The sequence below is a fragment of the Juglans microcarpa x Juglans regia genome, chromosome 3S (assembly GCF_004785595.1).
Source record: "Juglans microcarpa x Juglans regia isolate MS1-56 chromosome 3S, Jm3101_v1.0, whole genome shotgun sequence".
Lineage (NCBI taxonomy): Eukaryota > Viridiplantae > Streptophyta > Magnoliopsida > Fagales > Juglandaceae > Juglans > Juglans microcarpa x Juglans regia.
Window position 1 is genome coordinate 5,142,218 of NC_054599.1, and position 72,089 is coordinate 5,214,306.

Here is a 72,089-nt window from a genome sequence, read left to right on the forward strand (position 1 = left end):
GTATCAATGGCCGGAGGTATTTATTTCTTGGCATTAAAACCTATCAATTTTTGTTTCTAAAGTGTAATTTCGCATTCTTGAATTGTTTTTAGTCTAACAGTTGGTATCAGAGCAAGGTTTACCTCTGCCTTGATGTTTAAAATGAAATTCGGTTCATCTTTGTTTTTTTGGCCGAAATTTTTCAAAAATTTTTAAGTTTTGATTTTTAGATGGTTTTGACTTGAAAGAAGTTTAGAAATAATTTAGAAATAGTTTTTCTAAACTTTATGTGCTTAAAAATGTGATTTTTGAGGTGAAAATGGTCTGAAAATCGTGTTTTCTGCGAGCTGTCTGGAGGTTGAAGACGATCCAAACGACATGTCATTTTCAGCCTTATTGAAAACGACATGTCGTTTAAGCAAGGATTGTTTCATTTAGTAATACTAAACGACACGTCGTTTTCAATTTAATGAAAACGACATGTCGTTTTCTTCAGGAATCTGTATCCCGTATAATGATAAACGACACGTCGTTTTTAATTTGATGAAAACGACATGTCGTTTTATTTGAAGCAATTTTATCCTTTATAATGCTAAACGACACGTCGTTTCAATTTGATGAAAACGACATGTCGTTTTGTTCGGAAACCATTTAACCAGTACGATACTAAACGACACGTCGTTTATGAGGTTGACAAAAATGACATGTCGTTTACATGTTTTTTTTTTTTTTTTTTTGTTTTAAATAATAAGGAAAACGACACGACTTTTTTCCATTCTGGAAAAACGACACGTCGTTTATATGGGTCTGTTTAAAAAAAAATGGATAATTGTAGTATAAATTTATTTATTATGCTCATATTTAGTTTACATGAATTGATTAATTTTGCTTTATATTAATACATGCAATTTTTTGGATGAGTATATAGTTTATAACATGAAATTAAATGTTATGCAGTTTTGATTATGCATTTTTTATGCTTGTATTATGAATATTTTTTGCATAATAATAACATGTTAGTATTAGTTAAAATTATGTAATTCATAATATTAAGCTAGTCTTATGCAATTTGAATGTCTAGTGATCCATATAATTTTATATTAATTAGAGAATAGCCACAACATCTTTAATTAAGTAAAATTATTATGATTGATTAAGATCACATAAAAAATATTAGACATTAATTGTAATTAATTATACTTAATATAATAAATTTTATCCCACAGGAATTTTTATTATATTTATATTATTAATTAAGATAAAATATCAAGTTATTCATAAATTACCCACAGGAATTATGAATTAAGTAAATAATTTGATAAAATTCTATCATATAGATTAATTGGATCTACTTGAATTAAAAATTTAGCCCATAGGCAATTTTATGTCATTAGATTCAATTTTTAAAGCATGATTTACATTGGTAACACATGAATATTTTTTTAGGCCTCAATTTTAACGTAAGCATATAATCTATATGCAGTTACACAACCTACAAATTTATCTGATATTCGTTATGATATCCCTGAACTTAAGGGAGATAATTACAAAGTCTGGAAGGAGAGAGTTCTTCTTCATTTAGGGTGGATGGACATAAACTATGCTATTAGGAAAGACGAACCACCAGTACTTACTGATACCAGCAATGCAGCAACCATCGCACTTTATGAGCGATGGGAGCGATCTAATCGCCTCAGCATGATGTTCATTAAGACTAGAATTTCTACTGGTATTCGTGGTTCTGTCGATCAGCATGAAAAGGTCCGAGACTTGCTAAAGGCCATTGATGAACAATTTGTCATTCAGACAAGGCACTAGCAATCACCCTAATCATGAAGTTCTCATCCCTAAGGCTCACCAATGTGAAAGGTGTGCGTGAGCACATCATGCAAATGAGGGACAATGTGGCTCAATTGAAGAAACTCGAGGTTGAAATGTCAGAGTCCTTCCTGGTGCACTACATCTTGAACACCCTCTCGCATCAATATGGACCATTCAAAATCTCATACAACACACATAAGGATAAATGGTCAATTAATGAACTTATGACTATGTGTGTTCAAGAGGAAAGGAGACTGATGATGAAACAAGGTGAAAGTGTAATGCTGGCACTGCATGGAAGGGGCAAATCTCAAGCCAAACTGAAAGGAAAAGGCAAAATACCTCCTCAAGGTGGTATTAAGAAAGATTCCAAGTGTTTTTTCTGTAAAAAGAAAGGACACATGAAGAAGGAATGCTCCAAATTCCAGAAATGGCTTGCAGACAAAGGTAATCCAACCTCGTTTGTTTGTTATGAATGTAATATGATTAATGTCAATATTAACACATGGTGGATTGATTCTGGATCAACAATCCACATTTCAAATTCCTTGTAAGGTTTGCAAAACCTAAGGAAGCCAGTGGGAAGTGAGCGAAGCATCTTATCAGGAAACAAGATGGGCTCGCATGTGGAAGCTGTAGGAACTTGCTATTTAATTTTATTTAGTGGTTTTGTTTTAAAGTTGGAAAAGACCTTTTATGTTCTAAGTTTCTCTAGAAACTTGATTTCAGTTTCAAGACTAGTACCTTTTGAATATTCCTTTAATCTTTCAAATTCAACATTCAGTTTATTTTATAAATCTGATTGTGTTGGGAATGATATTTTGTCTGATGGTCTTTACTGCATTAATTTACAAAACAATACCACTTATGATTCAATGCATATTCACACTGGCACTAAAAGATGTGTTATTAATGAGGATTCCTCTAAATTATGGCTTCGGAGATTAGGTCATATCTCCATAGATAGAATTAAAAGATTAGTAAATGAAGGGGTACTTAATACTCTGGATTTTACTGATTTTGAGACTTGTGTGGATTGCATAAAAGGAAAGCAGACCAACAAGTCAAAGAAAGGTGCCAATAGGAGTTCAGAAATATTAGAGATCATACATACTGATATATGTAGTCCAGACATGGACTCACATGGTCATAAATACTTCATATCTTTTATAGATGATTACTCACGATATATGTATCTCTACATGTTTCATAACAAGAACGAAGCATTAGATGCCTTTAAAATCTTTAATGCTGAAGTAGAGAAACAATGCTATAAGCAAATTAAGATCGTGAGATCAGATAGAGGTGGAGAATATTATGGTAGATACACAGAGAATGGACAAGCACCTGGGCCATTTGCAAAGTTTCTTCAAGAGCATGAGATTGTTGCCCAGTACACCATGCCTGATTCACCGGACCAGAATGGTGTAGCAGAAAGAAGAAATCGAACATTATTGGACATGGTGCGGAGTATGCTTAGCAGCTCCAATCTTCCTAAATCATTGTGCGCTTAAACACTTAAGACGGCAGTGTATATATTAAACCGAGTTCCAACCAAGGCTGTTCCTAAAACGCCATTTGAATTATGGAAAGGTTGGAAACCGAGTTTGCGACATATGTGCGTTTGGGATGCCCGTCTGAGGTGAGAATTTATAATCCACAAGAGAAGAAACTAGACCCAAGGACCATTAGTGGGTATTTCATTGGATATGCTGAAAGGTCTAAGGGTTATAGATTTTATTGTCCATCTCACAGCACTAGGATTGTGGAATCAAGAAATGCAAAATTTTTTGAAAATGACTTGATCAGTGGGAGTGATCAAACCAGGAACATAGTTTCTGAGAATGATCATTCAGAATCTCAACCTTCCACCTCAAGTGATAGAATGGTTATTGTTTACAATACCCCTCAAGTGCAAACTGGTGTTGAACAACCAATCATTGACATTCCACAAGCTGCTGATGACGTTCCAGTAGATCAAGTAGTTCAAGAGTTGCCAACAACTTTTGAACAACAAGTTGAACCACATACTTCTCACGAAGATGATGGTGCAACATTAAGAAGATCTATTAGAACAAGGAGATCAGCAATTCCTAGTGATTATGTTGTGTATCTGCAAGAATCTGACTATAATATTGGAGCCGAAAATGATCCTGAGTTCTTTTCACAAGCCATGAGTTGCAAAAAATCAGAATTATGGTACAATGCCATGAAGGAAGAGATGAATTCTATGAAGAGTAATGAAGTCTGGGATCTTGTTGAGTTGTCTAATGGTGTAAAAGTCATTGGATGTAAATGGGTCTTTAAAACTAAAAAAGACTCATTGGGCAACATTGAGAGATACAAGGCAAGACTCGTTGCTAAATGATTCACTCAAAAGAAGGAATCGATTACACGGAGACTTTCTCTCCTATATCTAAGAAAGATTCTTTGCGTGTTATTTTGGCATTAGTAGCCCATTTTGACTTAGAGTTACAACAAATGGATGTGAAAACAGCATTTCTCAATAGAGATCTAGAGGAGGAGGTTTACATGAAACAGACTGAAGGATTCCACTCTAGTGATGGTGATCAATTGGTTTGCAAGCTCAAGAAATCCATATACGGTTTAAAACAAGCATCTTGACAATGGTATTTGAAATTCCATAATGTAATTTCTTCATTCGGTTTTGTAGAAAACGTTATGGATCAATGTATATACTAGAAGGTCAGTGGGAATATGATATGTTTTCTTGTTTTATATGTGGATGACATTTTGCTAGCAACCAATGATAAGAGTTTGCTGCATGAGGTGAATCAATTCCTCTCTAAAAATTTTGATATGAAGGATATGAGTGAGACATCTTATGTCATTGGCATTAAGATCCATAGAGACAGATTTTAAGGTATCTTGGATCTGTCTCAGGAAACCTACATTAATAAAGTTTTAGAGAGATACCGGATGAAGGATTGTTCACCAAGTGTAGCTCCCATTGTGAAGGGTGATAGGTTCAATCTGAACCAATGCCCAAGAAACGACCTTGAAAGGGAACAAATGAAGAACATTACATATGCTTCTGCTGTCGGAAGCCTAATGTATGTTCAGGTCTGTACAAGACCTGACATTGCATTTGCTGTAGGAATGTTGGGACGATATCAGAGTGATCTAGGTTTAGACCACTGGAGAGCTGCAAAAAAAATAATGAGGTACCTTCAAGGAACCAAAGAATACATGCTTATGTATAGACGAACGGATAATTTGGAAGTAATTGGCTACTCAGATTCTGACTTTGCTGGCTGTATTGATTCATGCAAATCAACATCACGATACATATTTTTGATGGCCGGTGGAGCTATATCATGGAAGAGTGCCAAACAGACTTTGACTGCCACTTCCACTATGGAAGCTAAGTTCGTCTCTTGTTTTGAGGCTACTTCACATGGTGTATGGCTTAAGAGTTTCATTTATAGGCTTAGAATTATGGATTCGATCTCTAGGCCATTGAGAATGTATTGCGACAATTCAGCTACTGTTTTTATGGCTAAAAACAACAAAAGTGGGAGTCGGAGCAAACACATCGACATTAAATATTTAGCCATAAGGGAACGTGTTAAAGAAAATAAAGTGGTCATTAAGCACGTAAGCACTGAACTAATGATCGCTGATCCTTTGACTAAGGGCATGCCACCGTTGAAATTCAAGGATCATGTAGTGAACATGGTACTTGGTTCCATTATGTAATTTTTCATTGTATGAACAATGTTATTTTAATGAAATTCATAAATATTTTGATGTTTTTTCTCATATTGATGTGCATCTTAATTTAAATTTTGAGAAAAATTCATCTATGTTGGACCAAGAATAAATATAGGATTTATTCATTAAGAAATTGTTCCCACATAAATTATAATGTTTAAAGAATAAATACATAGTAATACATGGAAGGTAATACTCGTTATTAGAGGACCTATCGCCATGATTCATATATTTATTACTTAAATGGAGATTATCGATGGGTTTAAGATGAAATCTTTGATTAGGAGTGTGGACAAAGTGGGAGAATGTTGACCTTTTCTCACGGAGATGTCCGTGAGAACGAGTCTATCACTTAAGAGTCCTTGAAGTGGTCCAACACTCTTCCATCACGTTGATAATTGATCTCATGAAAATAGGATCACGTGAGACACGTAAACATCGAAGTTTGATGGAGGCTTCGACTATAAATATAGTGTTTGGTCTCCAGACTTACTCACTCAATTCCCTTCGGTATTACACCATCTAAATAGAGTGGAGAAGAGTTTGGAAGTGCCAAACACAGAGAGAAACGCAGCAAAACAGTGAATAGTATCAATGGCCGGAGGTATTTATTTCTTGGAATTAAAACCTATCAATTTTTGTTTCTAAAGTGTAATTCCGCATTCTAGAATTGTTTTTAGTCTAACAGAATTGACAATCTGCAGTCCTGAGAGAAAGAATTCTGGTTACTGCATATGAATGTATTTTAGTTATGTGAAGAAGGTTGTAAAAAGAGGATTTGGGTTATATCCTCATATGTGGGTCACTTTAAATGGGCCTCTTCAGAAGTTCAACGAAGTCAACAAACATATATAATATAGAAAAAAATAAAAAAGAGATGCTTCCAACAAAACTAAAATTCAAAAGAAGGCTAGCAGGTAATTAGCCTCAGGATCTATAGGTTAGTTTTTAAACCATACGGCCTTTCCATCTCCAAAGCCAACAAAAGATCAATTGCATTGATTCAGTTAAAAACTCTCAACTTGTCATCAATGCGCGCATGGCATTGATCTATTGTCCTCGACCAAAAATCTATGCTTGTGAAGTTCTTAAAGAACCAAATGACATCGAACCTCCACTACCGAACACTATTAGATCCGCTTCCCAAGGGGTCCCATCTATCTCCAAAGGATACTTTTTAACTAACTTAGTGCAAAACACTATTCCTCCATTGGGTAGCGATATTGAGACTCCTTGACACATTGGTTCCGTCTGAAGACCAATCATCCTAACAAACATAGTAGACACAAAGGACTAGGAAGCTCCTGAGTCAAATAGCATACTCAGGTAAAAATGCAACATCCTAAGTCGTCCTATAATGATCAATTTCGACTTACTACTTTTATTAAGTTTCTATGAACATAGTCAATTAATCGTAAGTTACAATTTCGTACATCGCATCTCCGAGGCATCCTCGTCAACTTCTCCTGAAGTAAGGGCATACATCCTAGCTTGCATAGCCTGTCCATGATCTCCTTGGCATAATTTCTCGTTTGTCTACATCAATAACACGAGATCGAAATCAGTTGGCAATCCCTTTCATGAGCTTTATGGCAATTATCACAAACTGGCATCCTTCCTCCCATTCGTACTCTAGGAGCAGTTGGCGGTCGTTCACCCATCCTTGACACAAACTTTTGGGAGACACCTGAGTTGCTTCCCTCACCAGAATACGTCATCTTTTTTAGACCTATGGGCACAACCATCAAATTTTGATGCTTGAGCTTGGCAATGGAGGCTACTGTACTAATTTTTAGAAATCCTTAATCTCCTAATAAACTACTTTGGTCTTGATTCGGGTTTACAATCTGTCCTAAAATAGTTCCATCCTCATACTCTCCATAGAGATAAGTTGTGGGGCAAATCTCCCAAACTCCATAAACTTAGCAGCGTACTGTTCCACCATCATACTACCCTGAACCAAGTTAGCAAAGTCTTTTGACTTCTGTTGCCTCCTTATAGTAGGAAAGTATCGATCTTCAAATTCTCTCTTAAATCCCCTGCACGAAATCCTTTCCATGGCTCCCAGCACCATGGTAAGTAATTGCCTCTTAACACCCCACCACAATGTTGTCTCTTCTAATAGCAAATGGCTTGTATAGAATACCTTCTGACTCTCGGTGCACCCACATATCTCGAAAGTCCTTTTGATATCCGTTATCTACCTCTCCACCTTCATCGGACCCACGTTACTGGAAATTTGGGGTAGCGATAAGCTAAGATTCATCCATACTTATATCCCCTCTGCTCCTCCTTGGGGGATCCTAACGGCTGAACTTGCAGGTGACATGAATATAGTTCACCATGCTGCTCCAACACATCCGAAATACAACTTAAGCTCTTGTTAGCTCTTCATCTCTTCTCTCTCCAAAAGGTCCTCCCTCATGACCACTCGGTGGTTGATCTCCATGTGGGGCTCTCAATCGCACCATACTCAAATCCTGCCACATAACTTAAATAAATCACTTTCTATCCCATCATTCATTTATAAATCTAGATTAAACCTAGGATACTTAAAATTTCAAGCTAAAATACTAAAATCAATTCCTACTTTTTTGGTACCATCCTACGTAACATATAGGTTCACCAAGAGATGTGTATAAGCGTGCTCTCCTCCTAAGTTGTGGTGCTCTGTTCCTCAGTAAGAGAGCTAGCATGGATCCTTGGTGCCAAGGATGCTAGCCTAATGGTCATCACCCAGGGTTTGGTCGGGATTTGGTGTGCCTCATTTAGGTGGAAGTGCACATGTGAGGCTACAGATATATATGAAATCGTAACAAAAAAGATAAAGGTTTAGTCTGTAAGCTAAGACCTAGGAATACCATAATTCTAAATCACATCATAGAAATAAGCAAAATCATTCCTCATCAATTCCATCCTTATAAATACATAATCAGGGTTTGGGCAGAATTGACTTTTCTTCCTTTGACTCTACCATTGGATTTAATTTTGCATCAAATTCTATGGATATGAGAATGAAACCATAGGTAGGTTAGGCAATTAGGACAAGACTGCTAATGGGATAATGCTCCTGAATATGTAATGAACAATTTCATGTTATAATGAAAGGACACATATATGTATACATGGAATCACCCACTTTGTGACACACACACACACACACACAAGCATGATGAGGAGTCACTCCGTGAAGAGTTACCCTTTACCCAATGCATTGTAAAGCATAGGCATTACGAAGGTAAGGAATCTACCTCTACTCTAGTATGTAAAGTTGTCAAGCACAGTTGTCATCACACATATGTTTCACACAGAGGCAACAGTTGCACTGGGTAAACATCTACCTAGCCAACCAACTTGAAGATGCCACACATGATATGTTCAAGGCATTCTCCTTCTCGCCTATCAAGTGAGGCCAACATGATACCGCTCCACTCCAATCATCATGGGGATTTCTCATTCTCGTATGAAACTTGTGGCAATTTTTCATATAAATGGTTCGGAGAATTCTCCGTCATATCCCATGATGATATACACACGTTAAGGATTTCTCACATAGATATAATGTTCTCACAAAGAGATAATGTTCTCACACAGAGATAAGGCTCTTAATCATTCTCACACAAAGATAATGTTCTCACACAGAGATAACAATCAATGAAGATAGAAAATACATTCAAAGTCTCATAAATCAGGGAGTAAATATAAGAATAAAAACAATGACAAAAAAGAGATTTATTCATGATCAAAGATTACAAAATACTCATATGCCACTTACATGCAACATTTACCCCACATCTTCCAGTATTGTCTTAGAAGCTAACCTACCTCTTAACATCAAGATTGCTCTGTCGCTGCGCCACTTCTTCCCCTTTTTTTTTTTTGAAGAATTTGGCCCCAAAATTCTTCGAGTATTTAAGATCTCAAAAGTGAGATTTTTTTCCATATCCAAATTCCTTTTATAGGGCAGGACTGTTAAACTTTCTTTTGATATACTTATGACTCCATATATGCTTGAATATGAATCCTTTAGTCTTAATTTTCATACTTAAGTTTGACAGAGACAGATGGATAGGGTATGGTCTGCATGCTCAATCCTTAGTCCTTCCTTTAATGAAGGTTTCGTACGTGGCGTTGAGCCCTACCTCTAGATTCAAGTGATATGACCTGCCAATTATACTCTCTCTTGCGGACCCACTTGGGATGTGACCATTCAAATGGAATATGGGCTTCTACGTAAGACACTGCCACTCTTTTGAACAATTTCATGTTGTTCCAGAAAGCTCTCATACCTGCTCCAGTCTTTCCTAGGCCATTGCTAGCCTCAGATGAGTAACTAATGTCTGCCTTCAGCCGGTAACCCATGTATCATCAGAGTTACCAGTTTTTTCAGCCTTCGTTCTCACCTTCACTGTAAGCCGCTTTCCTAACTCCCCTGTCACAAGGCAAGAAGTTGATCTCCACCTCATGTTGGGATGTGTCTACCAAGCCTTTTTGCTCATTCACGTGTTAGACTAGCTGCACTTTGCAGCACCTATAATTATTTTTCACCAAATTGATTGAGTGGCTCTTCATCTTTCTTCAGTAGTGGTCTATCCTCTTGTGCTGGTGGGGCCCTCATAGTTTAAGCATCAAAGTTGGCTTAAAGATGTATATTATGCTTGTCTTTTTATTATATGGTGAGAATGATGGAAATTTTAGTTTGTGCCATGATTTAGTGTTGGGTTACATGACACATGAATGGATGAAGGGATGTATGATTGACTACAATTGAGTTGTGTAACTTGATTCAAGTTATGCAGTAGAAGTGATGGTTTGGTAGGAAGAGAATGATGAAGGTGAAAGGGTTTGTGTCTTAACCTTTAAAGTGAAGGTTTGTGTCTTAACCTTTAAAGTGAAGCATAAAGACTCACTTTAAAATATAAGACCATGAAGTAGGATGAAAGAAGTTGAAAGGTGACTTCAAGTTGGTTACAAGCTACAACATTAAAATTAAGAAATGGTTGATAAAGAAATGTATGGAGGATGAATTGGTTAATTGAACTAGTCTAAATGAAGGAAGTTTAAGTCAATGGTAGTTTTATGCATGTTTTAAGTTTAACTAGCATATGCAATTAAAAATGAAATGATGTAAAGTTATGAAAAGTTTTAAGTTTAAGTTGCATATGCAATTAAGTTGCATATTTTAGGGAGTAAATTAAAAGTTTTAAAAATTCCAGTAATTCTCGTCTAATTTTTTAAAACTATTTCTTAAAAGCTCACCACAAGGAAGGACATTTCAGGATGGAGTGAAACCTAAATTATGAAAGATTCTATAAACTTTTCAAAATAAAGGAGACAATGTTTTATGAAGAAAGAAAAATTTTGCAAAAAGAAAATAGAGAGTGAAGGAAAAACCTATGCTGAATTCTTCCTGAGGCTTGTCTTATTTTGCAATACGTATATGAAAAAGTTTATGTTTTAATATGCTAATGTTTAATAGTATGAAAGAGTCAATGCATGCATGTGGGAATGACACCTACTAATAGATGTGAGGTTAGGTTCATGAAGGGAAATAAGTTATGAGGAATGTAGGAAGTTAGAAATAGAATGAATGAACTATGGATTTCTAAAAATATATAGAAGCAGTTACGTGTTTAGGCGAGGAATGGATTAGAAATGATTGATGGACTGCGATAGACATAAAGTATATGAATGACCACGAGTTAAGTTAGAATCGAGATGGAGGATAAGATGATGATTTCAAGTCCTTTCAATAAGAATTGTAGTATGAAATGTACTAGTGCTAAACGATAGATCATATTAAGTAATTGAAGATGATTCGAATATGTCAACGGAGGATTGTCAAGACATGAGAATGCAATGTACCGTGCAAGTACTGATTGAAGCAAAGAAGGTGTATGAAAGCATGAAGAAGATGTAAGGATCATGAGTATGAATGGATTCGAATGACGCATAAGCAAATTCCGAGGGTGGAATTTTTATAAGGAGAAAAGATTATGACCAACCGATCTTTTTCCTCTCGGATTGGTCACAACCTGCACTTAAACGTTTTAAACCTCAAATATTTATTTTAAATATAGCGAATGATTTTTAAATTGAACCAAGTGTTTTAAAATATTTAAAATATTTTATGAGACCAAAATTATTTAAATGGGGTATTTTTAGCGTTATTAAACCAAACCTAATTTTTAAAGTAAACCTCTTTAATTTTGAGTCCTGAAAATAATATAATTTTATAGATGCATTTTACTTAAATGACTTTATTTCTTTTGGAAATATTTAGTAAGATTAATTATTTTATTTATGTTGAAAACTCTAATTATTTTTGGGGTCAAGGAAGAAAAGTTAGATTTTCAACTTAATATATTTCTCTTTCAATTTATTCTCTACTCTTTGTTTTCTATTAATCCTCTTTTATATCATGTGGAGGAAATGAAAAGTTTTACAAAATTTTGTAATTCCCTTCTCATTTTCTAAAATTATTTCATAAAGTCTCACCACAAGAAAGGGGTTACCGTGTCTCTTTCTCCACATGAATATAACATTATATGTTGGGTTCTGCGGTCTACGTGTAGCATTAAATATAGTGAAATCTACATATTATTTATATATTTTTTAAAAGAATTGTAGAAAATGTTTACAATAGAATATTATAGAAAATCACAACAATATTTATAATTGCCATAAATGCTGTAATCATGGAGGATTACAATAAGATATATTAATTATGAAGGATAAAACAAAAAAGAAACAAAACAAAATTACCTACTAACAAGAAAAAAAAAAAAAACTAAATGGAAAGGGAGATCTTATTGGAGCCTTTCAAGAAATAAATTAGGAATGAAACATCACTAACTTACTATAAAGTATAAACGTTTCACCCATTTCCATTGGGAATAAGTTTATTAACAGTATAATTTTTTTAAAATTTCGTATAAATAAAATATGAACTGATATTTGTAGATTGTCAGATAAAGATCTTAAAATTTTTTGTCTCAACTCTGAAGATTAATTAAGAGTGACAATTATCAAAATAAAATTGAAGAAGATCTTTATCCTAAATTATCTATAATTTAGTCAAAAGAAAGAAGAAAAAGTGGTTTTATATATATATATATATATATATATATATAACCCTTGAAGGAATAGATATCAATTTGTTACAAATGCAAATTATGACCAAAACCAAACTCTTTCTATGGATATATATTAATTATTATTGTCTCAATATGGTTAAAATGTTTTTAATTTATAAATTACTTATTCAAATGTTTACATTAATTAAAACTTGCATTTCTCACAAATTAATACCTATTTATTCAACAACATGTATTCAACCATTTTTCTTGGATTCTTAACAACAATAATTAGAATAGAAGAAACGTCATCGCTTGACCTTTGAAAGGTTAGAGGGCAATGAAGAAGACTGATTAATGTGAAAATATCAGCTCTCCATATAACTGAGTTGGATCTATTTTATCAACGCTCCATATAAAAGCTTTAATATAAGAAGTGCAAATTAAAAAAAAGAAAAAGAAAAAAAGGAACACGTTACAGTGATATAGAAATGAATATCTTGTAAATCACTGATCCAGCACATCATTAAAAGTACCTATCTAACATGTAAAATCAATGGTGTTCCGTTCACCCACATCAGTCCAACAACAAGTGGTCATGATCATTTTCAAGTGTGTAATTGAACATAAGAATCTTCTTGGTTTTTCTTCAATTGATCAAAATTTTGAGAAAATTTGATGCAAAATAGCCTAAACCTCTCTGTTTATATGGTTGAGTTGTGCCTGCACCTAGCTGTTCTCACCCAAACCTTTCTGATTTTCTTTGTGAAGGCTGAGGAATCAACGCTTTAAGGTATACCTATGCTTTCCGCTTCCTCCAATAGGATGAAAACAAGGATGGGTCTTAATTAACCCAAGGCCGCTGGATGGAAACAGGGATGGATCTTCATATATCAATCCAGAACTGAAGATAAGGAAAGGTAAAGTAAGCATATTAATTAGGATATTATATTCTATAATAGCATACGCCATCTTCTAGTTATATGTATGATAATGCATTACATAATTCATGAACACAAAGTGAAAAGCGAACAATTGATTTAGAACTAATGACAAGGAGAACAACAAACGATGGCTTTCCAAATACCAAACACAAAAAAGGCAAAGATAAAACAAGAACATTGGTATATATCGGGAAAGGAACATTTTTAATTAATAAATCGTATGATTTCCAACAATAGTTTACATAAAAAATGGAGGTAGAAAAATACCATGATTCCCCATTTCTAACCACTTAATTCCACATGCTCAACTCGCTGTGAGCTCCAAACATTACGGGAACTGCATCAAAAAAAAGAAAAGAAAAAACAACAAAATGTGAAATAATTTTATCATCAGCATGTACAGAGATCTATGCTAATATATAGAAACATGATGCATGTATATAGAGTAAAAGAGGGATTACATTTCTCAGGTAATCTATTGATTCGATGTGACCATGAAGCGTTTATACGCTGATCTTGACATTTCATTATCTTAGTGTTTGAGAATCTGTGAATTTGTAAATTCTCCTCCATTTTGTAGCTTAGTTGTCAAAGGGAAAACTATATAATGCCTTAGTTTTATTAATGTCGAAAATCATGAAGAGTGATCCAACGGTGGATCATCAAATTTGTATGTGGAGAGCTTCTTAGCTCTTTGAATTGTACCTGAATGCATAGAGGCCTTAAATAGAGCCAAAGAGAAGTTTCAAACCACAGATTTATCCTTATCTCTCCTTGCCTTTTATAACCAAACGATTTAAATAAATATATTCTCCAGATTTTGTATTTAATTATTTTACTTTCTCCTAAAAGTTAGAAACCTAATGGAATGAGTAATGTTACTTATTATTCGAATTCTCATCATCTTCTCATCATTTTATGATATGTCATTAGATGATTAGAAACTATTTATTATATTTTATTTGTGAACCTATCATCTAATACAACATCATGGAATAATGAGAAAAATGATGATAAAAAGATTTACTATATGGATGAATAGATTAGAGTGAATCTAATGCCACATCATGAGATGTTCGTATTTATCCATATAGTGAAATGTTCAGGGCATTAGTCAAATGTTCATGCCTACTAATATGAAATAAGAGACAGAAAGCTCAACCTTGAAAAGGGGGAAAAAAACAGTGCCATAGGAAAGATGATATGTCAAAAGTTTGAACCCACAAAAGAATCTATATATTCTAAAATATATAGAGATTAGTCAAAATCAAACAGGTGCAACTTCATATATAGATCAAAGAGTAAGACGAGTGGAGAGTGGAGGTGGGTTACTTACTTTCTCCGGTCAAGTGCAAAATTACGTTCTGGTAATTCATTGATTCGATGTGATATTGATATGCAAGGGATTTGAACCATTATTTTGGAACTCTTGTTTCTTTTTCTCAATACATTCGTTTGGATTTCCTTCATTAGTGTACAACTCCATTCTTCCATAAATATAGGTAAAGAAAACCCTCAATAAGTATAAAGAAGATGAGAAAGTACCAAAGAAGCAAATAATTAAGTATGATAGGGGCTAGGATTTTTCTTATTGAAGAATTCTAGACAACCTCTTGACAGAGCGGCTAGGGTTTCTTTTCTGTGCATACTCGGATGCTTTGAAGGGCGTATTTATAGAGTTTCAAGGTGAGTATAACCTCCCTTGGTTTATCCGTAGCAGGCCATATTTCCATAACTATCCATTTTTTAATAAACACAATTTTATCTAGAATTATAAATTATCACTTTTTTTAATATTTTATTCGGTGTGACAATTCATATTTGCAGGTCGTGTTCGTATTGTATCAAGTCATGAACATTTGACTATATGGATCAATATGAATCCAACACATTAAGCTGAATGGGTTAGACCTTTAAGCCCTAACACGACTAATTTAAATAACAAGTCTTATCGTGCCACCCGTTTCGACCATTTTAATAACTAATTAGAAATAAGTCAACACGACATGACTAATTTTAACTCATTTCATGCTTTAATGGAATATTTTTAGTGTTATTAAACCAAACCTAATTTTTAAAGTTAGCCTCTATAATTTTGGAGTCCCAAAAATAATATAGTTTTACAAATTGATTTTTTAAATGATTTTATTTCTCTTGAAAATATTTATTTTATGTTGAAAACTCTAATTGTTTATGGGGTCAAGAATAAAAGTTGGATTTTAAACTTAGTTTATTTCCCTTTCCATTTATTCTCTACTCTTTGTTTTCTATTAGTCATTTGTCTTATTTTCTAAAACTATTTTTTAAAGTTCAACCACAAGGATGAGCGTTATTGTGTGTCTCTCTACACATTTAATATTATATTAAATGTTTATAATGGCAATAAATGTTGAGTTCAATGTTGTCTACGTAAATATAGTAATTTGTTTTATATTTTAAAAAATGTTTACGATAGAGTATTATAGAAAATCACACAAATATAGCCATAAATGGTGTAATCATGGAGGATTACAATAAGATATATTAATTGTGAAGCACTGTAATTGTGAAGGATAAAAAAAAGAAACAAAACAGAACCTACTAATAAGAATAAAAAAAAAAAAAAGGAAAGGGAGATCTGAGGAGCCTTTTAAGGTTTTTTTTTTTTGTTGATAAAACGGATCATTACCGTTCACTAAGAGCGGACTTATAAAGTTGACTTGAAAAACAAACCAATTACAATCGTTAGTAGCTTTCCAGTACACTTTCGTGACTGACATGGTCTAGTCCAGACGATAAATCTCTAAAGACCTAGATCTTAGAGAAATACAACCTATGTCCACGACAGAGGGTACAAAGCCCCCTACCCCGACTAAGCAAGATAGGGTTCACCAAACCCCGTCAACGCGGAGGGGGGGACCACTACTCCATTCGGACCAAGGTCCGAAGACACTACTTTTTTTTGGATTTTTATTTTCCTAGAAACAACATTACACAAAAGAAATTACATAGAAAAAACACTGCATAAAAACGGAAAAGCAGTGCACAAAGGCTGATGTGGCGCGCGCTACTCTAGGAGGAGAACCAACGGTCGATCTTGGAGATCCTGGACTCACAAGCTCCAGAAATGCTGCGAGTGGCGTTGGCAAAGGGCTCCCTAGTGGTGCATGAAAGCCACGCACCGAACGACGCCGAAACTTCGACCCGCGCATGACTCTACTTGCCGTTCCGTTTGGTGTCGCATTCGATGGTCTTGAAGATCGGCAGCTGGGCAACACCATGGCGGGGCGCGTGCTGGCCTATGAGAATATATTTATTATGTTTCATTCCTATTCCTTTTAAGAATTAAATAGGATTGAAACATCACTAACTTACTATAAACGTTTCACCTATTTCTATTGGGAATATATTTATTATCAATATTTTTCTAAAATGTCATATAAATAAGATATGAACTAATCAGATAAAGATCTTAAATTTTCTGTCTGAATTCTGAAGATTTAGACTGACCGTTATCGAGATAAAACTCTAGAAGATATTTATCATAAATTATCTATAATTTGGTCAAAAGAAAGAAGAAAAAGTGGCTGAATATAACCATTGAAGGCATAGATATCAATTTGTTACAAAAGCAAATTATGTCCACATCGAAACTCTCTCTCGTATTTAGAAGATGAATGGATATCAATGTCTCAATAGGGATAAAATTTTGTAGGGAGTGTTTTCAATTATATATAAGTTACTTGTTCAAATGTTTACATTGATGAAAAACTTGCATTTCTCACAAATTAGTACCTATTCATTCAACAATTGTATTAAGCTATTTTCGAGTCTTAGTATGAACACAAATAATATATCTTTATATATTTATTGATTTTACAACTTTATAATAAAATAATATTGTTTTGGATTCTTATACTTCTGTTCTAACATAATCTTTTTAATTTATAATTCAAATTATTAAAGCTATCAACTTTTGTTATATATGGATTATTATTTTTCTAATAATTTATATTATCAGTTTTTATCAGCAGAAATCTTGATAAAATGTAAGGGTGGCAATTATATGTGACATGACTCATCATGAACCTAATATGAATACGACACAAAATTAGTGGGTTTGAGTTTAATATAAATAGGTTTGGGTTTAATATAAATAGGTTCGGGTCAAAACGGGTTGACCCGTTAAGATATGATTAATAAATGAATCAATAATGGGTTAACTAGCTTAACCCAAAATCAAATAACAATAAATTGTTTAAACTTTATTTCAAATTTATAATTTTATTATTTTTTTATTGTAATATTGATATTTCTCAATATGCTTATATTTTTATTATTAGGATTGTAATTCTGAATCTATACTCATATTTGTTATTGTTAGATTTGTAGTATTGATTTTACTATAGGTTAAAATCTGAAAATATTGATATCTTTTCGTAGTAGGTAGCCTTGTTTTTAGATATTGTGGCTACTAATAAATATAGATTTTAAATTTTATGTGAAATTATATTAATCGGGTCAAATGCATTATGCAAGTTAGTTTAACATATCCTAGGTAAGTGAGGGGCTGGGCTTTTCATTGGTTTTGGGTCTTGGGTTGGCCAATCACATACATACATGGGCTAGGTCTAATTTTATGGTTTTGGTCCCTAAAAAAATAATAAATGGGCTTCAACTCAATTATTGAGCCTAATAGAAACTACGTTTTTTTTGCCCTAGGATGTTTAACCCTAATACCCACTTCTTCTTTTTCTCTTATTTTCTCTCTCTCTTCCTCCTAGCCACCCAACTCTTATCCCCAGATTTTCTCTCTTTTTCTCTCTCCCCCTGATCCCACTTCTCCCTCTCCCAGCCCCTTCTCACGATGAGCCTAGCAAGCCCATGGTAACAACCAGCCTCACTACCATTGACTATAGTGTCTCAGAGATCTGCCACCACGCCTTGTCGGCCTCTCCCTCCTCTCTTAGATCTCTCTCTCATTCTCTCTCTCCCTCTCTCTCTCCCTCGCCATTTCACTAGGCTAGGGCTCCGTCGTCGTCCACCTTGCTATTTTAAATATAGTAGATAATTTTTAAATTGAGCCAAGTGTTTTAAAAATCTTCTAAATATTTTATAAGTTCAAAATTATTTTAATGAAGTACTTTTAGTGTTATTGATCTAAACCTAATTTCTAAAGTTAGCCTCTTTAAAAATTAGGTTTGTTCAATAACTCTAAATGATATAGTTTTACAAATACATTTTATTTAAATAATTTTATTTCTCTTGGAGATATTTAGTAAGATTGTATTTTATTTATTTCCAAAACTCTAATTATTTTGGGGTCAAGAATAAAAGCTGGATTATCAACTTAGTCTATTTCCCTGTCCATTTATTCTTTACTCTTTGTTTTCTATTTCTCTCCTTTTATATCTTGGGGAGAAAATGAAAGATTTTAAAAAGATTAGTAATTAGCATCCTATTTTTAAATATTATTTTTTAAAATTCCACCATAAAGATGGGCATTAAAGTATGTCTCTCTCCACATTTAATATAACATTAATCGATGAGTCCAATGTACGTTATCTATGTGTAGCATTAAATTATATAGTGAAGTCTACATATTATTTCTATTTTTTAAAATTGTAGAAAATCTTTAGGATAGAATATTATAGAAACATCATACAATGGCCATAAATGCTGTAATCATGGAGGATTACAATAAGATATATTAATTATGAAGGATAGAAAAAGAAACAAAACAAAACGTACTAATAAGACAAAACAAAAAAAGGAAAGAGACATTTGAGGAGCCTTTCAATAAACTAATTAGGAATGAAATATCACTAGTTTAGTATAAACGTTTTACCTATTTCCATTGGGAATAAATTTATTAAGAGTATTTCTTTCAAATGTGAACATTGAATATTAACAGTATTTCTTTTAATGTAAAATATGAACTGATATGATTGTCGGATAAAAATCTTAAAATCTTATTCTGAATTGAGTGATCGTTATCGAGAAAAAAATATAGAAGATCTTTATCCTAGATTATCTATAATTGGGTCAAAAGAAAGGCAAAAAAATCGCTGAATATAACCGTAAGGAATATATATCAATTTTTTACGTTCATATAAAAACTCTCTGTTATTTAGAAGATGAGTGCATATCAATGCAGTCTAAATAGGCTTAAGACTGCCAAGAGCTAGATGACCTGATGGCATATGGCCCGGTTGTCCAAATGGAAAATCTGAGTTCGAAACTCCCACCCCCTTGTATAAAAAAAAAAAAAAATGGTCAAGACTTCGTGGAGTGTGTTTTCAATATGAAAAATTCTATTTATAAGCCTCACACACCATACACTATCTTTTTTTTTTTTAAAAAAAATTTTCTCTTACCAAATGTGTGGTATATGGATGATGAATAGAAAAATTTAATTATTTTAAAAAGAATGAAACAAAACAAAATTAAAAAAATTTTAAAAAATAAAAATAAATAAAAGAAATTATGATGTGTTGTATATGGACTTATGAGTAGCAAAACTCTTGAAGAATTGTATTCAGTCATTATTCTTGAGTATGTGAAACACAACTAATATATAATTATTTTATAATCAAATAATAGTTTTCTTCGATTATTATAATTTTGTTTTAACATAATTTTTTAACCTATAATTCAAGTTGTTAAAGCTATCAACTTTTATTATGGATTAATATTTTTCTAATAATTTATAATATCAAATTTTATCAGTAAAAATTCTGATAAAATGTAAGGGTGTCAATATTTGATATGACTCGTGAACCACACATAAACATGACACAAAATTAGTAGCTTTGAGTTTAATATAAATGGGTTTAGGTCAAATCAGTTTGACCCGTTAAGACACAATTAATAAATAGGTCAATAACAAGACAATCTGCTTAACTTAAAATCGACCTGCAATAACTCGTTTAAATTTTATTTCTAAATTAAAATTTTAGTACTATTGAATTGTAATTTTTATATTTCTCAACATGCTTATATTTTTATTGTTGGAATTGTAATTCTAGACCTATACTTATATTTTTATTGTTGGAATTGTAATTCTAGACCTATACTCATATTTTATATTGTTGGGCTTGTAGTATTGGTTTTATTATAGATTAAATTCTGAAGAATATTAATATTTTTTGTTAGTAGGTGAATGTTTTCTTTTTTACATATTTTTGTTAGTAGGTGAATATTTTCTTTTTTACATATTATAGCTACTAATAAATATTGATTTTAATTTTTATGTGAAACTATGTTAATCGGGTTAAATCGATTTTGTAGGTAGTTCAACCCATTTAAATGAAACTGATTAAAATGAGTCGTGTCGTGTCGACTCATTTAGGATTAGTTATTAAACGGGTCAAAACGGGTGACACAACACAACACGACTTGTTATTTAAATGGATCACGTTAGGGTTTAAAATGTCTAACTCGTTTAGCTTAATGGGTCATTTTAGGGTTAATTCATATAGTTGACGGATCTTGACTTGACATGACAAGAACATGACCTGTGTATACGAATTACCACCCCTAATAAAATATTAAAATAATAATAATTAGAATTCTAGCAAGATAAAATTTTGTTTATTAAAAAAGGGATAATTATGTAAATATGGCTGGATGCGGAGAAACCAAGGGCAATCATACTCGCCTACAAACTCTATAAATACGCTCGTTAGAGCATCCGAGTATGCACAGAAAAGAAACCCTAGCTGCTCCCTCTAGAGGTTGTCTGGAATTCTTCAATGAAGAATCTTAGCCCCTCTCATACTTAATTACTTGCTTCTTTGGTACTTTCTCATCTTGTTTATACTTATTGAGGATTTTCTTTACCTAGATTTTACGGAAGAATGGAGTTGTATATTGATGGAAGAAATCCAAACGAATGTATTAAGGAAAAGAAACAAGAGTTCCAAAGTATTTGGTTCAAATCCCTTGCATATCAATAATCCCTTGCATATCAATATCACATCGAATCAATGAGTTACCAGAATGTTATGTTGTGCCTGACCGGAGAAAGTAAGTAGCCCTCCTCTGCCTTTTTCTTACACTCCAATCTATGCATGAAGTTTCACTTTTTTGATTCTGACTATTCTCTACAAAAAAATTATGGTTTTAGTGGAAGAATTCTTGAACTATGTAATGATGTAGTGAATAAATACAAGCCCCTTCCCTCCACCCAACGGACGCATAAATGTTTAAACATAAATATGATACGTTCAAACTATAATCAACGAACGTCAACTTCTCTCATTCGAATGCCAATCGGTCGGGTTGCCGTTCGAACGTTCAATTGGAGGTCCGAACATTACTTTCTGTGATAGTTCTCATCCGTCACAAAAAAAGAGAACATTCGAACGTTCAACCAAATGGAACACCTCCAACTATCACTAAAAATATTTTTAGGGACGGTTCAACAGTAAATCGTCACCAATCGTTTTCTGTGACACACATTAGGTGCCGATTTCAAACCGTCACCAAATATCTTTAGTGACGTTTTGATAATTTTTTGTGACTATTTCCTCTATCACAAAAGACAAATTGTGTTGTAGTGAGTCTTCGTTGCAATATTCTACTTTAATCACGTGTTATGCTGCAATTTTTAAGATTTTCTTGTGGTTTATATTTTAGGTGTTCACATTTAACAAGCTAGGGACTTATATGAATCCAAATAACATATGATTGGCAAGCTTAAATGAAAATATTCAGTCGAGTTCATGCAACATGAAAAAAAGGTGGAAAAAGTAAAATAATTAAATATAAAACCCGTAGAGAATATATACATTTATATTGTTCGGTTATGAGAGAGAGAGAGAGAGAGAGAGAGAGAGAGAGAGTTTATTATTTTTCTTTTGTAGTGTTTTGCTGGTTTATTTGCACAAAAATAATCCTGACATCAATTCACACGTGGATGGGATGTACATATTTAGTATGAAACCCTATCAACATTGGTAAGAGATTTATAATTTTTTGTAAGAAGAATTGAAAATTGAATCGGAGATCAACAATTTTTATATGCCATAATAGGTTTAGAAGACATTTATAAATTATTGTACCATTTGAGTATTCCTTGTAGAAAACTATAAAGCTGTATAATAATAGGATAATTTTAGGTATATTTGAGAAAATTGCTTTCAAATCACAAAATTAGTCATTAGATGTTTACTCAACAACTTCTTGTGTTTATTGTTTTCACGGATCACAATACAAGAAAACTGTTCAGTTGTGATCATTACTTGCTGTCAAAATGAGTTTAATTTGATCGCAAAGAGTCATTCTTGTTACATATAATTCTTCAGAAATGGTCATTTTCCTTGTAGTACTGTCAATTTATAGAAAACATGAATAGAAATTGTTTTTTACGACTTTATTAGAGCTAGACTCGACATGCCAAGGCCATACGGCCATGCCTTGTTGATAAACCCATTAGTTTTTAAATTTTAGGAGAAAGTAAAGTAATTAAATATAAAATCTGTAGAGATTATATTCATTTATATTCATTTGGTTTTAAAAGGCAGGTGGAGATCATAAGGTTCAATCATGAAACTTCTTCTGGCTCTATTTAAGCCTCTATGCACTTAGCAACATACACAATTCAGAGAGCTAAAGCTAAGGCGTTGGTCATACAAATTCAATGATCCACCGTCCGACCAGTCTTCATGATTTGCCGCACATTTAAGCTACAAAATGGAGGAGAGTCTAAAGATTCTCAGATTCTCAGTCAAGAAGAGAATTAAAAGTCAAGACCAACGTATAAACGCTTCATGGTCTCATCGAATCAGTGGATTACCAGAGAAATGTAATCCCTCTCTTACACTCCACCCTTGTTACATTATTTCCTGCATGCATGTTTCTATCAGGATAGATCGATCTACGTACATGCTGATGATAAAATTATTTCACATTGTGTTTTTTGGATCAGTTCCCATAGCATTTGGACCTTGCATCAGGTTCAGCATTGGGAATTAAGTGGTTAGAAATGGGGAATCATGGTATTTTTCTTGTTCCTTTTCCGATATCAATGTTGTTTTTTATCAATGTAAAATAATTAAATATAAAATAATTAATATGTTTACATTACTTTTCCTTTTCTTCAGTTTTGGGTTGATATATTAAGATCCATCCCTGTTTCCAACCATGTAGCGGCCTTGGGTTGATTAAGATCCATCCTTGGCATCCCCAACTGGTGGAATTGGAGAGCATTGATTCACTCAGCCTTCACAAGCAACATCAGAGAGGTTTAGGCTGTTTTGCACCAGATTTTCTCAAAGTTTTGATCAATTGAAGAAAAACCAAGAAGATATATGATGATGATGTGCTGGATCAGCGAGATACCAGATATTTCATTTTATATCATTGTAACGTGTACTTGTATTTTTCTTATCAATCTTGAACCGGTTGTAAGACCTTTTTTTGTACTTCGTATATTAAATCTGTACTTCATACTCTCTTAACGACAATACTAAACTCTAATCTTAATTAGTTTAACAACAATTGATCATCTCTATATTTATATCCTCATGTTTGAGTCACTTTGTTTCCTGTTGTTCTCGAAACAATTGGCCTGACTTGAATAATTTTCATATTAATTAGTTGCACATATTCACTTTGATGACTTTTTACCATCATTGCAGTGAGCTGCATGATATAAATTCTGGGCCACTCACTAATTTTACAATATATCCCTTTTCGTAGCAGACAGTTTGCTGTTCTGGGCCACCAATTGCATGCAGTAACATTTTGAAATTACTCCCCTATGAAGATAGTATGGGATGATGCTGCTAGCTAGCGGTGATAGTACTTTTTCTCAACCACAAAAAGTCATGTGCCATTAGCAACATGTACACAAAGCTGATTCCCAATCAGGTGCAGCAGCAAGATCAGTTTGTCTTTTGTGTTTCTACCACCAGTCCATACTACAATTTTGAGAAACCTGCTCCAGATATAGCAGTTGTAACTTGGCAGATTCTTAATTCAAATGTTCTGGTTGCATGACCTTCAACTTAAGCATAACCATATAAATTGTCATGTAGCTGTGTCTGTTATTTTAATGGGTGTGATCATCAAACGGTGTACCCCTTAGAATGACAGCCTCTAACATGGTGATGGTTTTCGTAAGGGGTGATGTTTAGGTTACTATTGGTTTACCAATAGTTGTGCCATTTGCCAACCGGTGCATGATAGTCTATAAATAGGAGTCATTGGTGCATAAATATATGCACTCAATTCCCTTTGTACATCACCAACTTGTAGGACAAATATCCTCACAGGAGTGTCGGCATATTGCCAAATTCTGCTTCTATTTGTTCTTCATTATTCTACAATATCTGCATCTTTGGTACTGAAAACTTTTTGGCAATCTTGAGAGCAAGAATTCTGGTTACTGCATATGAACGTATTTTACTTACGTGAAGAAGGTTGTAAAAGAGGGTTTGGGTTATATCCTTATACGTGGGTCACTTTAAATGGGCCTCTTCAGAAGTTCAAGGAAGTCAACAAACATATATAATATAGAAAAAAAAAAAAAATCAAAAAGAGATGCTTCCAATTCAAAACTCAAACTCACCCAATTAACACTTTGATAATTTTGATTCAAAAGAAGCCAGGCAGGTAATTAGCCTCAGGATCTATAGGTTAGTTTCTAAACCATACGGCCTTTCCATCTCCAACGCCATCAAAAGAGTTGCATTGATTCATGTCTTTATGTCGATGAAATAAATTATCAGTTAAAAACTCTCAACATGTCATCAATGCACGGCATTGATCTATGTTTAATATATGAATGCAGATTTGGGATTTGGAGTGACATTCCCTCGAAGAATGTCACTTCAGTTTTCAAAACCAGTATTAGAAACGAAGAGAAAATTGGTACTTCTAGTGGGCATTGCTTTTCACAATACCAAACAATATAACAGTTTTACTTATATTACATGAAGAGCAACAATGTCTGTTAAGGGTAGTGATAGGGTTACTATCCTATCACTACCCATCTACTACTCAAGTTCATTTCAAAATTTTTTTTTTATCATTAATTTTCTTTTAAGTATTTTTTTAACATCCTTAATCACTAAGAAAAAATTAAAAAAATATTTAACTCTACTAATATTCACTTTCTTAATCATTAAGTAAAATAAAAAATTATAAAAAAATCAAATACAAAAAGAGTAGTAAATGGGTAGTAGTAGGTTAGTAATTAACCTATCATTATTCATCTTTTAAACCAACTACTTAAGTAAAAATCGATTACTCCTAATTGTCTGTCTCACGTTTGCAGTCATATACAGCAATCTTCCTCACTTGAGGGGGGTCATAGCCTGCAACAACAAACCGTACAAGCGATTAGCTCCAACAACCAAAACTATTTTCATGCAAAGTTCTTAATGTTGATGTAGCAGTCATATCTAGGGCTGCACTTACAGCAAAAACAGTGGCGTGACCAGTTTCACATCCAACATTGCCAACCTCCTATTCTCGATTTCTTTTGTCCTCAACACCTTGATCTTCTCAGGAGAAGTACCGGTTCCCCACCCAAGTGGGTCGAACCGAAGTCCTCCAGGATAGCCAACGTCTCTCCCTGTGAACTTGTTGTCTGTGAAGATCTTTGTGTTTACTGACCCTGTCTTGATGCTGTCTGCCCAGTCTCTTCCCTCGTCCCAGCCAATCAAGATCAGCTCGATGATGAAGAGAGTGGTTGCGAGTATGAAGGTAAGTAAATGGGCGTGCTAGTTTGATCCACTTATACAGATACAGAGTTTTCTAGAAAGAAATCCTTTATTATGGGGGAGAATATAATGATGACCAAGAAAGTTCACGAGGACTAAAAGCCGCAAAGAATTATTAAAGGAACTTAGAAGCATATTTGGTTTAATTAGATTATACACAATTGTCTTGTTTAGAATTTTTAAAATTTTGATGTGGTAAAAATTTTTGAGGTGATCGACGTGGTGTCATACGGACCAGTTAGCATATGATATGTGGCATTTGTGTGTGTGAGGTCACCAATTAATCTAGAAACCAAGAGTATTTACCGCCCAAACTACTTGTCATTAACAATGGTACGTACACTTGTCAAACAACTTGAAGAAAGAGGAGAGGTTGAGCGATATCTCTTACCGGGATAGGTCGACATTTTCATCTTCCTCAAGGGTTTCCTTCTTGCTTTCTCTCTTCTCACTCACTCAAGAACTCAAACACCACCTTAGTGAACCCACTTGAGAGAAAATCAAAGTAGAGTTGGATAACTCCTTTTCAGATCAAACCTTGCACTTTCTAAGTGAGATTGTTCTCTCTCATTTCGGTTTTGGCATATAAAATGGTTAGTAATTTTAAGAATGAGTTCTTGGATAAATTTGTTGGAAGTTTAGTCCATCCTTGAAAATGTAGGTCTCTGCTTAGCTTTATTTATGAGTTTGTTGTGCAACTTGTGTTTCCTGACTTGTGAGTGACGAGTTTATGAGAAAATAGTAGATGTAGGTTCTGTTTTAACCTTATAACATGTTTATGTTGATGGTTTTGCAAATAGGTCGAGTGGCAGGGGGATTGGAAATGACCCGACCAAGGGGAATATGGATTATAAGAATTGTCAGCAACAACTGTGACGAGTGCAATCATACCAGCACTAATGCAGTAGATCCTATCAGAACTTCGCAATTACACGTTCTTGGGTGAGAGTAGTACTCGGATGGGTGAACTCCTGAAAAGTCCTCGTGTCGCACCTCTCATTTTTATTTACACATGTTTACAAGTGAAATTTAAAAATACAACGACTTAGGAGAGGGAGTTTGGAAAAGTGACGCGATGAAGAGGAACCAGGATTATAAGAATTTTCTGCAACAACATTGACGGATGTGATCATACCTGCACTAATGCAATAGATCCCATCAGAACTCCGCAATTAAGCATTCCTAGGCAAGAGTAGTACTAGGAGAGGTGACGTCCTAGGAAGTCCTTTTATTACACCCCTCGTTCTTATTTTTTGTTTTTATTTCTTCATGTTTGGAATGAAATTTAAAAAGATAACGATTTAGGAGGGGACCTTAAGAAAAATGGCGCCGACCCTATCGCATAGCGATGGGTTTCAATCAGCACTCTTAATTGTAGGAGATCGAAAGCAAGGCAACGAAGGGGAACCGGGATTATAAGAATTTTCCGGAACAACCCTGGCGGATGAGATCATATCAAGACCAATGCACTGAATCCCAAGAAAACTCCACAGTTAAGCATGCTTGGGCAAGAGCAGTTCTACGATAGGTGACCTCTTTGGAAGTTCTCATGTTGTACTCCTCATTTTTATTTTTATAGGTTTGTGAGTAAAATTTAAAAACCGACGACTTAGAGCATCCCCAATGGGTTATGTAAAACCCATGTTTTTGTAAAATTTGAAGGAAATAACTCAATATAGCCCATCTAATGGATTATGTATTTTATAACTAATATCCAGTTTGCTACAGTACCATCTCTACATCTATGGAACACTATTCACACTTGTATAAATATTTAATTAATTTCTCTCCCTACTTTTTACTCTTTATTTATTTCTTTATCTACTTTTTACTTTTTACTTTTTACTTTACTTTAAATGAATAAAATATATTAAAAAATATAATATTTAAATGATATAAAAAAAATAGATAAGTTAATATATGGTATATTGTAAAAGTTAGTATGTAAAATAGAAAAAGTGAGTTTTAGTGATTTATTTTAAAGAATAGGATAAAGAATTCATTAGGAGTGCTCTTAGAAGGGAAGTTTTAGAACTATTGCCTCGAACCCCTCGCGTAGTGATGGATATCAATAAAAACGCCAAATTATAAGGTAATCAGAAGTTACGCAACGATGAGGAATGAGGATTTTAAGAATTTTTTGTAACAACCCTTATGAGTGCGATCATAGCAGCACTATTGCATCAAATCCCATCAGAATTCTGCAGTTAAGCAAGCTTGGACGAGACTAGTATTAGGATTGGTGACCTCCTGGGCAGTCCTCATGTTCCACCCCTTGTTTTGATTTTTCCAAGTTTGAAAGTGAAATTTTTAAAAAAAATGACTTATGAGGGAAATCTTAGAAAAATTGCGTCAGCCCCATCCCGTAGTGATGAGTATCGATCAGAATACTGAGTCGTAGGGGGGATCGAAAGCGACCAGATGAAGGGGAACGGGGATTATAAGAATTGTCGACAAGAACCATGACGTGTGCGAATATAACTGCACTAATGCACTGGATCCCATCAGAACTCCACAATTAAGCATGCTTGGGCAAGAGTATTACTAATATGGGTGAGCTACTAGAAAGTCCTCGTGTTGCGCCCTTTGGTTTTTTTTTTTTTTTTTCAAAGGTTTGCAAATGAAATTTAAAAAAAAAGACAACATAGTTAACGAAGTTTTAGCCCAACTCATACCAATGTGTATCGTTCAAAACTTCAAATAAGAGGGGGATCAGAAGGGATGCCATGAAGGGGAATGAGGATTATAAGAACTTTCTATAACAAACCCTAACAGGTACAATCATACCAACACTAATGTACCAGATCTGATCAGAAGTTAGTAGTTAAACATGCGTGAGCGAGAGTAGTAGTAGAACAGGTGACCTCTGACGAAGTCCTCGTGCTAAACTCCTCATTTTTAATTTTACAAGTTTGCAAGTGAAATTTAAAAAACGATGACCTATGAAAGGAATTTTAGAAAAATCGTGCCGACCCCATTGCATAGTGATAGGAATCAAACAGAATGCTGAATTTCAAGGGGATCATAAGCAATGCAAGGACGGGGAATGATATTTCTAAAAATTGTCTACAACAACCATTACGGGTGCGAACATACCAGTACTGTTGCATTAGATCCCATCTGAACTTAGCAATTAAGTGTCCTTGGGCGAGAGTATTCCTAGGATGGGTGACCTCTTGGGAAGTTCTCGCGTTGTACGCCTCATTTTTATTTTCACAGGATTGCAAATGAATTTAAAAGAAGGACGACCTAGGAGGGGAAGTTTAGAAAAATTGCATTACCAGGACTAATGCACCTGATCCATTAGAACTCCGCAGTTAAACGTGCTTGGGTGAGAGTAGTACTAGGATTGGTGACATCCTGGGAAGTCCTTGTTTTGGACCACTCTTCCTTATTTTTTGTTTTTGTTTTTACAAGTTTATGAGTGAGATCTTAAAAAATGATAACTTAGGATTGAAATATTAGGAAAATTGCACCAACACCATCGCGTAGCTATGGGTATTGATCAAAACGTCGAATCATAGGAGGATCAGACATTACTCACCAAGTTTTGGATTGTTCACCCACCAATAGGGAATGTGAGTTGGGTTTAGACCATCGTGAGACAGGTTAGTTTTACCTTAACGATAACAATGTCGCAATAGCAATTCAACCTAGTAAGAGATGAACCTTTGATTCGCACAATTTCTCATTGCACTTGGTTGAAAAGAGTTGAAAAGACACTAGCACAAAGCTATAGTACACTTGATTAGGACTGAACGCCTCTAAGTAAGAATCCAGGCTAGAAGCAACCCATGCACCCATCGCCCGATTGCTGACCTGTAGTAAGGGCCTCATGGCCCCCAGAGGCACTTGTGGTTGGTGAAGCCCTCGCAACGGATGAGTTGTGTGAGCCGCTTTGAATTACAACTCTCACTAATCGACGGGTAGAATCCTTTGAAGACAACTTAAATACATAAGCGAGTGACCTTTTTGCCACGATCCACTGAAATTCAACCCTGTGTCGCTTCGGTTCGTCCCTCCCCTTCAAACTATATCACTTTCCATGATTTCCTAAGCGAGGTTAGCACCATGCACTTGTCCAAAATCACTGCATGGCATGTTGCTTTGGTTTGAACCCAGTTGCATGCATATAGGCGCCTCGGTTTGGCGCATCAACCTCGGCCCACCCGACCAACATGCATGCACACGAGAGCTTCAGTTTGGCACATCAGACTCGCCCACCCCATCAGCATGCATGCACCCGGTGCCCCTATACATGCATGCCATGAATGCACACAATCACTAAGGGAAGCTCAGCTCAGCAGCCATCGTCATGCACCAAGCCCCCCACGGCTCTCTCTCCTTGTTTCTCTGTTTCTTCCTTCTCTCAGTCACTCAATACCGCCAGCCACTACCAAGCCTACCGCCATAAGACCCAGCGGTAGTTGTGTAGGAACCAGTCATCAACGCAAGTTGCAGCAAGGGATGGTTGAGTAGAGCACCAACCGCCACCAGAGAAGTCAAAACCCACAAATAACCCAGACCAATGTCTAGTCATGCACCTCCGTCTCCTATGCTACCAATGCTCCTCCATAAGCCGAGCTCCACCTATCAAAAGTCCAGCAACACAGCCCACATCTCAGCCATCGTGAAGAAAGTGACCTAATCGACCTCCTCTTCAACTACAACACCTAGCCATCCTAGCACCTTTCTCTTCATGGCCCAGGTCACTGTAACTCAGCCACCAATCTAAATGGAGGATCTTCCTTCACTGTAACCAACCACTCATTTTCTCCTCGGATTGGTCACGAGCATCATCTAAACGTTTTAAATCTCAAGTATTTATTTTAAATATAGTGGATGATTTTTAAATTGAGACAAATGTTTTAAAAATCTTCTAAATATTTTATGAGTCCAAAATTATTTTAATGGAGTACTTTTAATGTTATTGAGCCAATCCTAATTTTTAAAGTTAGCCTCGTTAAAAATTAGGTTTGGTTCAATAACACTAAATGATATAGTTTTATAAACATATTTTATTTAAATGATTTTATTTCTCTTGGAAATATTTAGTAATATTGTAGTTTATTTATGTTCAAAACTCTAATTATTTTGGGGTCAAGAATAAAAGTTGGATTTTCAACTAGTCTATTTCCCTTTCCATCTATTCTTTACTCTTTGTTTTCTGTTAGTCCCCCTTTATATCCTAGGGAGGAAATGAAATATTTTAAAAAGTTTAGTAATTTACATCTCATTTTTAAAATCTATTTTTTAATGTCCCATCACAAAGACGGGCATTATACTATGTCTCTCTCCACATTTAATATAGTATTAAGTGATGAGTTCAATGTTGTCTATGTGCAGTAGTATTAAATATAGTGAAGTCTACTTTCTATTTTTTAAAATTTTACAAAATCTTTAGGATAGAATATTATAGAAAATCATAGAAATATTTATAATGACCATAATGCTGTGATCATGGGGGATTACGATAAGATATATTAATTATGAAGCATAATATTTATGAAGGATAAAAAAAATAGAAACAAAACAAAACGTCCTAATAAGACCAAAAAAAAAAAAAAAAAAAAAAGGTTGATGATCTTAGGACCATTTCAATAAATTAATTAGGAATGAAACATCACTAACTTACCATAAATGTTTCATCTATTTCCATTGGAAATAAATTTATTAACAGTATTTCTTTAAAATGTGTTATAAATAAAATATGAACTGATATGATTGTCGGATAAAGATCTTAAAATTTTTGTCTGGACTCTGAAGATTTAGAGTGACTGTTATCGAAAAAAGAATATCTTTATCCTAAATTATCTATAATTTGGTCAAAAGAAAGACAAAACAATCGCTGAATATAACCATTGAGGGAATAGATATAATCAATTTGATACAAATGCAAATTATGTCCATATCAAAACTCTTCCTAGATCTTATTTACAATATGAGTGGATATCAATCATGTCTAAATAGGGTTAAAACTTTCTGGGTAGTGTTTTCAATGTACAAGTTACTTATTCAAATGTTAACATTAATAAAAAAACTTATGTTTCTCACAAATTAATACATATTCATTCAATAGTTGTATTCAGTCATTCTGGAGTACAGACACAACTAAAATATAATTATTTTATAATAAAATAATATTTTTCTTGGATTATTATACTTTTGTTCTAACAGAATTTTTTTAATGTATAATTCAAATTGTTAAATCTGTCAACATTTATTATCGATTATTATTTTTCTAATAATTTATAATATCAAATTTTATCAACAGAAATTATGATAAAATATAAGGATGGCAATATGTGACATGACCCGTGAATCTAACACTAACACGTCACAAAATTAACGGGTTTGAGTTTAATATAAATATGTTTGGGTCAAAATGAGTTGACCCATTAAGACATAATTAATAAACGAGTCAACCTGCTTAACCTGAAATCGACCTGCAATAACTTGTTTAAATTTTATTAGTTGATTAAAATTTTATTATTGTTGAATTGTAATATTAATATTTCTTAATATACTTATATTTCTATTATTACGATATTAATTCTAGACATATGCTCATATTGTTTATTGTTGGGTTTGTAGTATTGATTTTATTTTAGGTTAAAATCTGTAAAATATTAATTTTTTTGTTAGTAGGTAATGTGATTGTTTTTTTTTTTTTTTTAAGATGTTGTAGCTACTAAAAGATGTTGATTGTAAATTTTTTGTGAAATTATGTTAATTGGGTTAAATGGATTATAAGGGTAGTTCAACTCATTTACATGAAACAGATTAAAATGTGTTGTGTCGTGTTGAACTACAGTTATTAAAAAGGTCAAAATGGGTGACAAGACACGACACGACACGACTCGTTATTTAAATAGGCCATGTTAGGGTTTAAATGCCTGACCCATTTAACTTAACGAATCATGTTCGGGTCAATCCATATAGTCAAATTTTCTTGACTTAATACATCATGAAAACGACCTATGTATACAAATTGCCACCCTTAATCAAATATTAAAAAAATATGATAATTTACAATTCTAGCTAGGAAAAATTTCATTTATTTAAAAATGGATAATTATGTAAATATGGCCTGCTGCAGAGAAACCAATGGCGGTTATACTCGCCTACAAACTCTATAAATACGCCCTTTAGAGCATTTGAGTATGCACATAAAAGAAACCCTAGCCGCTCTCTCTATAGGTTGTTTGGAATTTTTTTCAATATGAAGAATCCTAGTCCCTCTCATACTTAATTACTTGCTTCTTTGGTAATTTTTGGTCTTGTTTATACTAGGATTTTCTTTACCTAGATTTTATAGAAGAATGGAGTTATACACTGATGAAAGGAATCCCAATGAATACATTGAGGAAGAGAAAGAAGAGTTCCAAAATACTTGGTTCAAATCCCTTGCATATCAATATCACATGATCGATTCAGTAAGTTACTAGAATGTAATGTTGCACCTAACTAGAGAAAGTAAGTAGCTCACCTCCACCCTTCTCTTACTCTTTGATCTATATATGAAGTTTTACTTGTTTGATTCTGACTATTCTCTACAAAAAGTATGGTTTTAGGGGCAATTTCTTGAACTATGAAATGATGTATGGTTTTATTGTGAATAAATACAAGCCCTTTCCCTCCACCCAAAAGTGTTGTAGCAACATGTTCTTCAGGCATCTGCAAACCTCATTGCTATATTCTACTTTAATTATGTGTTGTGTTGTAATTTCTAAGATTTTCTTGTGGTTTACTTGTAATGCCCCGTCCCCGTATGTCTGGAGAGTTAACTCATGTCACCTAAAATCATTTCTAATAACGCTTTTAAAATAACCCAGAGTCTCCATAACATATTAACTTATTTGTTCGACACAAAAATCCATATTCCTATATAAGGACACATCAGAAGTACCTCTATAATATACATTAACATTTCCACAAAGATTAGAAATATTCATTACTCAAAATACCAAAGCAACATAAAATATCAACACTACCAAAAAGACTCTCCAAAGAGTCCTTGTACCCTAAGGCACTTAATCTTCTATGATCAACAAAACTTACAATTAATCCCTATTCCTGACTTCCAACTAATATATCAAAATTGTTTGAAAAATATTATGGAGATAAGGGGTGAGTTATCAACAACTCAGTAAATAGAGAACATATACTAGTATGCAAATATGAGCATTTACAAAGTTTAGAATGCAGAACAAAAATATTTTTTATTTTCAGAATGTAGAGTCAGAACATATTGTTAAAAATATCAAAGCGAAAGTTTAAAAAATATTCTTATTCAAAATTCCCTTGGCATAGCATAACTGAAACATCATATCAGAACAGAATTTCATGTTTAACCCATGTGATAGGGTTATGCAAACCCCGACAGCCAATTGAGCAGAAATAAAATATGAATCTTCCCCTTATTATTCTCGGAGATCCGAGTGTGCACATAGGAAAAACCACAAAGAAAACCACTTTGTTTCTAAAGTGGTTGCGCCAGAAACAGAAGAGTTGATACCAACCCAAACAGAGGCCACAATTTTACGTTTGTGGTAAGGTTAGAACAAAACAGAAACAGAATGTCATGCCAGATGTTTCAGAAATCACACCAAATCATATCATATCATAGTACTGAATATTTTTGGAACAGAACAGAATCAGATCACAAAAATATAATTTATGCACAAAATTTCATATTCGCTCTCTTTTGCACAGCTCAGAAACAAAATGTCAAAATAAACTCATGTCTACATGCAATCATGACAGAAAATACTTTCTTTTTAAACAAAATTTTATAAGTAATGCAGAGCAAATAACTGATGTCGTTTCCAAAATTGCTTTTCATAGCTAAACATGCATATTTTCCAAAATCAACCTCAGATCATTTTATTTTATACAAAATATAGTATAAGAACTCCATTTACCTGGACTTCTTAGTTTTTCTAAAATTTCCTCAACAAAGGCGAACAAATATTAATCGTCACCTATAAGATAATCACGAAAATTTTCATTAATTTCCAATCAAGTATTTCGATATTTAAGCCTAAGCTTTTAAAATAACTTATTTTTAATTCCTCAAAACCTAAAATTCTCATAATTCTTAAAATATCATCATTTTCCAAAATCATCAATATCCACTTAATCGAATTCATACCAAACAAGAATTTAATCGAACAAGTATTATGATAATTACGAAACACAACCCAGCCCATACGCAGAGAACCCATATGATAATGACCTGTTTATAAATCATGTTTTAACGGATCAACTCGTTTTTATCCAAGCCCGTTACCATCAAACTCAAACCTACTAATTTTGTATCGTGTTTGTGTTGGGATCACAGGTCGTGTCACATATTGCCACCCTTAATTTTTTGTGACGGTTGAGCAGCAAAACCATCAAAAAATCTAATTCGTGACAAGGTTATTGTGTGGGTTAAGGAAAGCTTTTTCGATCTCCAAACAATAGCCTTGGGCTGACTATTTATTGTGTGGCTTGTATGTTTGGTAAAATACCTTTTGAAAACCCATTCTTAAGAAAAAGAAAAACTCTCTCTTGTTAAGAGTGGTTATCAAACAGTACCAAAACCTGTTAGCGATAATGAGCGATCGATATTTAAATGCAAATCAAACATCAATAAGGGCGAGTTGATGTACTATACATATATATTAAACTACACGTACTATATATATATATATATATATATATATATGCAAATCAAAACTTAATTATTTAAGATGCAAGTTGTAACTTTTCGTAATTTGGGACATTGCAAACTGAGCGATCGATGATCCCAAAGAGACAATTCTAATTACGTGTTTCGAATATAGCGACGTTCTTGTTTAAAGTACTAGCTATAGATGTTAATTAAGGGCGAAAGGCGGCAAATTATGTCCCCATGCATGCAGAATTGTTAAATATAAAGGGAAGTTGATTGGCCTCTTCACTACTTCCAAATTGATGATCAGGAGACCGTCAATTCTGATGTTAGGGTTTAGAAATTAGTCTCTTTTCGTAACATTATAATATAGATAGAATAATTCTATTATAAGATCTTTACATCACACACCATCCACGTGACATAATTTAATTTAATTTGGAAGAAGGCATCAACATAATCATTCAAACCGAAATCTTAAAATAATTAATCTGGGTATATTCCTACAACAATAACCACTAAAATATTCTCTGACGTTGGGAGACTCAACTCTTGATCTTTTACCTGAACTGAACATGATCCTAGACTCAAAACCCACCACCTGTGCCGGCCTCCTTGAGCGGGCAAATTGATGTAACATGAATCCTATTCCTGACAGCTGGTGGCTTGACTTGACCCTCCTCTCGTACGACTATAAAAGGTCCAAATTTTTCAGGAAAAATCTTGCAGACAGAGACAAGGAAGACTTGAATTCTCAGCTCAGAAATAGTTCTGGGGAGCTAAGCAATGGTTTTCAACGGCCGGATGCTTATGAAACTAACCTGGGTTTGTGTGATATTATCAGGAATAATTGCAACTGCAGCAGCAGCTCCTGAAATAGCCAAGCCTAACTGCCAAGACCGATGTGGAGATGTTGAGATTCCATATCCATTTGGCACAACTGAAGATTGCTACCTAAATGATTACTTTTCCATCGTTTGTAACGAGTCTTCCAACGAACCCCAAACTCTGATCGGAAATAATTTGGTTGTCACCAACATTTCTGTCCACGGTCAGCTTGACATCTTGATGTACATAGCCCACCAGTGTTTCCCTAACTCCAGCGGTATTCTTGGGTCTGAAAACATTCCCTTTCTGAGAGTCCCTGCCTTCACCATTTCCCACACCCAAAACAAGTTCGTCGCCGTCGGCTGTGACACTTACGCCTTCCTCAATGCTTTCCAGAATAATGAACCCTTCTCCATCGGCTGCACTTCAACATGCCGAAGTATGAGGAATGTTTTCAATGGATCTTGCTCTGGAATTGGGTGTTGCCAGGTTGAGATTCCAAAAGGACTGAAGAATTTCTCATTGGAAGCACGGAGCTATGACAATCACACTACTGTACAGAGCTTCAATCCATGCAGCTATGCCTTTGTTGCTAAACAAGGCCAGTTCAACTTCTCCTCCACTTATCTTCAAAGCCTGCAAAACGTTTTAACCAATCCAATGGTTGTTGATTGGGCAATCGGTAATGAAACATGTGAATATGCTCAGACAAAGTCAGATTACATATGCGGAGGGAACAGCACATGTTTTGATCCAGACAATAATGGGTATGGGTACCGTTGCAAGTGCGAAGAGGGTTATGATGGAAACCCTTACCTTCCTCATGGTTGCCAAGGTACGTATAGTGTAGCTTAGAAGAATCATTTCAGAATCTTGCCAAGGTACGTATAGTATAGCTTAGAAGAATCATTTCAGAATCCATAGTACTCATGATTTTCAAAAAGGATTTTTGTTAATAAACTGATGATTTTACAAAATGAATGGTATTTTATTTTGTTCTCGATCACTCGATGCGTATATAAGTAGCTGAACCAACCCATGTATACTCAAGTCTCAACAAATGATCGATTTATGTTGAATTTATTTTGTATTATCATAGTTTTACCGCCAAATTTACGTGAAAACTGATTGCAGATGCTTATTTTTTGTCATTCGATTTGACATAAAGTTATTGAGTCTGATGAATACTTTCACTCTTATCTTGAGATATTGAGATCAATGAATGCATGCATGGCAAAATATACACCAGCTGACATGCACTTGTTAGTCAAACATCGATCTTTTCTAGTATAGTACTAAATTCTGCACATGCTGCAATGTGTTCAGATATTGATGAGTGCAAAATTGGGAAACCCTGCAATGGATCAGCAAAATGCACCAACCTTGTTGGGAGTTTCTCATGTACTTGTCCCCGTGGCTACGTAGGCGATGGGAAGATGCATGGCTGCATTCCTAAAGCTAGACAATCTTGGACAATAATTATTGCAATGGGTAAGTATATAAGAATTATAAATGCATGAATCATCATCATTGTAATATGTTAATCCAATTTTTTAGTTGATATATTCTTATATACACCATCTTACAACTATGGATAGATTACTTAATTAAGAATTTAAGATAATACACCATGTTAACGTAAAAATACGCACAGTCTGGAATGGAAGAGAGATCCATTCCCAAGATGCGCTGAGATGGACTGGGCCTAGATCGGTGTTGTTTGGAGCCTCCAACAATGGTCCGGTGCGGATGTACGATTCGGTGTGTACATCTATAGTGGTGAATAGTATTTAAATGCAGATGAAATAAGAAAAGATGAACATACAAATTTATGTGGTTCAGCACTAGGCCTACGTCTACGGGGGTTTGGGGAGGGGAGATTCTACTATAATAAGCTTGTTTACAGTGTCTCATAGCCTCTCATTTCTCACTGTACAATGGAAGCTGTAGATCTATTCACTAGAGAAGAAGTTCTCTCTGGAGCTCTTAGGTTGAAGAAGAAATCGAAGTAGAACCCAAAAGTCAAAAGAAAATCCAAAGTCCCTGTCCCAAAAAAAGTCTGCAATTTGTAGGTTCTCCTTGCTTTTTATCTCCTACCCCTCATTTGCTTTAAGTCATTTCCCTACTTTTCTCTCTTGACACCTTGTTTTTCCTTGCTTTATGTCAAATCCTCCATTTTCCTCTCCTAACATTATTCTCATACCTCCTAACACCTCATACCTTTAGTCCATTCTTGTCCCTCATTCTTCTCTAACATTTTGTCTTCTAGTGAGTCCCCCCATTGGCTGGGTCAAGGAAAAATCCCCTCACACACCACATATATATAAATTCTTAGATTTTATTCCATACTTACAAATCATATGGTTGATCAAGATTTTTCATAGCAATATTTAAAAATCATGTCTACCAACTTTGCTCAACTCATAGGTAACGAGCAAACAATCCAGTACTAATTATCTCCGGTCGGGTAGGGGAAAAGTATTCCGCCGGCCCCCTAGTTATATGTACGTATTAAGAAGTTGTCCACCTCTCTCGTCTTCTTTCTTCTCCTTATTTGATCTTATTCTTTCTCTTCTCTCTCATTTCTCAGCCTTTGCCTCTTCCCATCTCATAATTTCTCATTCTTCTCCTTCTCCTAATTTCTTCTTAATTTTTTTCTTCTATCAAGCCATAGGCTCTATGTGCCATGGTATAATTTGAGACCCAATGCTGCAATGGTGCTTGGGTGATCTCCATGGCTCTATGATTTTAGATCTCCATGTTCTTGGGTTTGCTTGTGTAATTTTTGAGTTTGATGGCTCCATTTCTGTGATCTCCATAAGAGGACGAGGTCCCAAAAGGCAAGGAAAAACTAAAATTCATCATGGGCTTCTTGCCAACTAAAAATTTCAACTTTAAAGTTTTAAGTTGAAAGGAAGCTCTCGCCAGATTCATCATTTCCAATTGAATAATATTTTTATCAACATGTTTATCGTCTTCTCTTGACGCGACACCAAATGGTTTATAGAGTAGTAAAAATAATAGATAATTTTTGAATCATTTGTGTGACCATAGGAAATGATTAAAGGATGATGAATAATGCTCATGACTAGCTAATTTATTAAGTATTCTAACTTTGAATGTGCCATCTCGCTATATAATACATATGCTACCTGTTTGACTTGCAAATAATTTGAATCGTTTGTGATAATAGAGATAAGCTATTGACTTAAACTAGAATTGAAACTTTCTTTAGGAAAGAAAAATATTGAAATTTTAAACATTTTGGTTTATTAAAATGTGTATTTGAACATCATGTGCAGGTATCGGAATAATCCTCTTGTTGCTACTTGTGGGAGGTTCTTGGGTTTATTGGGGATTGAAAAGAAGACAACTCATAAAGCTCAAAGAGAATTTCTTTCAAAAAAACGGTGGCTTAGTGTTACAACAAAAACTTTCAAGTTACACAAGTACATGCATGGAGACAACAAGAATCTTTAGTGTAGAAGAGCTTGAAAAGGCTACTGACAACTATGATGAGAGTAGAGTCCTTGGCCAAGGAGGTTATGGAACTGTTTACAAAGGAGTATTATCAGACAACAAAGTGGTTGCCATTAAGAAATCAAAAATCTGTGATCAGAGCCAAATTAAACAATTCATAAACGAGGTGATTGTGCTTACCCAAGTTAATCATAGGAATGTGGTCAAGCTATTAGGTTGTTGTCTAGAAACGGAAGTTCCTTTACTGGTTTATGAATTTATCACAAATGGGACTCTTTTTGACTACATTCATAACAAAAGCTTATCATCCTCATTCTCGTGGGAAATGCGTCTGAAGATAGCATCAGAAATTGCAGGAGCACTTGCATACCTACATTCAGCAACTTCCATGCCAATCATACATAGAGATGTAAAAACTGCAAACATACTTCTAGATGAAAGCTACTCAGCAAAAGTGTCTGACTTCGGAGCTTCAAGACTAGTTCCTCTTGATCAAACGCACATAGCAACATTGGTGCAAGGAACTTTTGGGTACTTGGATCCAGAATACTTTCATACTAGCCAACTAACAGAAAAAAGTGACGTCTATAGCTTTGGTGTTGTTGTTGCAGAGCTATTGACAGGTAAAAAGGCACTTTGTTTTGATAGGCCTGAAAGTGATAGAAATCTAGCAATGTATTTTAGTTCTATGATAAAAGAATATCGTATAATTGAAATAATTGACGATCATATTGTAAGTGAGGGAAGTATTGAGGAGGTGAAGGAAGTTGCTAACCTTGCAAAAAGGTGCTTAAGATTAAAAGGGGAAGAAAGACCTACCATGAAGGAAATAGCAATGGAGCTTGAGGGATTGAGAATTACAGAAAAGCATTGGTGGGGAAAGCCTGAATATATCTATACAGAAGATCAGACTGAACAGTTGCTCAGTGCAGACACATTTAGCCTTGATGTTGGCAATGGCTACTCTTCTTCTACCAACACAACTTCCAAATACGAAGCATGAAAGACCAAGTCTTGCAAGCACTGGATGATGGCAGATAAGTAATTAGTTCATGGTAAAATATACTTGCATCAATTGCTAACAAATCATGATGACTTTCAAGCATATTTTTAAGCTGTATTTCTAACTTTTATTTCTTCCTTCCCTTTTCTTTTCTTCCCTAGAGGCTTCATTAATGACAGTAGTACTGAGTTTATTTCTAATGGTTTCAAATGTTGTTGTCTTTCATCCCCCCCTTTGGCTAAGTAGTCATTCCTTTTTTCTGATAGGTACTGTCAGTTGTTTTTATCATGTATTAATTTTTCTTTAATATATGCTATTTTGTAACACAAATAACTGGTTGTAAATGAAATTTTGGAATTTTATGTTACCACATGCTATCTATAATTAATGTTTCTCAATTGGCCTTTCTGGTCGACCAAAAATATTCCTGGCAATGTGTTATTTGCAGTGAAATTTAGCGTTGCAGTTGATCTAAAAGTGCCGTCATCGAAAAAATAGTTGCATTAACTCAATTTCGCCATAAATGAAAGCAATAAATTACCTCATTCCGTCACACAAGAGTCGCATAATACTCATATATATAGTCAAATATATATATATATATATATTTATATATATATATATATATATATATAAGACTTGCAAAAGAGAGTACTTTGCAATCTTCAGTGGTGCCAAATCGAAGAAGAGAATCCAAGTTTTACTATTTTTTTTTTCTGTGCGATTTCCTACTGATCGAAGTTGGAGCCTTAATTTATATGTAACATCCGAGCCCAGTCAGGCTGCTTTACAAAATTTTGGGTTATAGTTATGAAAAATCGTTTGGGATTACGAGTAAAATTTTTAGAAGTGTTTGGGCCTAAGATATTTTTGGCGGTATAAAATTTTTTTTAATAGGTTTGATAATTAGGTTTTAAAGTCTTTAATGGATCGAGTGTATGTTCATCAAAAAATTTATGGGATAAGTGTATTTATTTTAGATTGGGTAGAGACCCAAAACTTTAGATAAAAGCCATGCAATAATCTTGTTAAGGGTCCAAGGCGTGGGCCTAAGTATATTTACTTTATGTTATGTTATGTTATTTTATTTTATCTTCTTTTCTTTTCTTTTTAGACGTAAGAAACCGGTCCGTGAAATCATTTTCCAGACACCATCGCTCGGTTTGTGTCCATTTTCCTTTTTCATGCAGTGTTCCTATCCTCTCCTTTAGGTTTCTTATCTCTTTACTGTTTATATATCTTATATATATGCGTTAAGCATCCTCAGTGCCGCTACCCTCTCTTCATGCTTTCAGCCATTTAAACTCATTTGAGCTTCCACCCCCAACCTCAGTACAGACCACAGCCAGGCACTGAAGAACCACCTTCTCCGTAAAACACCAACCGAAGAGCTTGATTTGCATCCAGTAAACCGCCACAGCCAAAGCCAGTCCACGAGTCGTAACTCCACCAAACACAGTTCACGCCAGTGCCTCCGCCTCTCATAGTCCATCACCCAAGCCGTGCGCCACCACCCTCTCCGTGTAAACACCACCTATGTAAGCCACGGAACTCCCCTGTTTTTAGCCACCCGAAACAGAGATCCATCCACCAAACCACTGCACTGCACCGTACCACACCGCACCAACCACTCCAAGCCGTTGCCACCCGCACGGAAAAGGGCCGTCGGACACCCTCATGCCACCTCAGCCGATAACAACCCCTCACGGTGAGCATCTGCTTCTTTCCATCCTCTCTCTCTCGCTCACCTCTCCCTCTTGTTCTCTCGTGCTCAGCGCTGCTCGACGAAAGCTCCGCAACGCTCCTGCTCTCCTGCCGCGCCACCACAGCTCCTCCAGCCAGCCCCGTCACACCTTACCCTTCCACGCGTGCCTTGGTTTCCCTGGGGTAAGCCCCTACCGCCGCGCACTGGGTGTTATTCCCGTGCATGGTGTGTGCGTCTGGTTTTATGATTATAAGTGATGTGCGTACATAATATATATGTTATATATATATAAAGTGTTAACTTGATAGTTGAGTCTGTTACCAGTTTTACCCCTATACTTCCAGATTTATGTTTTCGGTTGAGAGGTATTTATTTATTTTTTTGTTATGTTAAAATGAGTTTTGTTTTAAGTCTCATAAAACATTATTTTTGTGTAGAAAATATTTTAATAACATAGTTAACTAAAGGAAGTAAACCTATTTTTAGGAGAGGAGTTTTACATGGCGTAATTTATAAGATTTTTAAAGTAGTCTAAGTGTTTTATTAATTTATAATGCGTAGTTGGTGCTTTAGATATTTTTAAATATTACTTTTTATTGAGTTCCTTAATTGTCTTAGCACTTGTTCGATTAAACCTCTTATTCGGTACAAATTCAATTAAGTGGATATTGATAGTTTTAGAAAATGATGGTATTTTAGGAATTATGAGCATTTTAGGTTTTGAGGTTTTAAAATAGGTTCTTTTAGCAATTTAGGTTTAATTATCGAGACACATGATTGATTGAAAATTTACGGGGATTGCGTGATTTTTATAGGTAACGATTAATATTTGTTTGGCTTTGTTGAGGAAAAATTCTTTTAAAGGCTAAGGAGTTCAGGTAAGCAGGGTTCCTATGCTAGACTTTGCATAAAAAATAAATAAAATGGGCTGAGGTTGATTTTTTGAAAAAAATATGAATGTTTTGTTATGAAAAGAATCTGAAATGACCTCAGTTATTTGTTTTGCATGACTCATGAAATTCTGTTTAAGAATAAAGTATTTTCTGTCATGACTGGTGTAGATATGAGCTTATTTTGACATTTTGTTTCCGAACTATGCAAAAGAGAGCGAATATGAAATTTTGTGCATAAATTATATTTTGTGAACTGATTCTGTTCTGTTATGAAAATATTCTATACTCTGATATGATAAGATGTGATTTATGAATCCTCTAGCATGACATTCTGTTTCTATTCTGACCTTACCACGGGTGTAAAAATGTGGCCTCTGTTTGGGTTGGTACCAACTTTTCTGTTTCTGGTGCACCCACTTTAGAAACAAAGTGGTTTTCTGCGTGATCTTTCCTATATGCACACTCGGGGCTCCGAGAATGATAAGGGGAAGATTCACATTTTGTTTCTGCTCGGTTGGCCGTCGGGTTTTGCACAACCCTATCACGGGGGTTAAACATGGAATTCTGTTCTGATATGATATTTTAGTTATGCTGTGCCAAGGAAATTTTGAATAAGAATATTGTGAACTTTCGCTCTGATATTTTTGATAACATGTTCTGACTCTGCATTCTGAATATAAAAAGTGTTTTATTCTGCATTCTGAAACCTATAAATGCTCATGTTTGCATACTAGTATATGTTCTCTGCTTATTGAGTTGTTGATAACCCACCCCTATCTCCATAATATGTTTCAAATAATTTTTGATGCAACAACTGGAAATCAAGAATAGGAAGTACTTGCAAGTTTGTTGATCATAGAAGACTAAGTGCCTTAGGGTACAATGACTGTGGAGAGTATTTTTGATAGTGTTAATATTACATGTGGCTTTGGTATTTTGAGTAATGGACGTTCCTAGTCTTTGTGGGAAAGTTTATGTTTATTAATGATACACCATTGAGGTGCCCTTATGTAGGAACATGGATATTTGTATTGAACAAATAGGTTAATATGTTATGGAGATTCTGGTTTATTTTAAATGTATTATTTGGAAATGACTTTTAGGTGATATGAGTTAACTCTCTGGACCCTCGAGGTCAGGGTGTTACAATTGGTATCAGAGCCAGATTTGAGATTCTGCAGACTTTATGGATTAAGATTTTGAGAATTTAAGGTTTCAGATTTGATTGGCTTATTTTGAAGGTTGTAGGACATGACTCGGAGGTCTAGAATTTGATGTTATATCCAAAGGGGTAGTAGGGAGACACGCATGCATTCAATGCACCGGCCAGTTGGTATATAAATTGAAACTTTTGTTACAGCTAGCTAGAAAGCTACAAGAAAGAACACTAGTGTTGAGATTGATCATATCTACATCAAAATTAAAATGCTGTTGATATTTAAGATTCATTTCTAGTACATAAGCAGGTCCATGAACAAATTTAGACTGGCCCTCAAAAGGACATTGAGTCAGGAGAAAAAAACAATAAATGCTGGAAAAATATAACAGGTGTCCCATGTTAAATACATGATACATAGCATTAAAACTATCAGAAGGCATGCACATACTATATATGCTTACTAAGCACTGCTATTCTGTAACATGACAATGCCTTTAGTTTGTATGCAAATATTTACATTAATTTCTCAGATTCAGAGGATCAATCCCTGTGCAGGTGCGGGTTGGGAGGGTTGTTCCTTTGTAGCAGCAGCTTTGGGAGAGTTAGACTCATGGGTCTGAGAAGAGCCTTCCACAATTTTCCCCTGATCTTCCCCAGCTAAAACCGTTTCCTTTGCCTTCTGCCCCACTTCCCCAGCTGCCTTGGCAACCTTACTGAATGCGCCAGTAACCCACGAAGCCCCGGTTAGAACGTAACGATTCTTCATGATGGCAGATCCTGCACTACTCACCGTCTGCTCGGCAGCTGAAAATGCAGTCTTGGTCTTCTCCGAAACTTGGAACTTCTCATCCATTTCCCTCACTTTGTCAGTCACTAAGATCGTGCCAGCACTAACTTTCTCACTGATACCAATCTTTTGGTCCAAAGAAGCAACTTTGGCCGTGGCGGTTGAAGTGAACTGGTGCTTCTCATCAAAGGCCTTTGCTTTGTTTAATGCATCTTTGCCCAAATTGAAGCCCTTGGCCAGCATGCTGCTGACAACGTCCTCTGCCTTCAGAATTGCAGATTCAGAACCACCACTTTTGTCGTCTGTTTCCTGATGAGATTGAAACAAATAAACAATACATAATGTCAGGGAAGATTATTGTCAATGACATTTAAGATGGCATAGAAGACAACATTACAGTTGGCAGTGCAGATGCAGCAGCAGCTGGTAGCTCATATTCTGGAGCCAGAGCAATGGTGACAGACTGATCAACTATTGTTGCCCCCTGAAAAAAACCCCCACATATATTTATTATATGAAAAGAAGGTAGAAATATAAACATATTTACTTACGCTTATGAACAGCTGGGAGTAAAATGGCAAGAAGATTTACTCTCTTCAACTGCCAAAAGACATAAAATAAAATTGTATATAATGAAGAAACTCTTGATACTTGAGTATCCCAGAACCAAGAAACTATGATGGTGCCACCAAGAGATATAGATTTCTTTAATAAAAATTTATTAAAAAAAAAGGAAGGGGGGAAAGGGGGGGGGGGGGGCATAAAAAAAAATGCTTGATAGTGGAACGTCATTTGCAAATAGTTCACTAATGGAAAATTCTGCTTGTAAGTGGTCATGCGCACCCAGACGCGCACCCATCCAACGTGGCAAGTCCGGATTTGGAGATTAGGTATAAGGCAGTGGCAAAATCGTTCCAGGAGGATTTCGAATTTTTAAATCCATTTAACTACAGCCCAACATCAATAGGTTGGTAAGCCATGGTGTTCTTCTCAAACCAGGTACAGAGGCTACAGAAGAGGGAGGATGATGGTTCAGGTAACCATTCTTCTTTCGTATCTCCTAAATGAACCAGCTTTTCTTTCAACAAAATCAAATGCTTCGTTTAGTTTGCTCAAGGTTGCCCCAAAAACTAAGGCACAGACCTTCGAAAACTAGCCACGCAGACTTTTTCTCAACCTCCTCTCTGAAACCCATCTCAGAACTTCCTAATTCCAAGGATCTACCATCTCTAACGGCGATAAGCATCATAAATCAAAGCTGCCTTCTTCGTTGTGTTTTTCTCAACCTGCCGGTGAGAATCTGGTTGCGGTTGAAGATCTGAAGGAACCTAGCCATGCAACCCATTTGCTTCTTAATATGTTTCCGGTCATGCACCATACCCGTCGTCATTTTCCCAAAAACTCTGCAATATATGTCTCCCACTCCAAACATTTCCTACTCAAGCAAGCAGCGAAAAAATAGAATGCAAAAAAGTGTACGTCTGAGAGGAAAAAAACTGGTAAATTATGAGCATTGATTGAAATAGAATGACAAACATGTTACCCGCTAGAATCCAATAAAAAAAAACAGGAACTATGTGGACTTAATGCAATGGAGTGAAGAAAGAAAGGGTCCCAAGAGATCCACAGAGAAAATGTTTCAGCAGATGGAGAAGATGAAGATAAAAATCTGCAGCAGATGGAGAAGATGAACATGGAGATTTTGTAAACTCATGTGCAGATAGAGAGTTTCTCAAGGACGAGAAGAAGAAGCTCTTCTCTCTTCTCTTAGTGTTTTTTTCTTTCTTTCCTCTTTTTTTTTTTCTAAACATTAACATCTGACAATATTGTCCACATCACCATCGGTACCCATATCAGTCCGCATATTCGCTTGTACCTAGCAGAATTCTTCACTAATAGACCGAGGGATAAGTAATTCGACTCATTCACATCTAGAATACAAGTCACATCAATCAATAGGGCAGTGCAGTGCCCATGTGAGATTAACCACAATAACAATTGGTTCAGGGTTAACAATAATCGCAGTGAGAATAGAGAAGTGATGCTTTTTGCACAGGAAAGAAATCAATATCACTTGTACTACACTCGAGAACCCGACTTTCTTTCCCTACATGTACACTAGGCATGCGTACTGTAAAGTCAGCCAGGAAGATTAGCAGGGAAAAGCTTATGTCATATAGAAATGGATATTACCGTTGAATAATGCAAATAACAGAATCAGCAAACATTCAAGAATAACAAGGAAGAAGAACTCAAAAGACACTTCACGTGATAGTACCGAAAGAAGTACAGCAGTCTCTGCCTCTTGGGTTTCCTTGAAGGTGACGTATGCCACTTGAGACCTCTCCTCCTCACTGGAAAAAGAAAGGACAAAAAAATTAAGCTTTATCAGAGCATCGGCCTCTGTGATCATAGTTGCTATGTTAGGTCGTGAGGAAGGAGAGCTAAAAATAAATCCTGGTTTGGTTATGCAAACCAAATCATCTCATCTTATCTTATCTCATATAATTATTATAACTTTTTCAAACTCTCACACAAAATATAATAAAGAATTTAATTTTTTTTAAATCTCAAAACAAAAATAATATTAAAAAAATATATTCTAACAATATTTTATTCAACTTTCAACTTTTATCTTATCTCATCTCATCTCATCTATATAACCAAACAAGCCTGCAAGCTTGGCAGTTCATTTCGTTCTCCATCATTTTGGTAGACATGCATAGGAGAAACGCAGATATATCTAAGTTGATTATGAAGACCAACCTTCGCAGTTCAACATATTCAATTTTTCCAGAAAATGAGAAGAACTCCTTTATATCTTGCTCAGATGCACCTAAGGAGATATTGTTGACTTTCACTGTTGTCATCTGAAATGACAAGAAACCAAAAAAGCACATAATAGAACCACCAGTTAGATACTTGTAGAATAAATTTTCCCATGAGTAGAGAACACAACAACAATTTAAGTGCTAGAAAATAATGTCGCAAGAAGAATATAATCATGCTCCTAAGAGGACAAAAGATTAAGGGCTACCATATAAGTCCACAAACAAACAATTACTCTCATCCTCCCCTCTTTATATATATCAACTTTTGTTCAGACAACAAAATCTATGGTATTCATAAGAAATTATCAGCTTCATAAAAAATTAGATGGTTCAAAATCGGAAACACAAAATATGCACTAGGACGAGTAAGAAATACGTTAGCAAGAATCTAACGTTCCTAAAGTGGGTCAATCATGTTCCTCATTTTAGATAAAAATCAAAGTAGCCTTAAAAGGGGTAAATTATATTCCTCATCTTTCATAAGTAGCTTAAACAGAAACTTTTGTTTTTCTTTTCTTTCTTGTTTCTTCACTACTTGTGACGACTAAGGCAAGGCAGCAAGTGAAGATAGCAAGAGGAAAATTATTAGGATGACTTCTTAGCTACAATTGGAAGGGGGGGGATTAAATGTTGTAGCTCACATGGAAAACTATCAAGAGCTAGACTTCAATTTCATCTCTCTGCTATATTATACAATATAAAAGTTAATCCGTCTCCTACCTTGGATATGCCAGGTTGGTCATCTTTGAACTTTGCGCACGTTATCAGGTTTACTTAACTGACCCCATCATGCAAAGGCTGTAGTACTACCAAGTGCAATTAGGGATACGTAATTCTCTCCCCCAATAAGCATGAGACTAACTAAACATATTTACCACAACAATTTCAAATGATGATTTTACACAAGCAAATGATGGTGCATATTTAGAAGTGGAATGAGGGAGAAAAAAGCTGTTAATAATATCCTGTAGCATGCAAAAGTTGTGGTCACAAATGCAGTCTCTAAATATAATCACATAGTAAGAGAAAAGTATCTGCTGTCATATATCTATTTTTTCATTAAGGTTCTCCACAGGACCTCAAGATGAGCATAAGTGGACCATGCAACAGAAAATAACAAAGTCAATTCAAATGTCCAGAACTTGAAGATTCTACAGGCTACAAAGTGGACAGCCTCACAGAAAATGAAGTTGAATCATCCAAGAGATATTCCAACACAGATATTGAACTTAAAAATGAACTAACCCTCTATGGCTAGCCGGTCCTAAACCATATAAAAAATGTGGCATCCTTAATCTCTTCCGAAACTTCTAATGGAGAAATTACAAGCCTGAGTTCAATTGGCACTAATATGGGGTGGCATTCAAGTACATCTAGGTTTCAATCCCAACAATGAGCACCACTATGCACAGTGGTGAAACTATGTGGAGACCAGAGGGGGCCATGTCCTCCCTGGCCTCCCGAAAAAATAATTATACTTAATCTTATATAAAAATTAGAGAAAATAATTTTTTATCCGCAAAAACTTTAAAAACCTCTTAAGATTATTAAAAAATATGAAAAGAATTTTCTAATTTCATCTAAAAGTTGAGTCTCCAACAAAATATGAAAAAGAAAATTCTCCATTTTTTAAAACTCAAAAGATTTTTCCTCCTAAATATAAAACAGAACATATACAGTTAAAAAATATAAAAAAACCCATACCCATAAAATTTTAAAAAATATGAAGATGAGTTTAAAAAAGAACCCAAAAGTTTGGTCGCTAAAATATGAATAACTGTTTGCGTCTATAGATTTTTATTTTTATTTTCAAGTTGGATAAAAATTGTGTGTCATACATTGAATGAATATGGAATGATTTTTTTTTTTTTTATAAGTAGAAAATGGAATGAAATTACAGTTATAGTATATATTTTTTACACATAACAACAAAATGCATGAAACAAATGCATACACATATATACAAACATGCACACATATAATCATCATACAAGTTCAGCCTCCCCAAAGCCAGAATTCTGGTTCCATGCCACTGACTATGCAAATTATCATAGAGACCCACAAGAAGGATGGAGAAATAGCGGAGAAAATAAAGAGAGCTGTAATCTTGATACTGAAATTTTCATCTAAACTTGACCCAAAACTATGACATTCAAGGGCAAAGGCAGTCTTAAAAATTACAAAAAATTGTATCTCCGAGCGTGTATATAAATGAAGTATACAATAACATTAAACAAGTCCCAATTGGCTAGATCTTTCGATGAATATATGCTACTGATTAGTATTGCTTCACTTAATGTAACCCCAATTCAAACAAAAATGAAGTAATCGTGCAAGACAGAACTTGTAAGTTGGAGATACATATCTTTCTCCAAAGCCTTAGGCAAATACGATGTTGTAAAGACCATTACCAATGGTGGAGCTTTGCAATAAGCATTACAAGGCAAGGCAATAATGCATTAATAAAGAATGTGCAACGTGCAAGAAACAAATAATCCAAACTACATCTATAATGATTTAAATATATATATATATATAAATCAAAAATTAAAATAAAATATTACAGGTTTTGGCCTCTGAGAAAACAGGAGCAAATAGTTTTTTAAGCTGAACCAAAAGAGGATCCTCTTTGATGGGATCTTAGAATATAAATTCATAAAATTCCTCTCTGCTGCTACCACACGTTTTCTCTGCAACCAAGCATGTTGAGGAACGAAAAGATGCAGATGTACAGAATAATTTCTCGAGCATTTTATCCCAAGGGGTAAAAACAAGAGGAGAAAAAAAGTTGTAAACAACAAAACAAATTCTCAACTATAATATTCCTAAAAAACAGTTATGTTAATCTTTGATTTCGATCTATTTCCTACATTTTCACAGCAACCATGCGGATCCTGGAGAAAAAATTGAACAAAAATAACATAGAGAGGGAGAGGGAGAGAGAGAGAGAGATCGAAGCAAAAAACAAAAAACAAAAAAAAATCGAAACTTACCGGCATGACGTATCGCTTATCGTTAGGACAGAGCTCAAAATCTAGACAGGGAAACAAAAGCTTTCACAGAGAGCGACAAGAGTTTCAGGGAAAGAGAAAGCCTGCAAAGTGCAAATTGACGGTTATATACGATTCTACGATTCGTGGCAAATTTCAAGGGCGGTTGATTGAATTCGATTCTCTGCGGACAGTTTTTACTTTGATCTCTGGCAATCACTTTTTTGATTGGGTTTCACTGTTGTACTTTGATTTCCCAGTAATTTAAGGGCATCTAGTGGCCAAATTGTACAATATGTAGAAACGTGTTTAAAGAAGTTCAGCAAAAAGTGGTTGTAGCTGATTGTGTCTGTAATCTTAATTTCGTCAATGTGCCACGCGGTTATCGTTCGCTTCCACCTAAAGGGTTGTGCTTAGGGACACGTGTAAGGTTGGCAGCATAGATGGTCTCCTTGTTTATTAATAATAAAATAAAATAGAATTTGTCATATCTTTGGGTCAAATGGGCCTCAAGGCGTTCGTTTCCTTATTAATGGGCTAGTTAAATTGTGGTAAATAAGAGCCCGTTTCTTCCCACAAAGCCATTTTTAAAGAAATCTTGCTTGGTCTGTGGATGGGCTGAAGTTTTGGGCCAACCTTCTTAGCCCTCAACCAACTGATAATGTAAAAGTGACCAAGAGATTTCGCCCCATTTGATAGGAGAAAACTACAAAATGATATACAAATAATGAAAATTGGGATCTCTTTCCCAAGTTTTACCTCTCATTAAAGTGAATAAAGGATCAGTTTAACTGTCGTTTCTATTCTTTATACATAGAAATCCTTCAATCCAAACATATTTTAAAGTTTTAGAAAGTCTTTTTAAAAAAAGACTTTATCTATGTTGGTATAAATGGTGCAATATCGTGTATATATAAGTAGTACTATACGTACTTATACTTTTACTTACAATTTTACTTACAAAACTCATTTTGTTACTTTTTAAAAAAAAAATTATGATTTTCAACATATCAATAACTGACATGTGAATAAATAAGTTTTTTGTAGATTTTTCCATTTAGCATTTTTCGTGTATGTATATGTTTATATTATACACTTTATTATTTATAATTATAAAAAAAAATACACTATAGGTGCAATTTTATTTCATATTACTTCAATTTATAACAAACATTTTTTATTGAATTCGATAATTGATCATATTTAAAGTTTTTAATTCAAATAAAATAAGAAATCCCCACTGCATATTTTTGTTCATGTATTTTTCAGTTAAGTAAAATATTGATTCATTGATTGAATAAACTTAAGAGTGAATCTGCAAATGTTTAAAGGTTTAAAACAAGAAGTCTGTTTTTTAAAAAAAGAAATGAATGACTTTTGAATTTTATGTGAGGCCCCCAACCTTCGTTTGGGATGGAATAGAGGCTTAGAGCGTTAGGAGATGCAACACAAGATTACATACCCCCGTTCATAATAGTTAATATACAATGCATCCTAAAACACAACTAACAATATGCAATAATCGCAATAGAATAATGGTGATTAAAAATAACTTATGTTAGAATGAACTAAAACATCTCAATAGCATTAATATTCATTATGAGTTTAAACGATAAGTTAGTATATCTTCAATACAAAATACTTCAAATAATAAGTCTCCACGATTAGATCAACTCCTTCATACACTCTAAGGTATGAAGGGTTAGAGCTATGAACATCAAAACAAGATCTAATCTTCAATTGAGGTCTGACTCTTCTTCAATTAGTCAGATCCGCTAGTCCATCATATCTGTTCTCGTCTAGTCCTGATACGACTTTTATCATCGCAAGTAGAACGATAATGGGTCCACAAGGGATGAGATTTACTTGAAATCTTATTAACTTAAACAACTAGAGTGCACAAAGTAAATTATGCATAATAAATGATAAATATGAAATGCATGCTATGTAGAAAATCCGTATTTGTCTCCCATCTAGATTCCTCAACTTTTTCAGAAAAACTTTGATGCACATTTTCTTATAGATGACATTTTTCAATTTAACTTTAAAAAATATAACATTTCATCATCGCTAAGCATTATTAACAATCATATTAGCATTAACATTACATCATAAAGTATGGTATTATTACAGTTTCTCATATGCACTATGAGTACCTACTGGTGACCGTAATACAACTCATGTTCAAACTACGTTGTCTGCAGACTCATTCTCAATGCATTGGTAACATAACATTATCATCATCATAATATCATAACATCATAACATATACACCCACCAGCCTTAGGTATCATAAAATTTGACTTCAATCCAGTGTTGTTTAAAAAAAATCCATTCGAAACCCGTTGATTGTTTTTCGTCAACGCAGGGGTTACCACTCATTTTTATTCAATCTAGAGTGGACAGAGGAGTTCCATTAGGATAAATCATCATCCTAGCTTTTGAGGTCGTGACAAAAATTAAGTTTTCATGCTATGCTTGAAAATATTTTTCATGATATGCATTCGTAAGTATGCTCCATGTGAAAATGACAATTTTTTATAACATGCTCAAAATTCAAATGATGAAAATTGCACATGCTTCATATAACATGATATTTCATGTTCAAATTACATTTATATCATGAATGTTTAGAAAATCGAAGCGGTTGTAATCAAAGTTATACTAAGTTAGGGTTCGAACCACTAAGGAAGATGCTCGTAATTAAAAGGGTTCAAAAAATAGTATTTACAAAACTGCCCATAAACTTTTCAAAATTACCACTAAGGTCCTAAATTTTTACTATTTACATTTTGGCCCCAAAATTTACCAAACTTCACAAACCCTATATTTTCTATATTCTAAAACCATCTATATCCTTATAATTTTAAGAATCAAAATGAAACTATGTCAATTACACGCAACTCGTGGCCTGCATCCCTTTAAGGCCTATGTGTGATTTCAATTTTTTTTTTTTTTAAAAACTCTATAGATGCATGTGTGCTTCAAATTTCTCAAATGAAACCTTGAATATAATCTTAGGAAAAATTTAAAATCTTAGGTTTAAGTCCTGCAAGTTCATCCCAACACTTAAGCATGGATTAAGACCAAATTACCACTAAAGCATCCATTAAGCATATGTATAATGTTTCTACTTTTTCTTTACCAAAAAAATATTTAGAACCTAATTAACTCATGCATTTTCATTCTCGAGGCTTTTCTAATTTCTATTTAATCAAGCTTAGGTAAATTAATCAAAATTTCATGAATTAAATTTAAATTTAAACTTAAGCAAAACCAAAACATGATTGATGATCAACACAAGATAGAATTTAAGCCTATTATGGCATGCTTCCAACTTCGAAATTAAACCTTCAAAATTCATTCTAAGACATTTTTTAATCATATAGAATTATACTAGGACATGCCCTAGCTAAAAATTCAACTTAAATAATTTATGCATTTCATACTTCCCAATTAACTCGATTGTGAGCTTAGCATGGTAATCCTCCATTAAATTAAATCAAACCTCATTCTCATGCCATAAATTGAACCCTAATATAACATATAACACTTAACAAAAGTAAGAACACTTACAAAATTTGTGGCTCTTAAATCTCCCAAACACACATACTTCAAGAACACTCAAACTCTCACTAAGTTTCACTCTCTTGCACACTAAGGGGGGAGATGCTCTCAAGAACTCAAGTGAAGACTTGGAGGAGTGGTGTTGGGAAATGAGGAGGGATTGAGGTATTTATAGGCTTCAAGAAGGGAGGGGACGTTAGCTTTGGATGAAGAGGGAGCTTGGGATTGGTTGAAGCGGGCAGTGGAGTATGGTGATGCAAGTTCCAGCTCGTGTCATCATTTGTGTAGGTGAATAGTATTCAAACCCCTATCATTTCTTCATTTTCAGGTGATGCATTGAGTTATGTGGATGTAGAAAATAAAAATAAAAATAAAAAATGAAATGAAGCAAGTGAGGTCATGCTTGCAGCCAACGGGTACGGATTTCCAAGGCTGGCCAGATTTTCATCACTTGCTTGTCTCATCTTCTTGGATTTGTTTTACAGATCTAATGATTACATTTTGATAACTTTTCAAGTGAAGGAATGATGCTTGGTTGGCTGCCAAGTGATCAAGTGTGTGCAGAAAATAGGAAGGAAGCAAAGTGGGGTGGTTGCCGAGTGACATGAGTAAAGCCTCACCTATTGCCAATCATTTTGGCATTCTTTTGGGGGCGGGAGACAAACAACCTCATGACTAATTTGAGGGTTCACTAGGGTTTTGGAGAGGAGGGGTCATGGTGTGTGGGAATGGCTCGAGGAAGAGGAGAAAAATCATGAAGAAGTTAAGGGCACTCGGTTTGGTTCCAACTAGTTTTCTTAAGAAAACGATTGGACTTTTGGTTCGGTTTCTTGGAGGAATTTCACCCAATGCTTGGTCTAGTTCATAAGTGATGAGATAATGTGTGATGGGTGAAATTATAAATGAAAATATGATAGGATGTAATCCCCGTATTTTAGTATATTTTAATTGAAGGGTTATTTTTATTCATTTAAATATTGGTTCTCTTATTGTAAGTTTATCGGATTTTTTGTTAGTTTATTTTTATGACTTTTAAGTTGTGAAATTTATTTTGATATGCTTTCTTAATATTAATTATTGTTATGCATTTAAATTGCTCTTTATTTTAAATTAGTTTATTGTTAGATTTAATTATTTTATTTTCATTTAATCACTACGTTTAAATTATTTTATTTAACTTGTTGTTTTGAAATCTTTTTCGTTGAATCATTTTTGTGACCCAAGATGTGAGGATTAGACCTCATTTGTTTCCCTCACTTTTTCTTTTTTCTTTTTCCTCTTTTTCTTTTCTTCTTCTCCTTTTTCCTTTTTTCCTTCATTTCTTTTTTTCCTCTCTCTCTCTTCCCACGTGCGACACCCTCCCTCTCTCCCCCGTTTGTTGTGTCTTCCTCCACAGAGCCGCCGTGCACCGCCCATTTCCATCACCGCCCCTCCCATTCATCTCCCCACCAGCCAGCGACCTCACCCTTACGTTTCCAGCCCCTCTCACTCTGTCGTGAGCCTTTATGCACGGCTTCAAGCCGCGGCACCCATTGAGCTCGTGCGCCGCCGTCACGTCGCCATTCTCCACCACCTCTTCACCACATCATCGGCGACCTCCCAACTACCTAACCCACCCATCATCAGCTCCGATTCGTCCCCGGTGAAGTCCATCCATCTCCATTTCCGATTTGAGTTTTTTGGACTTCAACCGCTACCTACGCCGCCACTCACGACCAACCACCACCACCATTAGTTTCACTAACATCTCTAAGCCATTCCCTAATAAAATCAAGTCTTCGTTTGTCCCCGTTCAAAAGTTGAGTTTTTGAGACCCACGGTCTTGTGCATCTTTTCACTGTTACATTGTTGTGTCGCCACTTTTTGTAGCTCTGTGATCTTTCAAAAATTATATTATAGTACTGTAAGTATTTTCTCAAAAAAATTTTGAGATTTAAATGTATTTTTGCACTAACTCATATTTTCTGTGAACTAGTTGGTTGTGCCAAACTGAGTCCGAAGAGTAAGGGGTCGGTTGGATTGGAGGATAGAGTTGTTCGTGTGATTGGACTATGTTAGGATTTGTTGGTTGTTGGATATTGTGTTGTATCATATACATTGCATAATTGTACGCATGTTCATATTTGTAAATAAAAACTGAGTTTTCGCATAATTGCATACATGTTCATATGTATATTTAAAAACTGAGTTTTTATGTGAGAAATGGTTTTGGGTGCGTGCGTATCACGATCCTAAGTCGAGATGGGGCATTATCTCGGTGGAGCTCCTCTGGTCACTTGGGAGCGGAATATACTGAATGACGTCCCCTGGGTTGTCGCTGGGAGACAACGGGATGGTAACGCTCTCGTGCCGACTATGTGGCCCCTCTGCTGGCGGGGGTTAGAGGATGCTTGGCCACGAACGCGCTGAGCGCAGAACTGGGCATCGCACGTTACGAAGTCACTCGTACGGTCGTTACCCATGGTGTGACGAAGGTAGACAGGGTGTGCGGATGATCCCTAGGGGAGATCATGGTGCATACGGTTAAAATGGATATTAGGCCATTTTCTGGAAAAATTGTGTATTATTGATTTGGGCCATTTTCTGGGACAATATTTTTATGGAAATATTTAGGGTCAAAAATGGGATTTTGTCGTGCGTTGGTATTCATTTTCAGGAAAAATGTTATTTTGGGTATAATGCATATTTCATCATATGCATGCATAATTGTTGGTTGCATCAATGCATTTTTATTCTCGAGGGTTGTTTGGATTATTACTTACCTGCGGTACCGTTTTATGGTATCGCAGATTTTGATGCAGATGATACTGAGAATTCGGCTCCGCCGGAGGAGTGATATGGGATCACTCGTTTATGTATTTGGACTTTGTATTATATTTTTTGGGATAACTGTATAACTCTTTTTAAACGTTTTACTTATGTAAATTTGTATTAAACAATTCTGGTACTTAGTCGACTTACTTAAATTATTTCCTGCTTTGTTCATTGTACATTGTTGCATGTACACACACTTGGCATTATCGTTGGGATGCGTGATCGTGTTGTCATCATCTGGGCGTCTCGATTCTCAAGTTTCCGTACGAGGGGGTTCGGGGGCGCCACAGAAATGATGTGGGCTGGGGGCTAATTTGATGAAATACACATGGTGATGCATCAAGGTGCCGATTAGTGATCATTTGGGTATTGACATGGCTTTGCTTCTATTGACATGTGTTGGGTTAAGTCTAAACTTCTAAATTAGTTTAAGAATAATGCAAATCAATAATAAAATCAATAAATTCTATATCAAAAAATGTGGAAAATAATTTAAAGAAAAATTAAGTTTAAAATATGGTTTAGAGGTAACTAATTATGTGTAAGTTGATAAATGCCCTTAACTCAAGTTAGAAACTTAATTATGATCAAGTGGGAACCTTAGGGGCATATGGCACTTCTTGAACTTGAAGAAAACCAATGGTATGGTATATGTGGGCTTCAATTAGAAGTGTAAAAATTGAATATAAGACTTTTGGGCCTTGATGGGCTTGTAGGGTCATTTGTATAAGTCTCTTGGTTGTGAACTTTTGAGTAGACCTTATATCCAGATTTGAAGACTCATCTAAGGCCTAATAAGATTGGGTCCAAATAACATGTCTTTCTAAGGTTGGGCCAAAAGCCTTTACTACCACCAAGTTAGGCCTAAAGGCTTCATGCCTTCTACACATTTGGGCCTAATTTCTAAGGCTCTCCAAGGAATGCCTACAACTTCATAAATCCTAATAGGTCTAGGCTTATGACATCTATTCGTAGCTTATCACATCCTTAGTGATTGAGGGCCTTTAATTAAATGCTCTCGGGCTCATACCTAATTCTATCCATACTTAGCCTATTAATAATGCCAAGTGTCATTCCACTTTTGGCTTCTTGACAATTAATCTAAAATATAATGCTAGAACCATTCTAATAATTTTAACTAAAAAAAAAAATGGGATTCTCATGCTAAAATAAACTTTCCTAACAATAATAACAATTTTTTCCTAATTAAGATTAAGGGAGTTAATGGTTAAGTCTTAACTAACTTTTTAGGCGGGGTGTTATATTTTATAAAAGAATATATATATATATATAAATATGAACGTATATAGGTATATAAGTTCATAATTTAGCAACCGAATTTGGGTTTTTTTAACTCATATCTTCAATTTATAAAATTTTTGGAGGTATATTTTGGATTTTTTGGTATGTATACTCATTTTTATATTTTGGAGGCCAAGTTTAAGCACTTAAAGAAAATATAAAAATGGTCTTTTTCATACTTTTAAGAAGACTCAAGAATTTTAGATGTGGTTAGAAGGAAATTTTCATATGTTTAAAAGATTTCTAAGAAGTTTTCAAATTTTGAGAGATCAATCTTATTTTTTTATCAAATTTTATTTGAATTTGTATAATAATTATTAATTAATTCTTGGGAGGCTCAACCCCTCTAGGCTAAAGTAATTTTATCATTTTAGATTTTACATGCTGTAAACATGTCTAAAGTGGTTGCCATGTCTACCACTTAAAATAAAAAATTATTTGAAATATATCACATCAAAAAATAAGATAAAGATTGATAAAATTTAGAAAGAAGAACAATATTTTTCAAATATTATGTAAATATTCAATAAATATTTAATAAAGTAGAAGTAGATTAGGATTAAATCTGCCCTCTTGATTCAGCAATATATGAAATTTAATAAAGACTTAGAAAAGGATTTAGCTCCTCTCCTTATTGATTTGATCCGTTAGATTTATTTTACAATAAAAATAATTTTATAATCCGACAAATTATATGAAAATGTTAATTTGTGAGATTATTTTTGTATAATCTATTTATGGTTAAAGTATTTCTTTTATATATATATATATATATATATATATCCCTCCAACCCTTGCGTACGTCTTTAAAGACGGGGAGTGGACTTTGGAATCTAATTTTGGGTTACATAAATTAGAAGACAACAAAGTAAGCCATTTGAAGGGTTGATTGTTTGTATAGACTAATACGGTGTCCTATCTCTTGGATTTTATAATGTTTAGAGGAAAAAAAAAAAGAAAGAGTAGTGTGACAAGGATGAAAATGCATTAGTTTAAACTTTAAATGGGAGAAAAAAAATATTAGAGTTTGGGATAATAAACACATTATTTTAATTATTATTTCGTCATAAGCGCTACAACTATAAAGAGATTAGATAAAAGTAAAATTATAAACTGACATAATTTCATATAATCCGTTATATCTATTTTATAATAAAAATATTTTTACAATATAATATACTACATCAATCCACGTTATATTATGAGCATACTTTTCTATAATTCCTATATGACTAAAGTATCTTTCTAGCACTAGGGGTAATAAAACTAGACAAAATTGGTCTGCATATATTCGTTGTAAATAATCAGTTGGTGGGTAATAAGATTTTTATAGTTTTGGTCGAGATGTAACTCTCAAGTAATATTTGTTATTACGGTTTTTCTCTTCTACAAGTGAAGTATTTCTATACGTGTGTATATATATATATATATATATATATATATATATATATATATATATATATATGATAGGCTTACAACACAATCACAACTAATTTATAATTCTTAATAAAATAATATTTTTTAAATATTTAAAAATATCAAATCAAAATAAAAATCAAAATTAAATTTTTTTAAAAATATATTATTTTAATTCATAATTGTAAACAAATTGTTAACAATGGTAGGTCTATCATTTTTGTATATATAAAAATATATTTATTTCTCTTATTTGATTGATCAAAGTTAGATAGATTTGGACAAAAATAAACATTTTTTAATGGTACTTTTTATAGAACTCAGGTGACCTGAAGCTTTTGTTCAAATGTTGAGATCTAGAGAAGAGGAACATAAACCCATAGTTTTACAACATTTATTATTTCATGTATCATATAAAAATGACTTAATTAATATAACATATTTTAAGTGACTTTTTATTTATGATTAACCTATAAAGCTATATGAAATAGGGTCCTGCTAGTCGGCTGCCCAGCTCTTATTGCTAAGCGTGATCGCTAGTTTATTTTTTTTTTTAAAAAATAAAATAATTTTATAAATATTTTATAAAAAATAAACATAAATTTTCTAGTAGTAACTATTTTAAATATTAAAAAAAATAAAATATATTAACAATAACTTTAAACGATATATCCGAGAGGGTACATCTTATGAAATATATGAATAAAGATGATTAAAGTAGCATTGTTTTTATAATTAATTAAGTCTTTTATGGTTTCATTGTATTGATCATTAAAAAACGTATAACGTAATCTAATGTAATTAGGGGTGTAAATTTAAATTGAAAAATCGGACCGATAGATTCGGTTTTAAACCGGTCCGTTCCGGAACCGGTTCCTATATTATGAAAACCGCCGGGAACCGGTCCGGTTTCGATTTCGTAGTTTCCGGAACCGAATCAGACCGGTTGGAAAAAAATATATATATAAAAATTAATTTTATATATTATACAAAATATTTATATGTATATAAGTTTTATATATAATATATAATTATATATTATATATGAAATAATTTCATATTATAATTTATAAATTATAACATAAAATGTTAATCTTAAATATGAACATTTATAATTTGTTTGATCATATGTTATTAATATAATTATATATAAGATAATGTTATTATAATTTATAAAATAAAAGTTTAATCTTAAAGATGAAAATTTAATTGATCATATGTTTTAAACATAATATATATACTAAATTATTAATAATATTTTATCATAAGAAGTAACATTTTATTATATATTTTTTACATTTAAAAAAAATCGAAAAACTAAATCGGACAGGATTGGAAATCGATAAAATCAGATGTACTGATCTAGAAGGGTAACCAGGACATAATCAGTTTTGAAAAATAAAAAATCGGTACATACTGATTCGATTTTAGATTTTATCCAAAATCAAACCGAATCAGACCGATTATACCATACAGTTTGATAACTTAATAAATTACCCCCGGAGAGGGGAAAAAAAACATAGACGTTAAAAAAAAAAAAATAATAATAATAATAATGGTCGCTATCAAATTTAAATTACCAAAAGACAAAACAATAAAGATTAAAGAAGAAGAATATGCAAGCGGGATCGGGGCCCACGGGAGTTTCTTTCAAGGTGGGCATTGAAGGTACAAAAGAGCCTCACAACTCCGACAAGGCGTTACACCCCAACCTCTCTCAACCCAGCTCTCCAATTCCAACAAAACGCCTGCATTTTTTAACTTCGATTCCTGATTCTCTTATGTAAAACTAACTTCCCAATTCTGTTTTTCTCAAAATATGAGTTTCCGAGATATTGAGGTCGGCAGTGGCCGGCCAAGACGACAACAACTGCAGCAGAAAGACCCTTCTCAGGCCGTGGCTTCTGGGATTTTCCTTGTCAACACTGCCGTGTCTTCCTTCTCTCGCCTCGTTAATTCCCTCGGAACTCCCAAGGACACCCTCGAACACCGTGACAGGCTGTGAGTGTTTTCCTTGTTTGTACATTGTGCTGGAAATCCCTTCACCTTATTGTTGCGTTCTTAGTTCTCTTGGGGACCTTCAAAATATGCCCTTTTAGTGCATAACATGCTACGAGTTTTTACTTTTTGATATATGCTTCTGGGTTTTCAGAAACCTTTCGTGTTTACGATGAATGGATATGAGTGTTTCTGTACGTACCAAAAGAAGAAGAAAGGAAATTGATATGACTCATATGAGTGCTTATGTCCTCTTGATGTCTGATGATTTCCAATTTTTTTTTTCCTTGTGTTTTTTTTGTTTCACGTGTTATCAATCACTTTAGTAATATATCGCTGCGCAGAGCTGGAGTGGTTAAACAATACAAGTTATATTTTTGTGAATCTATGTGGGGATAAGGTATAACAGCTTTATAGGTTCATCTCTGTTTTACTAAACCTTTTCAATGCATTGGTGGATTAGTTCTGATGGATTGCTTATCTAGTAAAGATGGTTAGTTTTGTTTTTTTTTATATCTCTAAGTTTTGCAATCTTTTGTGTTTTGGGTTTATATTTGTGGCACATATGAAAGATCCCTCAAAGAAAAGCATGTTCTGTCCTGGAATAAAAGAAAAAAGTACAATTAAGGTTGCTGTGGACGTGGGTTGAGGCCTCCCTCCCCAAATCCTTTTTCCCTTTTGAAACTCATTATAATATTTTACTAATTAAAGGCATTCTTATTTTTGTGGGTTTGATCTTTTGATTAAAACTCCTATCATGGATCTGGAGATCCTCCTTAGCTACATTATTAGTTGCACTGCATTCCTACTTTGGCTATCTCAAGCTCTGCTCGTTTCCCCATACGACTGATTGTAAGTGCGCCCTTCACTGAACTGTCTTCTTAGGCTCGTGAAACAGAATTCTCAAAACTTATTGTAATTTCATTTCTAAACAGCACTCAAACATAAAACACTTTTCAATTTCAAATTTTTAATTTCTTGTAATCACCTAATCATTATCTAAACACAAAAACCAATACAACTTTTACAAATTTCAAGATAAAAATAATATTAAAAAACTATATTCAAACAATTTTTTCACTTGGTAATATTTTTATTCAACTTTTTCTCTCTTTTTTCCCAAAACCCAATAAAATATTTTAACTAAAACCATTTCACTACTATTCATAAAATTCTCAGATACTCCAAGTGTCCAAACGAGCTCTAATTTGTCTCATGTTCCAAAATTGGAGCTTGAGAAAAAGAAATATGTTCTTAAAGGTATGATTGCCATCAGTGCCTTACAATATTTGGAAAAATAAATCATGTTATTTGACATGTTACTTTGCGTACTAGATTGTTATATTTTTGGAGTAGTAATAATAAAACCATACTATTTATGCCTAAAATTGAGATTTTTCTCTTTCTCAGTGAAATGGTTTTAATTAAAGATAGGTTATGAGAATGGGGAATGAAACAAAAAAAACCAGATATTGTACACTAAACGAATGGCTGAAACAGCTAAGTATTGTTATTATTATTACCATTATTATTTTTTATTGTTATCTATGATTTCTTTAGGGATGGAAGATACGTTGCTAATTAAAGCATATGAATTTGCCTTTTCAGTTATTTACCTTTGTGTGCTTTCTGGTTTTTTTGCAATTTATTGATAGATAATAAATCATTTGAAGACTTTTATAGATAACAACAACTTTAGTTTTTCACTGTTTAAAAATCTCAATTGATTTTTTATAAGGTAATTAATTTTAGGGAAAGATTGCTGCAGCATCAGTCTTGTTCCTCTCTGGTATTTACATTGGATTAACTTAACTGGCAGGCATAAGATGAGGTTACACATTGGGCATTTGGTGACAGATACTTCAGCTAAACTTAAGCAGGCTAGCGAAACTGATCAGCATTTGGAAGTTAGTGTAAGTGCATATCTGATATTATTTCTGGACACTTGGTCAGTGGATAAGGCCCTCTCTCTGGTCTCTTGGTTCACCAGCACATGCTCCTCCTCCTCCTCCTTCCTTCCTTCCTCCCTCCAACATGCGTTTTTAAATAGCCCTGAGGGAGTCTTTTAATATTTATCTGTTTTTCTTTTCTTGTGCTGGGCTTTATGTTCTTATTCCTTGACATTTACTCATTAAACTCCAGGTTTCCAAGAAGATTGCTGATGCTAAACTTGCAAAAGATTTCCAGTCGGTTCTTAGGGAATTTCAGAAGGCTCAAAAGCTTGCAGCTGAGAGGGAAACAACATATTCTCCTTTTGTCCCCAAAGAAGTTCTTTCATCAAGGTGATTTTCTTTAAACAACTTGATCAGCTCTGCATATTCATATCTGATTGCGCAAGCACACGTGCCCACACGTGCATGCACACACACACACACACAAGGACTTGTACATACATATAATAGTCACTTCTGATAAAAAAAATTATGTTGCATGCCTTAAATTTGATATATCCATACAGTTATGATGCCCATGAGCTGGATATAAGTTCATCTAGGTCTCCTGTACGACAACCTCTTCTTCTGAAATCTGAAAGGTCAGCATCGTTTCTCAAAGTATGTTGTTAATACTATTTAATTTGGTAAATTTTATTGTCTCAAGAGAATTATTTCATTTTATCACTGTGCCATGGGAGGGAACAAAAGCTCTAAATGTATTCTTCCCAATATTCTCTTCTCCTCCTGGTAGAGGGTAAGCCAGTGGTCTATTCTAAACTCAGAATCCTAGTTACGTAAAGAAACTGGGACATATAAAGGGGTTGCTTGTGTTAAGAGCAGAAAGTTTTTAGGAATATTGTTAAAGGAAAATTGATTGATGGTTTGTAGCTTGTATTTTCTTGTAATGCTCCTAGACTAGTGGAGTATATATTAGCTGCTAAGACTTAATTTTTTTTCCCCTTAACTGTCAAACCACAACCTATGCCTGTCAGCTTTATATCTCTGGCTTTGAGTATCCCAGGCAATCCCATGAACCAGATAACTCTTCACAAATTATGGGCATTCCTGGAATATAAGGGAAGATTTTGAGTTCTTCGAGTCTTCAATGCTGCCTCTATCAGTCTTCAATGTGGGTATCATTCTTGAGTTCCTGGACACATCATCCTAGGTAACAGAAGAAGCTCTCTTAAACACTGTTAAGATTACTCCATAGAATACATGACTTGGGATGGACATACAAACATGTCTGTGATTTCTTAATCGGTGGCCTAGGGTTAGGAAAGTTATTATTCAAGAATTTGAAAAGGTGCATGGAAAGATGAACTGAAATGAGTTCATTATCCACCAGACTGCTGTTGATAGTTAACATTGTGCAATTAATAGCTTGGCTTATAATCATAACTGTGCACATCTTGCTCTGGGATTTACAAGTTACTGTTGGAGTTGAATCAATTTGTTGGAGTGGAAGTATTGGATATGCTTTTGTAAATAGAAATGCCTTTGTTTGTGTGTATGTGTTGGTGGGTGTGCGTGTTCTTATATGTCCTGGACAAAATAGATGGGAAAAACAAGTACAAATACTGCAACCTCAGTTTCTCTATGACATTATGTGCAGACAAGAAGTCATACTGGTGGATGAGATTTTACTCAATGAAGCAATTATTGAAGAAAGAGAACAGGGAATCCAGGAAATTCAGCACCAGATACTTGAGGTAAATGAGATTTTTAAGGATCTCGCTGTGCTGGTTCATGGCCAAGGTGCAATGATTGGTACGCCCTCTGTTCTTGATAATGATATTTATACCATATTTAAAAAAAAAAAAAAAAAAAAAAGCTTTCTCTTGGTTTCTTGAAATCTACGCATGCTCTATAATGACAATGCTGAAAGTGTGTTCCTTTCTCTCCTCTCAGATGACATCAGTTCTAACATTGAAAGCTCCCATTCTGCTACTACAATAGCTAATTCACAACTTCTGAAAGCATCCAAGACCCAAAAATCTAGTCAATCTATGGTAAACTTTGATCAATGCAATTCTCTTTTTATTTCATTTTTTCTATGCTTTTTAGTCCTTACGTAGAGAATTTATGTAGATGCCTGGATCATATAGAGCTGTGTGTCTGCTTTGCTGGAACTGGGATGTTGGTCGTAATTGATAGTAACCATATTACTGCAAGTGAGCTTAAATTCAAGTGACAAAACACAATTCCTTGGCCTTTGTAAAAGTTAGTTGCCCCGTTTGGATTCAGAAAGTGTTTCATTTCATCTCATCTCATCATTACAACTTTTCTAAATTTCCACACAATATAATAAACAATTCAACTTTTTCAAATCTCAAAATAATAATAATATTAAAAAATAATATTCTAACAATATTTTTTTCAACTTTTATCTTTCATCTAAAACCATCTCATCTCATCTCTGAATCCAAACCTGATATCGGTGAGGAGATAAAAATGGGGGCATATCTTGCCTTCGTGTTGTGCTGCCTGCTTCAACTTGAAGGCAGTCATAGAAACCCTCATTAGTTTCTAAAGTTAGGTACTTTTGATCTCCCTTTTTTCCTCCTTTTGATATCTTTGGTCACTCTCTTACTAAAGCCTTGTATGTGTGTGTGTATATATATATATATATACATATACATACATACCTGTTTCCATTCCTGATGTCTTTGGCCAATATGTTGGCTTTGAGATCTGGCCTAGAATCCCTATAAAAAAGATCTGGCCTAGAATCGACCACTTGATGTTGTGTTTATATCTAGTATCATTTTTGCGTTCAATTGTATTACTTGAACTTCAGGTAGAAGCAATCCATCTTATGTCCTGTATCGTCTAAGCTTTTTCCCTCCTTTCTGATGAATAAGCTTTTTATGCAGACCTGTTTGCTCTTGTTGATCTTTGGAATCATTCTGCTCATTGTCATCATAGTCGTAGTATTTTGAACAGAGAATCAGTTGGGTTGACTTGAATGTAATCTTGAGGCAAGGCTCCTTGTGACTGTCTGTCCCTCGTGGTATTTGTTAGCAAGAGCTCCTACTCAACTTGTGCTGATCTTATCTTAATTACAAAGCATACAAAGGTTTTTGACATTCTCTCGGTAACACAAAGAAGACAAACAATGTACAATCCCAATTATTTGGAGCTCTTAGCCTCATACCCTCTTTTAAGAGGCTACTTTATAGAGAATCATGCAAAATTCGTGAATGAGAAAATCTATCTGTAAGTCTTATTTTGTACACACCCAGCATATTGCTGATACGGAAGCTTTCCACATCAACTATATTAAAAAAATTGATGTTTTTATTTTTTTCTGAAAATTATAATAGATCCCACCAAAGTAACAATACCCACACAACACATCTTACAACATATTTCACAACACGTAAAATAAGAGCATTTTTGTAAACTGATGTCAATTTTATAAGATATTTTACGAAAATATCCATCCTTTTAATATATTTTTGTGTAACATGTTGTGAAAAATGATGTGTGTTTATCATTTTTCATTTTTTTAAAAAAAAATAGAGCAATAAAAAATTATTTATATTTCGACAAAAAACACGTTTTTGACTTTTTTTTTTTTTTTAATTGCAATTGATCCTTCAATAAATCGTATGTTTGCGCTTTACACAATGGCTTATTAGTAACATAATTCATTATTGTATCCAAAAAGCCTTCTGAAATAAACATGCGCACAGAATTATGAAATACAGATGTAAGAGTAAAAAGTTTCTTAAAACTAGAAATTATAACTAGTAAAAAGTTCCGTTAACCAAAATTATTACTGGTCATGTGCCGTTGAAGAAAGCCCTTGCCTGCCCAACCGTGCGAGGCATCAACCTGTGCAAGAGTTAAAGAAACATGCAAAAGTCAGACACTGCATAGTAAGATGCTTGTCTAATTAAACTCACACCGACAATAAATTATTTTCAGCTCAGACCAAAAATTTTTAAACTCACATCTGCATGAAGAAATAAAGCAATTCAGGAGCTTTTAAGTACATATGTTGGTAATACTTAATAATGTTTAGTAGAGACGGGAATTTGAATAGAGAAATATTTGGTTCACAAACAAATCTCACAAAATAAAACTCAAGCTTGTCACAGAGACAGTTTCTTTATAAATACAATCTTCTCATCATGACAAGATCCCAAGCTGACGAAGGAAATAAAAGGAACGAGAAAGTGGCTGATCAAGCGAGGCAACTGTGGGATCAGTGGAAAATACTGTATGCATTGGCTAATTTAGAGGTGGTTTAAAAGTTTACCTCTTGATGCCCAGAAACATGCATATACAATTGGTAAGGTCACCCCATTCTGCTTTCCGACGCAAGAAGCCCCATCTGCTCAGTAAGACGCTTCATATGTTGAATCTTGTCCAACCCATTTTTCTTTCCCATCTGTAACCCATGATCCGTGGCCACATCACCATCTAGTGAACTCAAAAGAATTTCATCTACATCCTCAGTGACTGGGGTCCCCGTAAGAAACTGTTCCCAGAAAGTATCATTAATCCCCGGAAGTACAGGGATCTCATCAAGCAAGGCCTCCACATCATTTTGCGGATAGAAAGTACCAGTCTTTATGGGCCTTGACCCATCCAAAAGAGACATTGGATCCACATAACTTGCATTCCCAGTCTCAGATCCCGCAAGGTTCATATCAGGGATCTCTGCAGTGCTTTTGGGCATGATCCCTTGCAGTTCAGTAAAGTTGGGCAAAACAGTCTCTTCTTGAGAATTATAAACATCAAGGTTTGGGAATTGAGCTTCTATAGCATGATCAGGCATCGCATAAGAGGAAGATTGAATATCTGAATTTGCAGTGGATGGAGAACCAATGGGAAATTCCGGCTCTGCTGGCATAAACAACTCTGCAGAAATAGGCAGAAACTCAGAAAGGGTCACTCCAGAAACTAGATTCAAGGAATTTCCACGGTCGAACGTATTGGTAAAAGGCGCATCATCGAAAAGAAATGCATCTGGGTTGTTCATCAATGGTTCCACCCTAGGAGATCCATTCATCTTCATAATCTGCCGCAGCAAGGTTTTAGCTGCCTCATTCATTGACGGCTGCTGGTACTTGATAATCTGTCCCTCGGGAGCATTGGTGCGACTCTCACCAGCTACACTTTCCTCTTGATTGGGGAGTCTTCTTTTTTTAGTCCCTCCAGTAATGTTCCTATTGCTTTCATTCTGCTGCTGTACAAACTGGGCAAATAAGCCAGGACTCTGCATAGCCTTTGCTAGGAAAGACATCATTTGTTGCTGTCTCTGCTCCATTACCTGCACACGCTGCCCCACATTCTGCAACTGATGATCAGTTGCTTGCTGGTGCTGCCTCAATTTAACAAGTTCCTGCATCAGAACATTCTTGTCCCTTTCCAGTCTTTCAACCTCTTCCTCGAGCCCAAATTTCCCCACCTCAACACATGCCCCAACTGAGGAGCTCGGCACTTCAGTTGGTACATGAACCGGTTTCCTCCGACTAATACTCTTCAGAAGGTGTGATTGACCTTTTAGAAACTTCACATTTGCAAATTCATAACGGTCTGAGTCCACCTTCTTAAAACCCTGCTTAACCAAAATGAAAAATTAATCATATAAAGGAAAATAGTACTAAAAACCTAAAAGGTTCAATCCAATAGCATGTTTCTATCGTTCTGATACTAGTGTCAATTAAGACAACAAGATTTAAACTCAACTAGTTACATTTCTAAAGACATAAAATATAGTTAATTTTTCTGAGTTCCACCATCCCAGCCAGCAGAGGCACTCCCCCCCCCCCCCCCCCCCCCCCCCTTCTGCAGGTGGGGATAAATAGCACAGGCACTTATCATAATCATTATTGCACAACAATGGAACTAATTTGCTTTTAATTTTATTTTTGCACCTATTTCCTCGGCACACTTTTAAAGAACGACCATATATAAATTTTAACTATATTTGGTTTTTAAAGGGCCACCATTTACAAACAAATCTGAAATATCTAATGTGAACTTAGAAAGTTGTTCACAGAACTATGGTGTTTGGCGCAATGATTGATTGAAAAAATAATTAGGTATGAAGTCATTTTCCTGAGTGAGCTTGGCCTCCAACCACAACCGTCCATCCCATCCAACTGCCAACTGACTCCACCGGTCATTGACTGTCCTTATCCATTCCTTGCCCAGCCACTAACAGAACCGGCCAGTTGCCAGCAACAAAAGAAAATTACAATTTATAGATTCTTCAAAATGCCCCAAACACTGGGAAATCATATGAAAACCAACCATTTTTCTAAAATATATTTTTTATTAAAAAATTCTTTTTCCCCTAGAAAATATTTCCATGGTGGAGCTAGCCTAAGATAATTGGCAGCTATGACAAAAAATATTCATTCTTGCACACTACACCCAATTATGGAATGGGCAGATATGGGTTGAGCCTTTTGTTCTTAAAAAAAAAAAAAAAAAAGAACTGGTAGATATGACCACTATTAAAGCAACTTTACTTTTCAAATTTTGATACTTAAATGGTGGTGAGAAACAGTAGAATCATGTAAAGTGTCCTCAGATAAGGTATTAAAAAGTTTGAGATATGGGAATGTTATCTAGAAAAGCAATTTCCCCAAGACCTTGACAAGGGAAAACGAAAAAGAAAGGGGTAAAAAAAGGATAGGCAAGACATAATTTGACTGTGTCAGATCCATAAGCTTCTCTAAGACAGAAGTCATATTAATTTTCATGTTTCCTGTATCTGAAGATTGTATTGTATGCATTGTTATAAAAAAGAAGAGGAATGCATAGGCTTCTGTTTATTTATCAAAAAGAAGATTGAATTAGATTGATTATTAGGGAAAAAACAATGAACAATATTCCTTGAACTACCAGAATAGGGCACTAGATCATGTTTTTGTATGCCTATGACATGCAATGAAGTCTCACAAGTTTCTATTGCTAGAACATTCTTGTTAAGTAATAATCATTAAAACTGCTAAAATGCACAATCCACGTACAAGGAAAATCTATTGCTAGAAGATGACAATGAAAAACACAGTAGGATGCAAGTGCATGTTCATATTACTTTCTTCATCCCAGATCATAAGCATGAGAATAAAAGGAAGCAATCTTCAGCATCTGATATGGAGATTAAACAGACATATATATACGAGATACTTTTTTTATAAGTACATATACTAGATAATCTTAATCACAAATCAAAATTAACTGTGAATCTGATTAGGCCCAAAGAATTATGGGTATTTTTCATTCACAAAAGAAACAAGCAAGTATAAAATTATGAGCAAACAGCATATAACACTTTTTTGTCCAATAACTATTTTGGAAACATCAAATCTGTCATATCATCATTGAGAGAGAGAGAGAGAGAGGGACAGATTACATCAAGTATAAAATTTTACCTTCGTACTTTTACCTTAGTTTTATGAGCAAACAGGCAGCATTAGAAGTGGTTGCTTCA

At 34.4% G+C, this 72,089-nt stretch overlaps 4 protein-coding genes, 1 long non-coding RNA gene and 1 pseudogene across 5 annotated transcripts in view; 3 read left to right on the plus strand and 3 right to left on the minus strand.

Annotated features, from left to right (window-relative positions):
* Nucleotides 1-16,076: 16,076 nt before the first annotated feature.
* Nucleotides 16,077-29,943, minus strand: LOC121257949. The gene is made up of 3 exons (XR_005939297.1): nucleotides 29,806-29,943; nucleotides 21,021-21,024; nucleotides 16,077-16,092 (listed from the first exon to the last, which is right to left on the minus strand). It is a non-coding gene; the product is annotated as an uncharacterized LOC121257949 (long non-coding RNA).
* Nucleotides 29,348-29,466, plus strand: LOC121258895 (annotated as a pseudogene).
* A 6,618-nt stretch (nucleotides 29,944-36,561) lies between the features above and the next one.
* LOC121258636 (wall-associated receptor kinase 2-like) lies at nucleotides 36,562-41,234 on the plus strand. Its single transcript, XM_041160180.1, has 4 exons — nucleotides 36,562-36,712; nucleotides 36,768-37,586; nucleotides 38,078-38,242; nucleotides 40,054-41,234. The coding sequence occupies exons 1-4, from the start codon at nucleotides 36,562-36,564 to the stop codon at nucleotides 41,232-41,234; spliced, it is 2,316 nt and encodes a 771-aa protein (XP_041016114.1).
* Nucleotides 41,235-45,348: 4,114 nt separating this feature from the next.
* On the minus strand, nucleotides 45,349-51,756 carry LOC121257948 (binding partner of ACD11 1-like). Its single transcript, XM_041159235.1, has 5 exons — nucleotides 51,603-51,756; nucleotides 48,545-48,648; nucleotides 48,057-48,132; nucleotides 46,176-46,262; nucleotides 45,349-46,087 (listed from the first exon to the last, which is right to left on the minus strand). Exons 1-5 carry the CDS (start codon nucleotides 51,606-51,608, stop codon nucleotides 45,524-45,526), a joined length of 837 nt encoding a protein of 278 aa, XP_041015169.1. The 5' UTR covers nucleotides 51,609-51,756; the 3' UTR covers nucleotides 45,349-45,523.
* A 10,624-nt stretch (nucleotides 51,757-62,380) lies between these two features.
* Nucleotides 62,381-67,859, plus strand: LOC121258885 (syntaxin-22-like). The gene is made up of 7 exons (XM_041160420.1): nucleotides 62,381-62,699; nucleotides 64,516-64,609; nucleotides 64,839-64,978; nucleotides 65,155-65,229; nucleotides 66,246-66,400; nucleotides 66,542-66,642; nucleotides 67,507-67,859. Exons 1-7 carry the CDS (start codon nucleotides 62,518-62,520, stop codon nucleotides 67,570-67,572), a joined length of 813 nt encoding a protein of 270 aa, XP_041016354.1. The 5' UTR covers nucleotides 62,381-62,517; the 3' UTR covers nucleotides 67,573-67,859.
* Nucleotides 67,860-68,157: 298 nt separating this feature from the next.
* The window catches only part of LOC121258109 (heat stress transcription factor A-1b-like), a 6,261-nt gene continuing 2,329 nt past the window's right edge, over nucleotides 68,158-72,089 (minus strand). Inside the window, exons 2-3 of the mRNA XM_041159477.1 lie at nucleotides 68,898-70,202; nucleotides 68,158-68,470 (exon numbers count right to left, since the gene is read on the minus strand). Coding sequence (XP_041015411.1) covers nucleotides 68,937-70,202 — 1,266 coding nt within the window. The 3' untranslated portion in view covers nucleotides 68,158-68,470; nucleotides 68,898-68,936. The remainder of the gene's footprint in view (nucleotides 68,471-68,897; nucleotides 70,203-72,089) is intronic.

Excerpts from the sequence above, each read along its gene's own strand:
- LOC121258636 (XM_041160180.1), top strand. The coding sequence starts at position 36,562 with ATGAATCCTATTCCTGACAGCTGGTGGCTTGACTTGACCCTCCTCTCG. Across the intron at positions 36,713-36,767 it reads TTCTGGGGAGCTAAGCAATG|GAATAATTGCAACTGCAGCA; the intron begins GTTTTCAACGGC and ends TGATATTATCAG. Across the intron at positions 37,587-38,077 it reads CCTTCCTCATGGTTGCCAAG|ATATTGATGAGTGCAAAATT; the intron begins GTACGTATAGTG and ends CAATGTGTTCAG.
- LOC121257948 (XM_041159235.1), bottom strand. Across the intron at positions 48,133-48,544 it reads GAATATGTTGAACTGCGAAG|TGAGGAGGAGAGGTCTCAAG; the intron begins GTTGGTCTTCAT and ends TTCTTTTTCCAG. Across the intron at positions 46,263-48,056 it reads AGACTGCTGTACTTCTTTCG|GGGGCAACAATAGTTGATCA; the intron begins GTACTATCACGT and ends GGTTTTTTTCAG.
- LOC121258885 (XM_041160420.1), top strand. The coding sequence starts at position 62,518 with ATGAGTTTCCGAGATATTGAGGTCGGCAGTGGCCGGCCAAGACGACAA. Across the intron at positions 64,979-65,154 it reads AAAGAAGTTCTTTCATCAAG|TTATGATGCCCATGAGCTGG; the intron begins GTGATTTTCTTT and ends ATATCCATACAG. Across the intron at positions 66,643-67,506 it reads AAAAATCTAGTCAATCTATG|ACCTGTTTGCTCTTGTTGAT; the intron begins GTAAACTTTGAT and ends CTTTTTATGCAG.